Source organism: Hylobates moloch, unplaced genomic scaffold (assembly GCF_009828535.3).
Source record: "Hylobates moloch isolate HMO894 unplaced genomic scaffold, HMol_V3 SCAFFOLD_14, whole genome shotgun sequence".
NCBI lineage: Eukaryota > Metazoa > Chordata > Mammalia > Primates > Hylobatidae > Hylobates > Hylobates moloch.
This window is the reverse complement of record NW_026652289.1, coordinates 31413574-31485662: the sequence shown is the minus strand read 5'-3', so window position 1 is coordinate 31485662 and position 72089 is coordinate 31413574.

Genomic DNA, 72089 nt, shown 5'->3' with positions numbered 1-72089 from the left:
TGCTTTGTCCACCGGTTGATTCTAAAAATAAAAAAAAAAACACTGTGTACATAATTATGACTTTGCAAATATTGTTCCTTCAAAGTCAATCAGTATGTTAGGATTTTATTTATTTTTCTCTAGGTCCAGTATCATTAACCATAAGTGACATGAAAGCTTAATTATTAAATTCATGTCACATCTTTATTTCCTTTATATTTAGACACTGACATAAATCTCCTAAATAGCTTTTTGTTTTCCTTGGGATTTTAAGTTGCAGTACTTGTGCCTTTGTCAGATCCTGAGAATTACCAAACCTCTGAATCATACTGTTTCTTGAAGCTTTTTGCTGGACTGTATTTTGCAGTCACAGAAGGAACGGGCGCTCTGGAGGCAAATTCTCTGGGTGCTCACTTGTAAAACTAAAACTCTTGGTCACATGTTAACGATTTTCCAGGTATAGAATTCTGGGTTTTAAATCGTATTTCCCAGAATTTTTTTCTTCTTAGTATTCAATGTTCCTGACAAGATGTCTGAGGCCAGTATTATTTTTGTTCTTTTGAGAATGAATTTTCTTGTTTCCTGGAAGCTTTTAGGAATTTCTCTTTATGTTCAACGTTCTAAAATATCTTGAGTCTGTGTCAGGGCATAAGTCTTTTGTTCTTTATTCTACTTGGAACTTGGAGGGTCGTTTAGTCTAGAGATAATTATCTTTCTTCATTTCTGGAAAACTTTGTTCTATCATGTCTCTATTCTTTTTGGTTTTAATAAAGTGTACATTTATATAATTTAAAAAATTAAACAGTTCTATAAATCTGCAGGTGATATTAGCAGCTCTCCTCCCACTCCCTGGAAGCCATGACTTTCAGTGCTTTTAGTTTTCTTGTATTTGCCTCCAAATTTCTAAATAGCAGGTTTAAATTCCTGTTTATTAATATTTTTAGTTTTAAATATAATATGTTTACTTCAGGCAATGGACAATAAGGGTTTAGCTTTCTACTCTACTCCCATACCCTTAAATATATTTCTTTTCCATCCCATTCCTCTAATAGAATGGCACAATTTTAGGGCAAATCAATATTTAGCATTTATTTTATTATGCCCATGGAAATACTATTTGAGGCTGTATCTGTATGCATTCTAATTTCCTTTATTTTCTTATATAGTTTTTGTTTTCACTGGAGTCAACCTTTATCCCATTTGTTTGGTTTCACTACGTACCTATCACAAATCCGTCTCCAAATTCCTCAATAGAAAGAAGTCTCCTTCCTGAGAAAAAAAAAAAAAGCAGGAACAATTTTTAAAAGTTGAGACGTTGCATTCGGAAAACGCCCAGTAGTCTTTATTCTAGCCCAAGAGCACGTTACTACTTTGGCTGAGGATATAGAATTCTAATCTGGAATCATTTTCAGTAAGAATGTTGAAGGCCTTGCTCTATTATCATTTGGCGTTCACCATTGCTGTAGAGAAGCCTAACGCAGAACTAATTCTAGGCCTTTGTATGCGACTTGTTCTTTCTTTCAAAGAGCATTAGTACCTTCTCTTTGTTCCCAATGTTTTGAAACTTCGTGTGAATGTGTTTTGTGTGGCTTTGTTTTCATTCATTGTACTGAGCACTTGGTGAACCTCTCAGCCTAGAAATTGATGTCCTTGGGATCCAGGAAATTTTTCTTGAATTGTTTCTTTGGTGAATTGCTCCCTTCCATTTTTTTTCTCTGTTTTTGAAAGCCCTATTATTTAAGATGTATTTCCTGTTTAGTCTAATTTTCTGGCTTTTTAGCTTATATTTTCCATTTATTTGTTGTAATCATTTTTGTTACTCGGAAATTTCCTCAATTTTCTAGGTTTCTACTAAATTTTTCATTTCTGCTTTTGGATTTTAAAATTCCAAAATCATTTTTGTTTTCTAAATGTCCCTCTCTACAACAATACTCCCCTTTTCAGCCTCACTGAAGTATACTAATGTTACTCCCCACATTTAAAGTGTACACTTTGCTAAGTTTTGACATATTATATATGTGTATATTTATATATTCCCATAAAACCATCCCTATAATCACTGTAAGCATATTCATCATCCCCGTAAGTTTTCTTATGTGTTTTCATAATCTCTCTCACATCTTCTTCCCCACCCCATCCTCCATCATCCTATCCTCAAATAACCACTGATTTGCTTTCTTTCATTGTAGATTAGTTTGCATTTTCTAGACTTTATATAAATGGAATCATACATTATATACTCTTTATTATTTGACTTCTTTCACTCTGCCTAATAAGTTTGAAATTATCCATGCTCTATATATCAACATTTCATTCCTTTTTATTCCTACATGATATTTTATTGTATATTGTGTATACCACAATTTGTTTAATCCATTCACTTGTTGATTGACACTTGAATTGTTTCCAGTTTTAGACTACTACTCATAAAGCTGCCACGAACGTTTGTTCACAAGAGCTTGTGTGGACATATGTTTTCATTTCTCTTGGGTAAATACCAAGAGTACAATGGTTATAGCATATGATAGGTATGTGTTTAACTTTTTAAGAAATTGCCTATATTAATTATCTAATGCTACATAAGGAATTATCCCCAAAACTCCCCAGCTTAAAATAACACACATGCATTATCTCAGAATTTCTGTGGGTCAGGAATCCAGGCATAGTTTGGCTGAGTACCGTCAAGGCGTGAGGCAGCCCTGAGGTTTGATCTGGAGACTCAGCTGAGCAGAGATCTACTTTCAAAGTCACTCACGTGGCTGTTGGCAGGATTGAGTTCCTTGAGGACTGTTGGGCTGAGAGCCTCAGTTCTTTCTGTGTTGGCTGGAGACATCCCTCAGTTCCTTCCCACGTAGGCCTCTCCAATACAGTGACTTGCTACCTGAAAGCTAGGAAGAGAGAGTGTGTTAACAATATAGAAGTCACAATCTTTTGTAACCTAGACACGGAAGTGCCATCCCTTCAATGTTGTTGTGTTATATTGGTTAGGAGAAAGTTACTCAAGGAGAGTGGTTACACAAAGCCATGAATACTAGGCACTGGGGTCACTGGGAGTCAAGTCAGAAGACACCTCCCACACTGCCAACAGTTCCCCAAAGTGGTTGCATCATTTTACACTCCCACCAGAAGCTTTTGAGATTTCCAGTTGCTCTTACCCTCACTGACATTTTGAGTCATCAGACTATTTAATTTTAATCATTCTAAAAAGTGTGTAGTGGTATCTAATAGGGATTTTAACTTGCATTTCCCTAATGACCAATGATATTGAACATATTTTTATGTGCTTATTTTCTATCTGTATGTTTTCTTTCTTTCTTTTTCTTTTTTTTTTTCTATAACCTCTGCGTCCTGGATTCAAGCAATTCTCACGCCTCAGTCCCCCCAAGTAGCTGAGACTACAGGCATGCACCACCACACCTGGCTAATTTTTATATTTTTAGTAGTAGAGGTGGGGTTTTGCCATGTTGGCCAGGCTGGCTCAAACTCCTGGGCTCAAGTGATCTGCCTACCTCTGCTTCCCAAAGTGTTGGGATTGCAGGTGTGAGCCATAGCGCCTGGCCTGAATATTTTCTTTGGTGGTCTGTTTAAAGCCTTTGCCCATTAAAAAAAAAAAAAAAAAAAATATATATATATATGTATATATATGGGTGGGCCGGGCACAGTGGCTCAGGCCTGTAATCTCAGCACTTTGGAAGGTCAAGATGGGAGGATCGTTTGGGCCCAGGAGTTGGAGACACAGCCTGAGCAACAGAGTCAGACCCCATCTCTACTAAAAATAAAAAATTAGCCAGGTGTCATGGTACATGCCTGTGGTCCCAGCTACTCCAGAGGCTGAGGTGGGAGGATCCCTTGGGCCTGAGAGGTTGAGGCTGCAATGAGCTGAGATTGCACTACTGCACCCCAGCCTGAGTGACAGAGCAAGACCCAGTCTCAAATAAATAAATAAATAAATGAATAAATAAATAAATAAATAAAATGGGTGGGTTGATTATTGTCACATTTTGAAACTGCTTTATATATTCTGGATCCAAGCCTTTATCAGATATGAATTTGCAAACCAAGTCTGTGCCTTGTCTATTCTTTCAACAACATCTTTTGAAGAAAAGTTCTTTTCTTCAAAAAAAACAAAAACCAGAAAAGTTTAAAAGTTTTAACATTAACGCAGTGCAAACTATCAGTTTTTTTCTTGTCTGAATTGTGCTTTCAATGCCATAGCTGAGAAATCTTTGCCTGACTCAAGCTCACGAAAATTTTCTGTTTTCTTCATCTAGAAGATTTGTGGTTTTATATTTAGATCTATGATCCAATATGAACCAACAATCAAGGTTCATTATTTTTTCACATGTATATATCCACTGTTTTCTATGACGTTTGTTGAAAAAACTATCTTTTTCCCTTTGAATAGCCTTGGCACCTTTGTCAAAAATCAGTTGCCCTTATAGGCATGAATTTATGTCTGGACTCTACTCTCTGCCATTAATCTGCTTGTTTGTCTTCATGCCAGGAACCAAATTGCTTAATTACTGGAGCTATATAGTAGTTTTAAAATTGGGTAGGGAAAGTCCTCACATTTGTTCTTTTTTTCCAAAATATGTTTGGCTATACGAGGTCCTTTGCACTTCCATACAAATTTCAGAAATAGCTTATCAATTTCTACAAAACAGTCTGCTGAGATTTTGATTATTTTGATGCTAAATGTATATATCAGCTTGGGGAGAAGTATCATCTTAATAATATTGAGTCTTCTGATTCATGAACGTGGCATGTCTCTCCATCGATTTAGATCTTCTTTAATTTCTTTCTGCAATGTTTTATTGCTTCTAGTGGAAAGGTCTTATGCACCTTTGGTTAGATTTTCCCCTAAGTATTTTGTATTTCTCATGCTATTGTAAATGCTATTATTTTTAAAAATTTCAATATTTAATTATTAATTGCTAATGTATAGAAACGCATTTGAGTTTCTGCTGTGTGCTAATCTTATATCTTACAACCTTGCTGTACTTACTTCTTAGTTCTAGGAGTTTATTTTGTAGGTTCTATCAGGATTTTCTACATAGATGATCATGTCTGCAAATGAAGACAGTTTTTCTTCTTTATTTCCATTTGGATACAACGTTTCTTCCGTTTTCCCATCTATCTTTTTCTTGCTTTATTTAATGGTCTAGAACTTTCAGGACAAGGCTGAATAGAAGCACAGAAGCAGACATCCTAGTGTGCTTCTCATCTTAGAAGAAAAGCATTCAGGTTTTTTTTTTTTTCATTCAAAAGATCATTTTCATTAGAGGTACGAAGTCATAATCATAAAAGAAGTCTTGTGAGGGGGTGAATTTATTTGATACAACACAATGTACTGAAACATGGTGGCTGCTTTTCCTTTTTTAAAAAAATAGACTCATTTTTTAGGAAGTTTTTGGTTCACGGACAAAATTGAGCAGAAAATATAGAGACTACCCATATACCTGCCCCCACACCACACACAGTCTCCTCCATTATCAACAGCCCCCACCAGAGTGGTACATTTGTCACAATCCATGAACCTACATTGACACATCATTATCACCGGAAGTCCATAGTTTACATTAGGATTCACCCCTGTACATTCTGTGGGCTTAGAGATGTGTATGATGACATGTATCTATCATTATAAAATCATACAGAGTAGCTTCAGCATCCTAAAAATCCTCTTTTCTCATATTCGTCTCTCTCTCCCCAAACTGCTGGCAACCACTGATCTTTTTTACAGTCTCCGTAGTTTTGCTTTTTCCAGAATGTCATATATTTAGAATCATACAGTATGTAGCTTTTCCAGATTGTCTTCTTTCACTTGGTAATATGCATCTAAGTTTCCTTTGGTCAGGCGTGGTGGCTTGCATCTGTAATCCCAGCTACTCAGGAGGTTGAGGCAGGAGAGTCACATGAGACCAGGAGCTTGAGACCAGGCCAGGCAACATAGCAAGACCCCATTTCTAAATAAATAAATAAATAAAAATTAGCTGGGCATGGTGGCCCGTGTCTGTAGTTGCAACTACTCAGGAGGCCGAGGTGGGAGGATTGATTGAGCTTAGGAATTCAAGGCTGCAAAAAGCCATGATTGCACCACTGCACTCCAGTGGGGTGACAGAGTGAGACGCTGTCAAAAAAAAAAAAAAAAAAAAAAAAAAAAGAGGTTCTCATAGCTTGATAACTCATTTTTTTTAGTGCTGAATAATATTCCATTGTATAATGTACCACAGTTTATTTGTCCATTCACCTACTGAGGACATCTTGGTTGCTTCTAACTTGGGAATTATGAATAAAGCCGCTATGAATGTGTGCACAGGTTTTTGTATCAGCATAAGTATTTTCACCTCATTTGAGTACCTACCAAGAAGTGAAATTGCTGAACTGTATGGTAAGAATGTGGTTAGTTTGTAAGAAGCTGCCAAATTACCTTCCAAAATGGCTGTACCATTTTGCATTTCCACCAGCAGTGAGCGAGCCCCTCTTGCTCTGCATCCTCTGCAGTGCTTGGTGACATCATCACCCTGGATCAGTGCCACTCTTCTAGGTGTGCAGTGCTATCTTCTTCTTGTTTCGAATAGTCTGTTTTCACCATGAAGTATGACGTTCTAGTTTGCTGAGAGTTTTTATCTGGAATTAAAGTCGGATTGTGTTAAATACTTTTCCTACGTCTATGGAGGTGGTCAAGTGATTTTTCTTTTGTAGTTTGCTAATATGATTAATTCTTTTTCTTATTCTTTTTTTTTTTTTTCTTTGAGACAGGGTCTCACTCTGTCTCCCAGACTGGAGTGCAGTGTTGTGATCATGGCTCACTGCAGCCTTGACCTCCCAGGTTCAAGAAATCATTTCACCTCAGCCTCCTGAGTAGCTGGGACTACAGGCACATGCCTCCACACCCAGTCAATTTTTTTTTTTTTTAATTTTTGGTAGAGACGAGGTGTCGCTATGTTGTCAAGGCTGGCCTCAAACTCCTAGGCTCAAGTGATCCTACCACCTCAGCCTCCCAAAGTGCTGGAATTACAGGCTTGAGCCACTGTCCCTGGCCACATCAATTGATTTTCAAATGTTAAACCAACCTTGCATTTCTGTGTTAAACCCTACTTGGTAATGAAGTATTTTCACTCTATTTCTTGTTAGATTCAACTTGTTAAGTTTCATTAAGAAATTTTGCATCTATGCTCATGACAGATATTTGCTTGTGGTTTAATTTTCTTGTCTTTTTCTGATTTTGGTATCAGGGTAATGCTGGCTCCATAGAATGAGTTAGTATTCTGTCCTCTTTGATTTCCTGAAAGACTTTGTGTGAGCTGGTATTATTTATTCCCTAAAATGTATGGTAGGATTCACTAGGAAAGTCATGTGGAGCTGGAGTTTTCTTTCGGGAAAGGTTTTTACTTGCAAATTTTATTTTTTAATAGATATAGGCCTATTCAGATTATTTATTTTTTTATTGTGATAAGATATTCTTAACATAAAATTACCATTTTAAGTGTATAATTCAGTGACATTAAGTACATTCACAATGTTCTGTAACCGTTACCACTATTCCCAGAACTTAAAAAAATTATTCCAAACAGAAATTCTGTATTCATTAAACAATATCTTCCTCCTCCCCTAGTGACCTCTGTTCCTCTGTATAAATTTGGCTATTCTAGGTACCTCATATAATTGGAACCATACAATATTTGTCGTTTTGTGTCTGGCTTACTTAGCATAAAGTTTTCAAGGTTTATCCACATTGTGGCATGTATCCAAACTTTATTCCTTTTTATGGCTCTTGATTTCTTTTTGGGTGAGCTTTGATAGCTTGTGTCATTCAAGAAATCTGTCTAAGTTGTTGAATGTATTGGCATAATGTTATCTATAATATTTTCTTATTTTCCTTTTAATATCTGTAGAATTTGTAGTGATATCACATCTCTCATTCTTGTTGATAGTTTGTATCTTCTTTTTTCTGATTTTTCTGTCAAGAAGCTTATGAATTTTGTTGATTTTGTGAAATAGTAAACTTTTGGTTTCCTTGATTTTTATATTGTATTTCTGTTTTCTATTTTATTTATTTATACTCTTACCTTTATTGTTTCCTTTCTTCTGCTTTATTTAAGTTTAATAGTTTAATTTGCTCTTATGTTTTCCTATTTCTTATGTTAGAAACTGAAGTTATATATATAAAACCTTTCTTTTTTTCTAATATAAGCCTGTAGGACTATATATTTTCCTCTGCATACTGCTTTAGCTGCATCCCACACATTTTGGTAGGCTGAATTTTCATTTTGATTTAGTTCTCTTTTGATTTCTTCCTGATCCGTGAATTATTTTTAAATGTATTAGTTAAATTCCAAATATTTTGGGGGATATTCCAGATACTTTTGCAATACTAACCTTTAATTTACTTCCACTGTGGCCAGAGAACACTTTTTTAATTTCAATTTTTAATTGACAGATTATAGTTGTATATATTTATGGGAGAAAAAGTGGTGCTATTATCTTTTAATACAATGTGAAAAGATTAAATCAAGCTAGTTAACATATCCATCAAGTCAAATATTTGACGTTTTTGTGATAAAAACATTAGAAATTTACTTTCTTATTGATATTAAAATGTACAGGACTTAATTATGGGCTATGTTTCCTATGCTGTACAATTGTTTGTATACACACAAATCAAATGTATTTCTCCTGTCTAACTGAGGCTTTGTACCCTTTGACTATTATCTTCCTATTGCCCCCATATCCCAGGCTCTGATAACTACCATCCTACTACCGTCTATAGTTCAATTGTTTTTGGATTCTGCACATAAGTAAGCACACGTGACATTTGTCTTTCTGTGTTTGGCTTACTTCACTTAGCATAATATTTTCTGATTCTATCTCTGTTATTTCAAATGACAGAATTTCTTCCTTTTTAAAGGTTGAATAGCATTCCATTGTGTGTATCTACCACATTTTTAAAAATCCATTCACCTCTTGATGGACACTTAGGTTCATTCCATAACTTGGCTATTGTGAATAGTGCTGCAATGAGCCTAGGAGTGCAGACATGTCTTCAACATACTGATTTCAAATCTTTCAGGTAAATACCCAGAAGTAGGATTGCTAAATCATATGTTAACTCTATTTTTAGTTTTTTGAGGCACCTCTGAACTGTTTTACATAATTACTGTATAACTTACATTCCCACCAACATGTACAAGGGTTCCCTTTTCTCCATGTCCTTGCCAACACTTTTTTGTCTTTTTTTTTTTGAGATGGAGTCTTGCTCTGTCACCTAGGCTGGAGTGCAGTGGCATGATCTCGGCTCACTGTAACCTGCACCTCCTGGATTCAAGTGATTCTCCTGCCTCAGCCTCCCATGTAGCTGGGACTACAGGCATGTGCCACCACGCCCGGCTAATTTTTTGTATTTTTAGTAGAGGCGGGGTTTCACTGTGTTAGCCAGGATGGTCTCGATCTTCTGACCTTGTGATCCGCCTGCCTTGACTTCCCAAAGTGCTGGGATTGCAGGTATGAGCCATCATGCCCAGCCTTTTTTGTCTTTTTGATAATAGCCATTCTAACAGGTATGAGGTAATAGTTCATAAAGCTGTATACCTAATTTATTAAGAGTTTTTATCACGAAATTACACTGAGTTCTTTTAATGCTTTTTCTGCATCTAGTGAGATGATCATATGATTTTTGTCCTTTATTTTGTTAATATGGTGTATAACATTTATTGATTTGCATATGTTGAACCATCCTTGCATTCCAGAAATAAATTCTACTTGATTGTGGTAAATGAACCTTTTAATGTGTTATTTAATTCTGTCTGCTGCAACTTTGTTGAGGATTTTTGCAACTATGTTCACTGAGGATATTGGCCTGTAATTTTCCTTTCTTGTGATGTCCTTCTCTGGTTTGGTATCAAAGTAATGTTGGCCCCATAAAAAGAATTTGTAAGTATTCTTTCTTCTTAACTTTTTGGACTAGAAATCAATAACAAAATAGATTTTGGAAATTTCACAGGTACACGAAAATTGAACAACATACTCCTGAACAACTAATGGGTCAATGAAGAACTTAAAAGGGAAATTTAGAAATATCTTGAGCAAATGAAAATGGAAACACTATATGCCAAAACTTATGAGATGCAGCATATGCAGTTCTAAGAGGAAAGTTTTTAGCAATAAATGCCTACACCAAAAAAGAAAAAAAGCTTGCAAATTAAAAACTTAATGTTACACTTCAAGCAAATAGAAAAAGAGCAAACTAAGCCCAAGATTAGAAGAAATAATAGAGATTAGAGCAGAAGTACATAAAATAGAGACTAGAAAACCAAAACCAGACATCAACAAAAGAGTTGTGTTTTCTAAAAAAAAAAGATAAACAATTGACAAACCTTTAGCTAGACTAATCAAGAGAAAAAGAGAAAAACTTAAATGAATAAAATCAGAAATGAAAGAAGAGACATCATAACTGACACCACAGAAATACAAAAGATCATGAGACTATTATGAATAATTATATGCCAAAAAGTCACATAAGCTAGAAGAAATTTATAAATGAATAAATTCCTAGACATATACAACCTACCAAGACTGAATCACAAAGAAATAGAAAATTTGAACAGACTAATAGTGAGAGAGGAGATTAAAGCAGTAATAAAGTCTCTCAACAAAGAAAAGTCCAGGACCTAATAGCATCACTGCTGAATTCTACCAAACATTTAATAAAGTACTAACCATGCCTGTAATCCCAGCACTTTGGGAGGCCAAGGTAGGTGGATCACCTGAAGTCAGGAGTTCAAGACCAGCCTGGCCAGCATGGGAAACCCTGTCTCTACTAAAAATACAAAAATTAGCTGGGTGTGGTGGTACACACCTGTAGTCCCAGCTACTCAGGAGGCTGAGGCAGGAGAATCGCTTGAACCCAGAAGGCAGAGGTTGCAGTGAGGTGAGATTGGGCCATTGCACTCCAGCCTTGGTGACAGAGCAAAACTCTGTCTCAAAAAAAAAGAAGGACTAACACCAATTCTCCATAAACTATTCCAGATAACATACTTTATTTGATTTAAATCCTTATACATTTATAGAGGGGTTTTTTTCTGCTGAGAATATAGTCTATCTTAGTAAATGCTCCATATGCACTGCAAAAGAACGTATTCTTATGTCGTTAGGTAGGATGTTCTATAAATATCAATTAGATCATGTTGGTTGAAAGTATTTTGCAAGTCTTCTGTATCTTCACTGATTTTTCTATTTATTTGTTCTACAGATTATTGAGAATAAAATATTGAAATCTCTAACTACTATTTGGACTTGCTCATTTCCCCTTATAGTTCTATTCACTCTTGTTTCATGTATTTTGAAACTCTGCTATGATGTGCATAAGTGTTTAGGTTTGTTTTATATGTTCTTGGTAAATTGCCTTTTTTGTCTTTATGAAATTTCCTGATTTACCTCTGCTAATATCATTTGCTCTGAAATTTCATACCTGTTAGCACCTGCTGCTTTCTTTGAGTGAATGCTCAAATAGTATATATTTTTAAATCTATTTTATGCCTTTTCTCAACTCTTATTTTAAACCTGTTTGTATCTTTATATTTTAATGGGTTTATTGTAGCAGATCCCGGGAGGTCTACCTATTTCTTGTTCAGATTTTCAGTCAACCCCTTTGGTTTCAGTTAACTAACGCTGCCAACTTTTAGGGCTCTCCCATTTTTGGATTTTCCTCAGAGCCCGTGAGGGCTTCAGCTTTCTTGGCCCTGTTAACAGTCACCACTTATCCATCTGCCTCCCAGCTTCCAGGTGGATGGTTTTAGACTGTCCTCCCATTCTCATTGTCTTTACAGGTTTATCCTCTCATTGTCATTTTGCTGGTTTTTAGAGGGAGCCGTAAATTGGGTGTTGTCTTTGCCATGTTAAGCCAGAAGGTAGATTTCTTTATAAAAATCTCTGTTTTGTCTTTGATAATAGCTTTCTCTCCATTTTCTGTCTCTGAAACTGTTAGTTGGGTGTTGCCTCCTCTTGGAGTAATCCTTTGGGTCTCTTATGTTTTCTCTCCTATTTGTATCTCTTTGTATAAATGTTCCCTTGATTACCTTTCTTTCCTTTGGGGTCAGCTATTCTGTTTAATATTCTTGGTCTTTTTCTTTCGGATGGCTCACTTTTCCCGTGTGCCTGGTGGTCCTCTGTCCTTTGTTCATGCGTGAGGATGAAGGATCACACTCACGGTAGCTGGCATGCTGTGTGTCTTCCATGGGCTCACCGTTGAGCTGATGAAACACTTGAATGGCAGCTCATGTGTGGTGTTGGTGCTTGCACACCAGCAGACTTTGTAGGATTTTAATGGTCTTGGGAGCATCCCTTGATACTAGAATAGGAGTGTACCAACCCCTCCACTAGAACCTTGGATTTCCATGGTCTGTGTCTTTAGAAGAGAGCCTTCTAGCTTGTTGCTTTGTTTGCCTGGGGGTAAAGATCTGATTGTCAGTCTGTCTGTGAAGTAGGGAGGGGTTTAGGGAAGGGACTGCCTGGCACAAGTGTTTTGTTGACAACCTTTTATTAAAACCTTCTGTGTGATCCCTTCCCTTACTCCCAGCTCTAGCCTGCAGCCTCTCTGAGCTCTGTGGGGAGAACTGGCCACTGCCGTGCCCCCGCTGCTCGTGTCTCTGATCTGGCACCCTGTCCTTGGCTCTGTCACATCTGTAACCTGCACCCTCTGCGTTCCACCTCCCTGTGCCCATGCCTTGCTTCCATATAACCCCTTCTTCACCTCTCCTTCCTGTTTTGGGAGATTATTTCATTCTGTACTTCTTTAGTGGGATTTGGAAGGAAAAAGAAAAATCCATGTGTAAAATCCACCATCTTAAACCAGAGTTCTTTTTACCCCAGTTTTACAAGCCCTTAAGCTCCTGCAGAACCAACCCAGAGTTGTTTTTTTCTTAACCTAGAGAGACATCTAAGGAGGAGTCAACAGGCCTTCCAAGTTCTTGAGCCAGCTGGTGCCATGGATCTGTGATGCACAGACTCTATGTCCACTAGTTTATGGCAGTAATATAGTCCCCTGGGATGGAGCTAAGGCCAAATTTGCTGTAGCAAGATCTGTGACTCCAAAGGGTTACAAATACTGAATTATTGCAGTGTGGACCCAATAAGCAACCCAAAGCTGCATCATGGAATTAACCTGAGTTAGAGCCTGAGTATATTGCTCCTTGGGTGATTCTATCCTGCAGGTAATACATTATCCAAGGCCTGGCGCTGGAGACGGATTGCTGCAATACACGTCCAAGGGACCTGTTGCTGCCTGAGAATAGCTCCATCCCGTCATCCCAGTGCTGCTGTTTCACTGATGCCAGAGAGTCCCCACAGGTGACGCATTACACACCGAGGAGGCGGCCCCCGGAGGAAATGAGGGATCTGCAAGAAAACTCTGTAATAATTATTGCAGAGAGGACAGCTACCATGCTACACAGAGAAGGTCTTTTTCCCCCATGTCAACTAGGAGAGAATATAGATGCTGACCTTGCTTCTCTCGTTATTTCTTCTGCTTTTGTAAAATATGTTCAGATAGAACCAAAGTAATTCTTCAGATCCACCCTGCAATTAAACAAAACAACTTCCTTCTTTTCTTTTTCTTTCTTTTTTTTTTAGACGGAGTCTCGCTCTGTCGCCCAGGCTGGAGTGCAGTGGTGCAATCTTGGCTCACTGCAAGCTCTGCCTCCCGGGTTCACACCATTCTCCTGCCTCAGCCTCTCCGAGTAGCTGGGACTACAGGAGCCGCCACCACGCCCGGCTAATTCTTTTTTGTATTTTTAGTAGAGACGGGGTTTCACCGCGTTAGCCAGGATGGTCTCGATCTCCTGATCTCGTGATCCGCCCGCCTCGGCCTCCCAAAGTGCTGGAATTACAGGCGTGAGCCACCGCGCCCGGCCAATTTCCTTATTTTCTGAGTATTTCTAAACCTCCACAGATTCAAGGACAGAAAAGCATTAAAGTGTCACAACCTCCTGAACACAGTGCTTTCAAATTTCCTGTTTCACAACGACTGAGAGGTAATTTGAAGTGCAAAAATATCTGTGAGTGAGAACATTAAACAACTCCACACCTTCAGCCATTCTGTCTTTAGCTATTTACAGATATGTTTTAGAAGCATACCATTTAAATATGAACAGCAACTTCCTGTTAAACTTTGGATGTAGCAACCAACAAGAAATATGGCCCTCGGTGGCAAGAGAGGAAAAAATAGTTTCTGTATACAAAGCCCTAACATAATAAACAAGCAGAAGCACTTCCTGATAAATAGCGCCAAGCAAACATTCATATCCTTGCCTCTGCTATATTCAAAATGTTTTTACTAGACCAAGTGCAAAGTATTATTATCATTAATATTAAGTTTATCCTTCTTGGAACTGAGCCAGGCTCCAGTTCTACAGGAAGGTCTGGTAGGAACCAAGGGTATGGCCGTTTATCATGGCAGATACTTTGGTTTTAATTCCCTTCATATAAACGTAAAGGCATTGGTGGATATAAACATTACTGCATTTGGTGAAACCCACGCCCAACGGCCCCAGGCCTGCAGCAACCGCCACACAGAATGATCAACACGGAAACTCCAGAGCAGTAAACAGGCCAATTTCAGATCCAGCGACAGTCCCAGCAGGTGGCCAGGGGAAGAAAAGCAAGGATGACGGCAAAGACAGACGGGTGCCCACAGGTTCCCTCCAGCTCCCGCCACAGAGTGGGAACCCCAGCCAGGGCACAGACAGAGGCAGGGCCCCTGTGAAAAGGGCAAGGACTCAACTTGCAGGGAAGCACGGCCTTGTGTTACCTTTGTTCACTAATGTGAAATGCTACTCTGAGTGTTCCTTATTTTTAAATCAAAAATTAAAAAAGCCTACACACACAGAAAGCTTTCTATCTATTGACATATTACATATAGCAAAAAAAGTTCACACATCATATGAGTACAGTTCGATGAATTTTGACAAACCGAGCCCACCCCTGTGAATCGCACCCAGACCAAGACAGAAGACAGCAGCTCCCAGGAGGCGTCCCCGTGCCCCGCTGCCATGGATACCTGCCCCCACGCCCACCCTCCAGGGCAACCACCATCTGAACGTCCTTGTTTACACGTCTTCCCGGACTGGAATTGGAATCCCAGAAATCAAGTGGAGTAAATCAAGTGCAACTTTGTGCCAGTGTGTTTGAGTTGAGGCTGCTGGGCCTGCAGGTGACAAGGTGCCGCTTCCCCAGAGACCTCTTTCAGCATTCCCACGGTATTAGGAGAAGGCACTGCAGCAGAGGAGAGAGAGGAGCAAGGAAGGGCTGGGGAAACTGCTCATATGGAGAGATGTGGGAGGCAGTGTCTCCGCGAGACGTCAGGGCCCTGGAAGAAATGAGACCCTGTTGGAGGGGCCAGGCAGGAGGAGGGGACGCTAAATACCAGTGGCAGCCATAGAATTATGTGTGTGAAGTGCCGCCAGCCACAGGGCTCAGCCACGCAGCTGGGGTGGGGGTGTGTGCGTGTGAGAGGTTCCTGCTTAAATAGCACCATCACCACCCCTAGGAGCTGGGCTTGGATCTGACGAGAGTCTGTTTCCTCCCCTAGATGATGAGCAGTTCCCAGGGCTGGCCACTGAGGATCTGGGTCACACAGGCCACTGTCCTCCCCGCATGAAGTTTGCAGTCAGTTAGGAAGACGACAGGTAATGGGTCCACACCACACAGCACGGTGTGGCACGTGTCCACATATCCGCTGACAGAACCAGTGCATGAATGAAAGCTTGAGGGCACAGAGCGCCTCTCCTGTCTTGCCTGAGGTGTCCCCAGGAGCAAGCCTGACAGCCAGCTGGGCCACCCTGTGAGACCGGGGCCCGCTGGAACCCTTCCATGAGGAAAACTGAGCCGAGCGCCTGCGCTAGGAGGAGCCGTGGTACCGCCAGGCTCCTGGGCCCGTTGGGGGAGTGGGCTGCCAAGCACCCAGCGAGCTGCGGCTTAAACAATGATGACATTTTGTCATCTCTGTCAACACAATAAGAACTTGGGAGGCAGGCAGTCCCCCGCCATGCACAGTGCCCAGTACTGTCACCAGAACCTCTCCTTTATCCTTCTCCTCTGTCCCTTCAGCTGCTGGTGGCTCCTCCCTCCCTGGCAGTCACAACACAGCCACCTCGTTCTGTGCATCATGGCCTCAAACTGCTCCTCCCTGCTCATCAGGGAGGGAAAAGTCAATGTTCCCTGTGTCTCATTGGCCGTAAGGTCACCTGCCCTGCAGGGTGCTGAGACAGGGGGTCCGGTCACAGGTGGCTGTTGGAACCCTCCCTCCTCAGAGCGTCGCAGGTCAAAGGGATGCGATTAGACTCTGTCAACACATCTAAGAGCTCCACCGTGTGCAACAGAGAGCGAGATTCCGTCTCAAAAGAAAAAAAATCAATCTCTCCACCATCATAACTTTAGTCAATATGCTTATTCCATCACCTCTTCATTTGTCATCCTTCAACAGTACCTACTGCTTCTGCACTATTAAAAAATGAAAATTTCCCTCATTTACCCTCCCCCGCCTCCCCCAGTCATGATTGTTAGTTTTCACATTTGTTAGATTCGCACCTGTCAATACAGACTTGAGCACTGACTGCTTTTCCATCCAGCTGAGACTGCTGATCTTCAGCACACCGTGGAGGCCCCTGAAGCCCTGTCCCGTCCTCCGTCTCCCCTCCCCGTTCCCCTTCTCTTCCTCCATCCCATGGGCTTGCAGCACCAAGGATGGCATAATATTCTGTTTGATGAGCATAATTAAGTTTTCTGTTCTTTGTTAAGTTTTATCTGTGTTGAAAACAAGTCAACGGCATTCGCATTTTTACAACTTTGTAAGTACCATTCATAGCAGCCAAGCGGTTTCCTTCTCCGTGGATGATGGCGTTCCCGGGGCCACACGAGATAATGACTTCAGCCTTAAGTCTGAATGCATTCTGTCTCTCATAAACTTTCTTCTTAATCAAAACCATAACATGGCTGGGTGCAGTGGCTCACGCCTGTAATCCCAGCACTTTGGGAGGCCAAAGGTGGGCGGATCACAAGGTTAGGAGATTGAGACCATCCTGGCTAACACGGTGAAACCCCGTCTCTACTAAAAACACAAAAAATTAGCCGGGCGTGATGGCAGGTGCCTGTACTTCCAGCTACTCAGGAGGCTGAGGCAGGAGAATTGCTTGAACCTGGGAGGTGGAGGTTGCAGTGAGCCAAGATCATGCCACTGCACTCCAGCCTGGGCGACAGAGCGAGACTCTGTCTCAAAACAGAAAACCATAACATATTTTTAGTTTTTTCGTGATTAGACTGTGGCTTTCATAGACAACTTTTCGATATCGCCCCCACCACGTTTGATTTACCTTTCATTTTTCTCATGGACAAAGAATAACTGCCTCTTGATTGCGCTTCTCTGTCTTGCAATCTGTGCTGTTTAATTATCTGTCGACGTAGCTTCTAACTTGTCACTCTATACTCCCATTTGTAACTGCCAGAGCTGGAAGCCTATGAACTATATTCCCAGCTTCTCCTGATGCAAGTTTCTGGCCAATGAGAGGCACTGGAGGCTGGAAGTCTGGATCATGGGAGAAAGCATGTCCCCTTCTCCAGCTCCGGGAGCAGCTGGCAGCTGAGAGTGACTGCAATCTGCAGATTGGTGGTGGGTGTCGCAACAGTGGCAGAGCTGTTGATGTTTAGGCTCCATGGCAGCAGCCAGAGGGTGACTCCTGGTTTCTGGATGAGGGCAGCTGTGCTCATGAGCTCTCGTAGCCCCACTTTCCATTTCATTCTCCAGTCCTATGGGGGTCAGTGGCCTCCTGTAGCTGCTGCTCTCTGAGTGTTATGGAATGAATGTTTGAGTCCTTCCAGATGTTTATGTCAAAGCCCTGCCCCTCAATGCAACTGTATTTGGAGACAAGGCCCTTAGAGGTAATTAAAGTTAAATGAGGCTGGATGTGGTGGTTCACACCTGTAATCCTAGCACTTTATGAGGCCGAGGCAGAAGGATCACCTGAGGTCAGGGGTTTGAGACCAGCCTGGCCAACATGGTGAAACCCCGTTTCTACTAAAAATACGAAAATTAGCCAGGCATGGTGGTGCATGCCTGTAATCCCAGCTACTCGGGAGGCTGAGGCAGGAGAATTGCTTGAACCCAGGAGGCGGAGGTTGCAGTGAGCCGAGATCACACCACTGCACTCCAGCCTGGGTAACAGAGTGAGACTCCATCTCAAAAAAAGAAAAAAATTAAATGAGGTCTAAGGATGGGGCGCAATCTGGTAGTTTGTTCAATTTCTTTTCAAAAGAGCCTTGTTTTTTTTGTTTTTGTTTTTTGGCGTGAGGTTGTAATCGCTGTGTGCCTGGGGTGGGGAGGCTGGCTGACAAGGCAGCTTCCTCCACAGACTTCCAGCAACAGTCCTGCCCTGGCTGCGCTCCTCTCCCCCAGGCCTCCAGGCCACCAGCTTGCAGCCTGTGCTCCTCTGGGGTTCAGGAGGGATGCCCCGCTCCCCCACTCCCAGCCTCGCCCTGACAGTGATCTGAGTTGTGGATTTTGGCTGTATCCTCCATCCTCACCTGTCCATTTGCCCTCCAGATCGCAGAATCATTTTCTCAAAATTTTCTTTTTTTTATTTTAACTTTTTTATTTTTATTATTTTTATTTTTTTTGAGACGGAGTCTTGCTCTGTCGCCCAGGCTGGAGTGCAGTGGCGTGATCTCGGCTCACTGCAAGCTCCGCCTCCCGGGTTCACGCCATTCTCCTGCCTCAGCCTCTCCGAGTAGCTGGGACTACAGGCGCCTGCCACCACGCCCAGCTAATTTTTTTTTTCTTTTTTTGTATTTTTAGTAGAGACGGGGTTTCACTGTGGTCTCGATCTCCTGACCTCGTGATCTGCCCGCCTCGGCCTCCCAAAGTGCTGGGATTACAAGGGTGAGCCACCGCACCCGGCCTTTCTCAAAATTTTCAACTGCTAATGACCCTGTCACCAGGCCACCCGGCAGGGAAGCCCACTTGTCCCCTACCGACAGGCTCATGGTGTCTTGGAGGCTTTCCTGGTCTCCTGGGACAAGATAGCTGCCCGGCTTGTAGCCAGGACTGTGCCTTTAGCCACCTGCTGTAAGGTCACGCCTGCAGGCACTGAGTTTTACCTGCAAGATCTAAGTCAGCTCTCTACCAACACCCTAAGGCAGGTGCTACCACTTTCTCCGTTTAGAACTGCGGAGAGTGAGATGCAGAGAGCCCCTCCCCCTGCCCTAGGCGGCGCCCAAGACTCGCCGCAGGCTCAGGCACTGTGCCCCCTGCCCTCCTGAGGCCATGTTCTTCTCACAGGAGGTGGCCCTGTGGCCTCACCCGGGCTGGATGGGAATTGCAAACTTGAAACCACTCACTCTTTTTCTCTGTTTTTATTTTAAAAAGGATATTAAAAGAGCATATCTTTAAAAAATTAAAGTGAATGGAAGTTCATTTTCATTTTATCCTGAGAGCTTCACAGTAGCTCTTGAAATAAATGAAAGTGACTTTAAATGAGTTTTGTTTTGAGATGATCTCAGGAGCTCTGAGGATATGCACAGCAGTCTTGGAGTCTCACAAAACTCGGCCGGAAATCTCTGGCCCCAGGTGGAGGAAGATGATTCTCTATTTCTACCTGAGGCCGTGCTTAGGCTCCTGGTCAGGAAGGGAGAAGAGACCCCGGGCAAGGAGTGAGAAGTGGGGGTGGGGGAGCCTTGCCCCTTCCTCCGGCCGACAGAGCCCATTTCTAGAGGGAATTTCAATGATGTTTCCAACCCCAGGTCTCACCCAGGAAGGAGGAATATAAACAAACTCACCTGCCAGTGGCTCCCCCATAGTGACAATTTGAGGCCGGATTCACTGAAGTTTCCACAGATGAGTCTAGGTAAAGTTGTGGGGGTTTTGTTGTTGTTTTGTTTTGTTTCTTTGAGACCCGGTCTCAGTCTGTGGCCCAGGCTGGAGTGCAGTTGCGTGATCTCGGCTCACTGCAGACTCCAACTCCTGGGTTCAAGTGATTCTCCTGCCTCAGCCACCCAAGTGGTGTGAGCCACCATGCCCAGCTAATTTTTGTATTTTTAGTAGAGATGGGTTTTTGCCATGTTGCCCAGGCTGGCCTTGAACTGCTGAGCACAAGCGATCCGCCCACCTCAGCCTCCCAAAGTGCTGGGATTACAGGCGTGAGCCACCGTGCCCAGCCAAAGTTGTGGTTTTAAGCAGAATGTTCCAAAGTCCAGTGGTTATGACCAAATGCCACACAGAGACAGAAGCCTCCCGCACAGCCCCAACTCCCAGCAGCCATGGCGTTCCACGTCCTCCAAAGTCAGCTTCTCCTCCAGGAGGCCACTGAGCTCCCCAGCTGTGGGGCTGAGGCCGCACAGCCCTGTGTGGTTCATCTGCCATCGGGCCCTTCGTTCTCTTCTGAGCTTCACAGTTAGCCCAGGGAAGAAAACAGGCGTGTCTGCCACAAAGCCTGAAGGGAATGGGAAGTGCCAACAGTGAGAAGCACTTAGACGTAAACGATTTACACACCGTCACGGCATTTCCACAACCCTCTGGGCACATGAGTACACATGTGTGCAGACACACCCCCAGACGGGGGCGAGGGGTGGGGTGCCCCAGCTGTTCACACCTAACCATGCGTATGTGAGGCAGCAACACTTAAAGGCCACTTGCTTTCCGCAGCGTCTGGATGGAGCAGGAGCCTGCCCGGGGCGTCTCCACGCAGCCTAGCTGAGCACCCAGGACTGGATGCATCCCTCAGCTTTTACATTTTTTAGTGCTATTCACTGAGAGAGAGAGACAGAGAGACAGTGATAGAGACAGGGAAGGACAGAGACAAAGAGAGCAATGGGTGAAGAAAAAGCAAGCAAGCGGGGGTGTCGGACATTTCACACGACGCAGTCACCAGGGAGGCAAGAACACTTACAGAACAGTTTGAGCCAAAGAGTCACTCAGGGACAGGAACGGCAATTTCTTAAATATTTAAAGCAGACACCCTGTGAGCGGCTGTGGAGCGGCTCTTTGTTAATATTTAACACGAGCTGGGCAGTTGCCGGGAAAACAACTGTTTACAGGAGAGATTAACCAATATTCACCATTGCTCAAAGCTGTGGCGAGGCTTCAGGGGACACGCAGCTGCCGGTATTTCTAGATTACAGCAGCTCAAGGCCACAGGGCTGGGGAGGCTCATGGTGTCCCCAGGGTGCACGAAAACTGTAAACAGGCAGTTCGGGGTCACCTACCCTGCTCCAGAATCACGGTTTGCAGGAAACCCAGCCCTGCAGCTGGGCCTGGGTGGTGGCTGCTGGCCGGCCGGCACCTCGCTGGACAGCTGCATCCCACAGCCCCAGGCTGGGCTGTCCTTCAGGCCCATCCACAGTCCCAGGCAGACTCCTCGTGCACTCCCTGCATGAAGTCGGGGGCAGGTGCTCGAAAGTAGAGGGGTTCCCACCGATGGAAAGTGTCACCAGCCTGCTTGCAAATCCTCCAGCTCACACGTGGGCTTGCAGGGACACCAGCCAGGCCGTCTCGCAGAGAAGACAAGCTGCCTATTTTCAGGGGCTGTGAGCCTTGTTCATGACAGTTTTCTCCTCTGTGTGCCAAACCTTTAAGAGCCTGGCCATTTTCACCCGGCCCCATAGCCTGGGTGAATCAGGCCTCACTTCCCTGTACTTCCTTCCAAACATTCGATCACTCCCAACACCCTCCACCCAGGCCTCATGGAACTACACACAGATCACGCTTGGGCCCAGCTGGATGTGGAATCCCAGCTCAGGACCAAGGAATGCTGCTGTTTTGAATTCTGATGCTCTCTCCACAATGCCCTAGACCTGCAACCCTGGGCACTTCCTGGCATACCACAGCCCACTCTGCCCACACCACAGCTGACTTTGACTCTCTAATGGCTCTTCAAACAGTGGTTTGCACACCTGGCCGTTTATTAGAAAGGAAGAAGCGCTAAACGGCACTTGCTGCTCTGACGAATCTGTACAAGAATTGGGGCTCTACGTATTAATCTTTGCTAAAATGAATTTAGTTTGGTATTTAGGTTTTATAGCATAAATATATTTTTCTCTACTCTGAGACCAATTGGCACAAGGCTGTCTAAGGCATCAGAAGAACAGTCCTTAATCTTTCTGTGTTCACAGCATAGTTCTGAATACTAAAAATCTAGAGGAATGCTTGAAGAGATTTTTAAAAAATTAAACATTAAAGGAGTCAGCAATGATTTCCATCTCAGCAAAACAGGGGCCCCCAGGGTCCAGAAACATCCACAGCCATTGAGCAGCCACTTGGTCATTCTTGTGGATGCTTTTTTTGAGATGGAGTCTTGCTCTGACACCCAGGCTGGAGTGCAGTGGCGTGATATCGGCTCACTGCAACCCCTGCCTCCCAGGTTCAAGTGAGTCTCCCACTTCAGCCTCCCAAGTAGCTGGGATTACAGGCATTAGCCACCACGCCTGGCTAATTTTTGTATGTTTAGTGGAGATGGGGTTTCACTGTGTTGGCCAGGCTGGTCACGAGCTCCTGATCTCAAGTGATCCACCCGCCTCGGCCTCCCAAAGTGCTGGGATTACAGGCGTGAGCCACCATGCCTGGCCTTGTGGATGCTTTTTATTTTGTGGTTATCCAGCATCAGGACAGCCTTTTAACATCTGAGAAGTGAACTGTCTTGGTGGGAGACAAAACCCTGCTTCCCTCTACAGAAGCCTAAAAGGCCAAGAATGTGCACTCCCTGACACCTGGGTGGGGGAGCAGGGCTCTGCAGTCACATGCCCAGGAAGCACAGAGACTTCAGGGTCCATCTCCCATTCCCAAGTGGCCAGAGCAGTGCCTCAGTGTCCCGGGTGCAAAGGGCAGTGGCTAGTGCATGCCCAACACCACCAGGGTCCTAGCCACATGTCTTGGGGCTATAGCTGTGGCCACTTGGCACCTCCAGGTTCCTGACCCTTCCCCACAGTGATTCAGCAGGGAGTTGTCTGTGAGCCCCTTGATACCCTTTTACAACATTCCCTTTCTGATGATTAACCAGAAGTGCTTTGCAGGCGGGAAGCCTGGTGGGCACAGTCAGGGTCTGCCCTGTGCTGCTGCTCGAGGACTGTCTCCTGCCCTGACAGTGCTCTTCAAAGCTGCCACGCGCCTGCTTGACGTAATGCTCACTTCTGACCTCTTTGCCCATGCAAGGCACACCCTGCCCTGCTGTCCCTCCCACCCCTTCCTCCTTGGCATTCTGATGGACTCAGTGGTCCCTAAAATTGCACACATCAATTAAATCAGCAGCACACTCATGGAAGGCGGGTGGCGCCCGGAGTGCTGCTGTGTGCCAGCTGTCAATCACCGTGGGCTGGAATGTGGATTACAAGCCTGGAAGGGGGTATAGCAAACTCAGGGTTTAGCCACAGTATACAAACGGCTTTTCCACCTTTCCTGTCCTGAAGGCCGCAGCAGGGCCTGCTCTGCTCCCTGCGGCAGCGGTCCCCACACTTGGCCAAGTGACTAGGCATACTTGCAGTGACTGCAGGGCCACTGTGTCCCTGGCTGAGCCTCGTGCCACAGAGAATTGGTCAGAGGAGAAGGTGGCTTAGAGAGGGTCGGGTTGGCCTGCAAGCTTGAGCCCCTGCCCTGGTGGAGATTAAGTCCTCGTTACCTGGTGGTATTGACGCTTAAAATTAAAACTGAGTTCAGTTACTGAAAATAGAGAAACGGCCACGTTTATGCTCCTGAGATCGGAAGTGAGGTTTATCCCCTGGGGATCTGGAGGGTCATCCACTGGGCTTCCCGAAAGGGGCGTTGTGTCATTTCTCCTGGCTAAGAGAGGTCTCCTCCTTCTCAATTCCCATCACTTATTCTCACTCAGCAGAACCTCTCTGAGCACCTACTGTGTGCATGAGCCCAGTGTGGGTGGGCCACGGGCCAGCCAGGCTGGGACGAGTGTCCAGGGCAGCTGGGATTTGGACTCCACTCCATGAGGCCACACAGGGGAAGGGGAAGCCCAGACAGCTGCTAGGGCATTCTTCGGAGCCGGGGGTTTGGAAGGGCTGTTGGGTGTGCTGGGGCACCGGCTAGGCTGTGCGATGGTGACTCTCCTGCAGCCTTGGGAGGCTACCCTGAGATCACCCATCACCCCACTGCCTGCTGCTCACTCCTGATGCCGCATTCTGGCCGTGGGCAGAGGGCACTGTCTGCCACGTGCCGCGGTCCGTGGCCCCTTCGCCGGTTTAATTGTTTTTTGTGCTCGTTCCCCCCTCAGTGTTCTAGTATTTTAATGTGTGTCCTTTAATTTGCTTGTGTCCCAGTGTAAGACACACTATTCTATTTCGGTTTCTAAAATTATTTCTTTACTAGATTGAACCTTTTTAATTTTATTTTTATTGTGGTAAAATATATGTAACATAAAATTTACCATTTTAAATATTTTCATATGTACAGTTCAATGGCATTAAGTATATTCACACTGTGGTACAACCGTCACCACTATCCACCTCCAGAACTTTCTCATCTTCTCAGTCTGAAATTCTGTTGCCATTAAACACTAACTCTTCATCCCACCTCCGCTCAACCCCTGAAAGCCACCTTCCTTCCTTTCTTTCTTTCTCTTTTTCTTCCTTCCTTCCTTCCTTCCTTCCTTCCTTCCTTCCTTCCTTCCTTCCCTCCTTCCTTCCTTCTTTCCTTCCTTCCTTCCTTTTTCTTTCTTTCTTTTTTTTTGGAGATGGAGTTTCGCTCCTGTTGCCCAGGCTGGAGTGCAATGGTGCGGTCTCAGCTCACTGCAACCTCCACCTCCTAGCTTCAAGCAATTCTCCTGCCTCAGCCTCCCAAGTAGCTGGGATTACAGGCACCCGCCCCCATGCCCAGCTAGTTTTTGTATTCTTTTTAGTAGAGACGGGGTTTCACCATGTTGGTCAGGCTGGTCTCGAACTCCTGACCGCAGGTGATCCCCTGGCCTTGGCCTCCCGAAGTGCTGGGATTACAGGCGTGAGCCACCATGCCTGGCCCTGACCATTCTACTTTCTGTCCCAATAATTTTGACAATTCCAGGCACCTCACATACGTGGAATCATGCAGTATTTGTCCTTTTGTGCCTGGCTTATTTCACTCAGCATAAGGTCCTCAAGGTCTGTCCATCTCGTAGCACCTGTCAGAGTCTCCATCCTTTTCGAGGCTGAATCATCTTCCCTTGCCCGCATAGGCCACGTTTTGCTCATCCACTTACTCCTTGTCACTCAGTACTGTTTTGTACTCTTGACTTACATGAGGCCTATTTCACTCTTGGCCTGGATGGGTTTCTATGTTCACTCAGCACCAGAACCACACAGTAGGTTCCCGTCCCTGCACACATCTAGGCCATTGCTTCTAATGGGGGCCTGGCATCCCGGGTGCCCTCCGTACCTGACTTCCCCTCTTACGCACGACACAGGCCCCCAGCCTGGGACGTTCCTGCTGCAAGCCTGAGTGTGCACGTCTCGTTTGTCATTATCTGTTTCCGCGTTTTATGTTTCCCACCCTTCTTGTTTCCATTTGGCTCTTTTACGGTTCCCGTGTCTGCTTTCTATTCTTAATGCTGCCCCTCAGCTGAGATACTTATTACACTGAGTTTAGATTCCGATCTGCCTGGCGCTCCTGCTGCATGGGTGACTGTGGCAAACGCCCTGGGGCCTGCATTTGCTTTGGTCTTAGGTGCATGTCCTCCTGGGGGCATCTGCAGTCCTGTTTGGGGACAGGTAATGGGGAAGGTGCTGAAGCTCAGGCCCGGGTGTCTGTGGCCCCCATGAAGGGGGTTATGAGATGGGAGATGAGCCCTGAGACCATGAGGTTGCTTCTGTTGCCAGCACTTTCTCTAACTCATAGTTGTAGGTGGCCTTGAGAAGAGGTGGGTTTTTCAGGTTGCAGCCCACCAGCCCTGGGGAGCAGAGGGGGCAGCCAGGAGGGGTACCCGAGGAAGGCTGGTATGAATGTCCCCAGCCTCCACCCATGCAAGCCTGGGACTGGACCCTCACCAACACAAGGCGGCTGGGCTGGGAATGCTGCTATCCCAGAGGAACGGAATAAAGTGGGGTGGACACAGGAGCAGGATTCCAAGCTCTCCCCACCACTGCTCCCTGCCCTGGCCCTGGGGCTGCTCCCACCCACACCCCTCACGGGTCCCAGTGGCCTCAGGCTTCCCTGGGGCTCTGTGGTTTCATGCTTCCTCTCCCTAAGTTGTCTCCAGGGTCGAGCCAGGCAGGGGCGCAGCCTATGCCCTCACTGAGGCCTGTGGCTCTTCCGGTACCTCCACTGAGTCTGACCCGATTTTAAGCCCATGGTGGATGCTGACGGGATCCCTGTGGACCACCAGTATTTTCTGTTCATCCAAATGTTGGTGGAAGGAAGGAAAGAAGGAGGGAAGCCAGGACTCCCCATTGAGCCCACCTTTAGCACTCCTGGGAGGGCCTTCCCTACACTGGGCCCCTTCATCCCCTCATTCCTGGCTCTGTCCTCTTCTGAAAGCTAATTTCCTCCCTCAGTTCCCGCCTACCTGGCCAGGCAAAGGACAGCGGACCTGGGTAAAGTCACCTAACGTGAGTCTGCTTAAATGGAGAGCAAATTTCACAGTCAATAGTGAAAAAGAACACAAAACACAGGGTTCAACTGGAACCTATGTAAAAAATGAAGCACATTTGTGAAAATTTATATATTATATAATATATCAATATATTGTGAAAAATTGTATTTAAATAAATTACTTGATACGCAACCCTGAGCCAATTTTTAGAATGAAAGAGGAAAGGAAGCTATTATTAATTAGTTTTTTTGGCATAATTGTATATGCTCTTACAAAATTAATAGCAAATACTTAACACCACTTACCATGTGCCAGGCACCATAGATGTGTATCTGCACTCGTCTAACGCTCACAGCACTCACAGAGACAAATCCCATTTCTATCTTCCTTTCACAGGTGAGAAAGCTGAAGCACAGAGAGCTTCCGTACCTTACCAGGCCACGCAGCCAGTGTTAGGAGGGCCGGGGTCTGAGCACGTACCCCCGGGCCCTGCGGTGTCCTTTAAGTTTCTGACTTCGGCATCCGAACATGAATAGGGTCATCTCACAAGACCCTGAAGGCTTGTGGCTTTTCCCAGGGCCTCTCTGACGCTGTGTCTTGGAATCTGCTTCCTTTGGAAGGGCGCATTGGGCCAGGCACCATCTTTGTCACTTCTCCCCTCTTTGGCTGTAACTGACCTGCCTCCTGGACTTGCTTTTCGTGTGTGACCCCAGCAGCTCTGCGCACTCTGCGCTTTGCTTTTCAGTGGATTCACCCAGGTTACACTGTGTTCTTCCATGCATGAGATCCGGGAGTCGTGTACTGTAGATCGACTCTGACGCTGAGTGACGGGCAGGGCGAGAGGCTGGAGGCGCTGGAGCAGGACTGGCTGTGTAGGTCATTGACTTCCTCACCGAGCCGGCTTTGTGTCCGCTCTGATCAGGGCCCCGAGGAGGTAGCAGTAGACAGGACAGCCACGGCCCCCCGTTTCCATGGAGAGGGCATTCTTTTACATTTGAACAGAGGGACACACACACACAGATAAGAAGGGAAACGAAGCAGGTAAAGAGTATAGGAAGTGCCCAGGGTGGGCTGAGGGGTTGCAGGTTACATAGTTGGGCCAGAGAAGACATCTGCAAGATGGAGAAATCCGAGTAAACATTGAAGAAACCCAGGAAGGGGGACCCCGAGGGAACAGCCAGGCCCTGGAGTGAGGGTGAGGGGAGCAGAGGAGCCGAAGGCGAGGGCACTGGGGTGACAGGGCCGGATCTCGCACCCTCGCCACAGCATCAACACGTTGGCTTTGTCTCGCACGGGACAGGGAGTTGGCGGAGGGTAGGGCCTTCAAACAGCAAAGGGACGTGTGGCTTGTACGTGAAAGAGCCACCCTTTCCGTGTGTTGAGGCAAGACTGCAGGGGCACGCGTGCATGCAGGGAGGTGAGGCCAGGTGCTTGCAATGTTCCAGGCAGGAGGTGGTGACCGCAGGGCCCAGGGTGGTGGCAATCATGGGGGCAGCAGTGGTCCCATGGAGGGCGCACTTCCGTGCCCTAGAGTAATGGTGTGGAAGGAAGGGAGCCAAGAGGGCTCAAATGCATGGCGCATGTGATGGAACTGCCATTCTCTGGGGCGGGCGAGGCAAGGTGGAGCAGGGGCCGGAGACTCGAGAGGCGCAGGTGTGCAGGACAGGCCAGTGGGAGACGCGTGTGGGGTTGTTTGCACAGACGGTATTTCAGGCCAGGAGAATTCTGGGCTCATGGGGAGAGGGAGTGTTGATTATATGGGAAGTGGCTCCCGTGGAGCCCCCGGTGCTCAGTGGGGAGAGGAGGAGGGAGAGACCAGCAGCCAGTGGAGCCCAAGGCAGGCAGAGACAAGGATGAGGACCAGACCAGTGCTGGGTGGAGCAGCCTGGGGGCGAGTGCTGGCCTTGCCAGAGCCGCTGGGAGGTGTGGGGGTGAAAGCCAGGCTGCTTTCTACAGAGAAAGGAAGAAGAGGACTTGGAGACAGCAGGATAGACGGCCTATCATGGAATTTTCCGGAAAGGGAAAGAGAGAGAGAGGGCAGTAACTGGGGGGGTTGGTAGGGAGTGACTCAAGGGAGGATTTCTTGTTTGATGTTTGTCTTTTAAGACATGAAAAAAGAGAAATAACCATGTGTTTCTAGCTGATGGCCATGGCCCAGGGGAAGGTTAGGAGTTGCTGGGCCTGTGGAGGGCTGTCCTCCGGAAGCAGGACCTGGGGCCAGGAGGAGGCACTGGTTTTGTGGGGCTGCGGGCGGGGGTGGACAGCGCAACCCAGACACGGAGGGAAGGGCAGAGCCTCGGGGCCCACAGGCAGCACTGGGGGTGTGGGGACTTCTCCCATGGCCTCTGCTTTCCCAGGGCAGAGAGGGGAAGGCTCATCAGCAGAGGGAGAGGAGGAGGCAGGAGGGGACACACCCCGAACCCCAAACAACTTGCTCACTCTGTGGGATGTGTTGCGACCGCCATGCTCTCTTTTCACAAGAAGGTGTCCCAAGTGGACGCTAGACCAGGCGTGGTGGGTGGAAGTCACCGGCGGGGCCGCATGGTGACCCTGGAGAAGGGGTGGCCTGGAGTCCACAGCCTACCCCAGCACTGGAAGGTGCCATGGAGCAGCCTCCTGCTAGGTGGGCCCAAGGCCGGCCCAGAGCTGTGGGAGCAGCGTGGGGACAGAACCGGGGAAGGTGGCGGAGAAAGAACCCCAGTCGGGTGGTGGGTGGTCCCCAGCTCACCGCTGTCCTGGGGCCAGTGATTCGGCCTCCAGGCCCCAGCTTCATTGTCTGGGTCTTCCTCGCAGAGCAGTGGCAAGGAGTTCCATGAGCTAACGGGAGTGGCATGCCTGTCATTTCTCACCTCCCTGACGTGAATCAGTTTCTCCAAGTTCCTCATTTAACAGAGCAGAAATGGTGACTCGAGGCCACACCCGGAGCTCTTAATCTTGGAGGTCTGTCCCTGCCCCATCTGCTGCTGCCTACATGGAACCCTCCTAGAGCCGTGCCGAAATGGGGCATAAGGCCCAGGGGGGCTCGCGAGCAGATCTTTCCTGTACGGAGCCAAGGATGCAGCAGCAGATGTGCTCATGGCAACGTGTCCCTCCCGGGAGGCAGCTCTTCAGGGTTTGGCAGAGGAGAGGAGTGCAGTGACCACCCAGCACTGCCCTAAGGTATGCAGGCACCCAGGAGGGACAATGGCTCCATGGGCAGGCAGAGGCCCAGAAGCACGGCAAGCTAGCCGGTCCCATCTCTGAATCCCAAGACATTCCCTTCTGCTGTTATTCCCAGCTGAGGAAGGCCACCGGGATCAGTCGATCGCCTGTGTTCCTAAAATGCGCTGCCTGCAGATGCCGTTCTGACAAAGCAGGGGCCACAGTGAAACTCTGCAGGCTTGCCTTCTGCCTCTGGGGACGGCACTCTCATCGCATCCTGGAGTTACTGCCCGGGCTCCCCTCTTGTGCTGGCCCCACCTGTGCCCCGAACGCAGCACTCGTGCTGGCCACCACAGCACCCAAACACAGCGCTCCTTACACGGCCCTCTCGCTTGCCCTCCGATGGCTGGATGATCAGGAGGGAGCTTCTGAGGGTGCCTTTCCATGCCATTTAATGGGGAAGGAAGGGGCTTTCTCTCCACTTTTTCTTGCTTCCCATTTAACGTGTTCTTTCCATTTACGCAATGTGTTCTCCAATCTTGGATAGCTTCTGTTCTTATTTAAACTTTGTAAAAAGTGATTCGAACTCAACATACAAATGAGGAATGTGGCTGAAACTGGGAGACGTGAGGAGAAGCTTTTTTTTTTTAAGTCAGTGCAAATATTTTTGGAATTTAATTTTCCTTAGGAAAAAAATGCCTCGCAGACAGAGCGTCTGCATCCTGTGTTTGTGCACCAGTGGCCTCTGGTGTCTTTATTTGTAAACTCAACATGATGATATATGACCCCACAAACCCTGACATCCCCCCAGCAAAATTAGAAGAGTGGCTCCTCTCTTCCTCCCGCCAGTCCGTCCCCTCTCCTTCCCCCTCTCTTCCTCATGCCTCTACCCTTTCCTCCCTTTCATCTTCTTGTTTGGTTGTGGGCAAATATGATGACACCCTTATAGGAAACACTTAGAACTAACAGACAAGGGAAGTCTGTAAAGCAAGCCCGTGCCACTTAATTGCAAAGTACATTTCAGCCCAGGCATTCTGAAGGGACACAGACAGACGAGAAATGCTATCCACTCAGAGAAAGCAGAGATACCAGAGAGCAGTATGAAAGGCAGGCCACCAGGCCACCACGTGTGTTCAGCCTCTGGGACAAGGTCTTCCTACTGGACAGATGGTTAAAATTGTGGCAGATAAATAAATCTCCTTTCCAAGTCATTCAGGCCAACCCCAGGAGGATCAAGCCATATATATGCCTTGTGGAGGGCCCATCTTCCCTTGCGACCAGTGCTGCCTGGCCAGCAGCTGGCCCCGTTACTGTCCCCAGGAGACCCCAGGTTGGGGGTGCAGGCAGCCAACTGTTTTCATGAGGTGGGTTGTGGTGATAGGGCCCTTGGGCAGAGCCATGGTTTACGATCATTTGATTTTCCCTCATGGATGTTGTAAAACCCTTAGAGTCCCAACCACAAGTTATCGGTTAAAGAAACGATGATATTTCCATACGTGTGTGAACCGTACAGCTATTCAAAGTGAGTACTGGCATGGTTAACCATTAATAATGCGTTTGGGAAAAACACAGGCTAGAAAACTCATCTTCGGTGATAAAAGTCAGAGAGTGTGCAAGGGTGGGGAAGAGGGTGGGTATTGACTAGCAAGGGGCATAGGGAACCCTCCAGATGCCAGAAATGTTCTGTCTTGATGGGTGGGGGGATACAAAGGATTATAGACTTATCAAATCATTGAGCTGTATGCTTAAGATTTGAGCCCTGCATTGTGTGAATGTTATACCTCAATAAAAGAGAAGCTGTAAGTGTAGCATGAAATTTTAACATGGCAGATTGTATTTTCCAAAAATGGCCATAGCAATATTTCTGGTCCTGAATGCATTCCCAGAACTCTGCCACTGTCTGTCCGAAGGTGGAGTGTCTCTTCCCTCCCCCTGAGCCTGGCAGGTCTTTGCAACTTTCAGCTAACGAGGTGGTAAAAGAGATGTCCATTACTCCTGAAATTAGGTCAGAAAAGCTGTTTTTGCCTGGCTCTATCTCTTGGGACACTTGCCCTCAGAACCCAGCCACTATGTTGTGAGGAAGCCCTGGCTGCTTGAAGAGGCCAACAGCACCAACTGGCCACCAACACCCACCACTGGCCTGAACGAGGCTTCAGATGATCCTGAGCCTTCAAGTGTCTCTGCTGAGACCCCAGACATTACTGGGCAGAGAAGAACCATCCCCATTGCACACATCCAAATTCCTCTCATAGGATAATAAATGGTTGTTTTATGCCACTCTGTTTTGGGGATAGTTTGTTACACAGCTATTGCAACTGGAAGTGTGTGTGCACATGTACGTGCACGCTTATGCCCACACACAGGAAAATTTCTGAATATCTGGACAGAGGAATCGGAGTTGCTGTTCATTTGTTTTCTCCTATTCTCTGATATTTCTCCAATAATCTGGTCCTATTCATGTAATAAAAATAAAACTTAAACAACGTGAATAAACTTCTCAGATGGAAACAGGACCGCAGCGGGGATTCAAGCATACTGTGCCAGGTCAGCCTGTGCCCTGCTGCCCTCCGGGTGCTGGGACAAGTCCATGGAAGTGTTGAGAAGGACGGAGTGAGCTCTGGCCGAGAGGACGCTGCTGCAACCCTGCTTCCAGCTGGAGCAGCTTCTGCACCTGTGTTTGCTGAACAGCAAGCAGCCTTTGTGGAGGGGGTTCGGGTGCATGTGTCTGTGCCTGCAGAGGTGGAAGGGGCCCCTGCTAGGCCAATAATGCATGCCTGGCAAAACTTTTTCTCTCCAGATTCCAAAAATCAAATCAATTAAGGAGTAGCCTCGAACGCTACCCCTAAGAACAGTATTAAAATATTCATATAAACGCCCACATCTTGAGTTTTAGGAATGCCAATCACCAGGTGATGATTCAAAGAGACTTCCACACAAAATACAGTGTGTTCAACATGCCCCTGGCCATGAAATAATAACAGTCAGGTCCAGGGCCTGCCTTGCAGTATCTGGAGAAGCAACGGGCCCTGGACACTGATTCCTGAAGCCAGGGTGGTGTCTCGTACGGACCCTTTACTATCCCTGTCCCTGCCTCCCGCTTCCTAAAGCTCCGTCTAGCATCCCACCCTCTGCAGTGTTCAAAGGTCGAATAGCTGCTGAAAGCTTATGAGCTGAGGAAGCCTCTGCTTAGGATCCACACTTTAGTAGGAACAGAGGAACCTGGAGCCTCCTTGTCTTTCCATCCTCCTTTGCCCTCCATCATTTACCCAGGTTGGAATTTCCAAACAACCTGAACCAATCAAGGTGGGTTTGCTTCTTGACCTAAGCACTCGGCGTGAGGCATGGAGCCTGGGAGAATCGCCATACTTTTGTTTCCAAGTACTTGGGTTCTTTTGTTTTTGTTTTGTAGAGACGAGGGTCTCACTATGTTGCCCAGGCTGGTCTTGAACTGTCCTCAAGTGATCCTCCTGCCTTGGCCTCCCCAAATGCTGGGATTAGACGTGAGCCACCATGCCCAGTTAAAAAGTGGGTGTCCACCCGGGATTCCAAGGTGGATTATAGGCAATGATGTGTGGGTGCTGGGGACAGCCCATCAGCAAGTCCACCTCCAGCCAGATGCTAGGAGTGCTGTTCACCAGAGGCCCCCAGAGGATAACAGTGCAGAGTGCGCAGGGTCATGGCTCTCCAACTAGGAGGGTGAGCGCCGCCCCAGAGGAGGTCTGGAGCCAGCCCCGGGGATCTGGCCTGGAGACAGGTGGCATCACATTCCATTTGTTGGGGCTGGTCTGGGAGTGGAGCACAGGTCTCTGAGGTGCGTCAGGGATCAGGGATCCCACGGAGAAGCAGGGGAGCTGGAGCTCTCTGTAGGCGCAGGGCCAGTGCAGGGGCTGAGAATGCAGGTATGAGCAGCCAAAGTCTGAGGAGGTGCCACTCCCTGGGCAGGAACTAGAATGAACCCAAACTGGCCTGGGCTCCTGGGGGTGTGGGGCGCACGTGGAGGGGAGGAGGGGTCCAGGAACAGCTGCAGGAGTCAGCTGAGGACACTTTTCCCCACATCCACCATGCACCCTGCACACCACAGAAGTCTGGTGCCTACAACAAGCAGAGTTCCCAGGGCAGCCCAGGGTCTCTGTGGACAGACAGGAAGAGATCCAGGCTACTCTTTGGGGGTGAGGAGGGCATGGCCCTTGGCACAGAGAGACCACCAGGACCCCGGGAGCCTGGAGGCTGGGAGCAGGGTTGGGGGTCTCTGAGATAAGACCATCCAGATGCTCCTGGGCCCTTCCGGAGGGGAGACCAGATGAGGTGTTCTATGCCAGTGCAGTCACCTGTGGGATTTGGTGTCCTCTCCGGTGGGCACAGCCCAAGACCCCAAGGCTCCTGGTGGGGTTGGCATCTCATTCCTGGAACCTCTCCTCCCTGTGAGGCACAGATCAGGGTCTCGAGGAAGTCAGGCTGGGCCTCCTGTCCCCTCTCCCACCTGACTCAGCGCTGGGACTCTGACGAGGGGTTGAGGCCTGAGGAACTTCCCACGGTCGGGGACTCCCTGGGCTCAGTGAGCTCTGAGATGGTTTCTCCAGGACGCGAGCATCCTAGCCTCATGCAATCCCCTCCTGAAAGCATCTCGGTCTCCCCTTTGACTGGGATCTATCTGGGTGGCAGAGGAGGGAGCCTGGCAGGGCACCGGGAGGCAGGGCCTGGCACGGAGACAGTGGTGGTCCCTGCAAGTGCACCGAGGCCCCGAGATCCGCAATCCTCTCCCAGCACTGCCTGTTGTCGTCAGCTTCACCTGATTGGTTTATTGAAAGCTGTCTCTGCCATCTCTCCATGCCAGCCTAAGCTCAGGCACCACCTCCCCAGGGAGGCCCTATCTGGCCTCCCAGGCTCAGTCTCTTCCCCAGCACCCCAGTGTTCTGAAATCCCCTGGTCCACCTATTTGCTTGTCCATCATCCGTCTTCCCTCTTGGATGTCAGCTTGATGAAGATGAAGACTTGTGGGCCGGGGCCACTGCCTGCCTGTCCCAGCTCAGTGCCCACACAGCCTGGTAGGGCTCACACATCTTTGTTGGGGGCAGTGAGCCAGTGGGTGGCCCAGGCTCTGAGGTGGGTGCAGGTGATGCAGCAATGAATAAAACACAGCAGTAACGTCCTAAAGGGCTCAGGAGGGTGTGCACATTACCCAGTTACCTTCAACAGGTGGCAGATCTGTGGGCGAGGAGTTTCTGGCTGGAGTTCTCAGGTACTAGGCAGGGGTGTGACGGGGTCACACATGGACTCTGGGTAAGGTTTTGATGGACAGAATAAAGGAAAGAGCACTTACGTTGGGCTGCAGGGTGGAAACGGCACGGAGGCAGGAGAGCACGGGCCTTACCTGGGCCAGCGCAGGGTAGGCTGAGGCCCGCCCACCCAGGTTCCTCTAAGCCTCCAGGCCTCCAGCGCTGTTTTCTCTGCACCCTCAAGCTCCCTTCCATCGCACTCCTCCTCCCAGGCCCCCTCGCTGTCCTGTCTGCCCCTCCTCCTGCCGGACACCAGGTCTTCACGGGAATCCCCAGGACTGCACTTTCCCCAGAACTGGGGGAACCCCAGCGGCTCTCGAAGAGCCCTCACAGCCCACACTCCCAGGTTTGCAGGGGGGAGCCCCACTCTGCAGCTGTCAGCCCCTGCATCCTGGCTATGGCGTCTGTCCTCACACACAGCTGAGGGACTTCATTTTGCCGTTTCCCCTGCCTGAGGCTGAAGGACTTCCCCTGACCCCCCCCCCCCCCCCCAGCACTGCTCTCCCCCCTGACCCCCCACCCGACCCCAGCACTGCTCTCCCCCCGACCCCCCACCCGACCCCAGCACTGCTCTCCCAGTCGTCCCCTGCAGTCTCCAGCACCGAAAACCACCGTCCTGGGGTGGGGAGACCCACTTGGGCGGACTCTTGTTTAGTGGTTGCTGTCTGCAGCCATGAGGGAGGAGGGGGCGCAGGAGCCTGGGTCGGGGGGATTCTAGGGGCTGTAGTCCCCACTGGCCTTGGGCATGCGCTGCCTGTGGTCCCTCAGGGTGCAATTTTCCCTGTAATGAGGCTGCCCCCGGGAATACCTGCATCTGGAGGGTGTCTGGGAGGGGGTGGTATTCAGAGGGAGTCAGTGTGGGCTCCTCGGGCACCGCCTTCCTCCCAAAGCCTCACACACAGCGGCGGGACCGGGGTCCTTGCCCGGCACAGGAGGCCTCACCTAAGCCGGCAGCCAGAGCCAAGGGGCAGGTGTCTGCCAGGCCCGCTGAGCTGGGTTCTGGAGTGAAGGGCATGGGGGGCAACCCGCATCCTTTCTCCTTCCGCTTCCCCTGCTCTCCTGCGTTCGGTGCCTTCACCAAACCAAGCGGTACGTTCCTTATCTCACCCTAGGAGGTCAGACACAAGCAACGGCTACCACCTACCAGACACATATGCTGTGCCAGGCCCTTCTCCTAACACCGACGCACTCCCCACCGGGAGAACCTCCTGCAGCTGGGGCGGTGGCGGCGCAGGTGGGGCCGGTGAGCGGCTCGGCCGGCAGGTGGGACAGGCGGGATCTGAGCCAGGCCGGCTGCGGAGCCCACGCACCAAACCGAGACCCCGGACTGCCTAGGGTTTAGCGCGCGGTATTTCCTGTTTTAGTCTGAAGGAAACATCTAGAGGTCCTGGCAAACCACCTTGGATTGTGTGGGGTCCTGAGCGGGATCCTGTCCCCGAGGCCCTCAGCTGAGCCGGTGTGGTCCCTGCTGCACAGCAGTGGATGATCACAGCAGCGACCTGGGGCCGCAAAGACCCGGTTCATGCCGCTGGGCCGATGAGAACCGGGAAGGCTTCGCTTTAGAAAGCGCTGTTCACAGCACCTCTTGCAGCCGGCAGGACTTGCCAAGGACGTTCTCAGTCAGCACAGAACTGGCACTGCCCAGGAGCCCCCGGCCCCGCCCTGCAGGGTCTCCCCAGTTCTGTCCCCACAACCCCTCCTCCAGCTCCGCTCCTGCTCCCAATAGGAACAGGTGGCCCAGAGCCCTCGGTCGCCTGGGAAGACGGTGGAGGAGCTTTGTTTCCCACCCCAGTCTCCCGGGTCTGACCCCTCCAGCCCATCCCGCCTGCCACCATCCGTGTGACCTCAGCCTGTGGCTCCTCGCCTCTCTGCTGCTCACCACGCCGTGGCCACTGTGGCCAGAGGTCAGTCCCCCAGTGTCATGGACCTCCCTGCCCACGGAGACCGTCTGGACGGCCAGTTCTGAGCGGCCGTATATGTGGGTGGAACGAGTCTGAAGGCAAAGCCAGTCTCCAAATAACAATATGGAAAAAATGTTAAAGAGGCCAGCACTAACCTGGGATCGCTGCAAGCCTCATTCATTAAAACGAGGAGGAAGGAAAATTGGCATGGGAATAAGGAAAATTACAGGGTACTTCCTGCAAGGAATATGGGACATCCTTGGAAATTTCTTGAGGCATAATAAGTTTACTGTTCCTTTTCTTAAAAAAAATATTGCTGTGGCTCACCTGTCCCTCCTTCCCCACCAAAAACAGTTATTTATGGGTGTAAAATATTCCCTGTTTCAAGCAACTTAAGAGAACAAATACTGCTGTGAGAGACTCCCCCAGCAGTGAAGGACTTGGCACACAGTCAGGATCTGAGGTTTGGCTATTTGCTTTTAGCCATTAATTGCTGTAGAAAGCCTTTGAAAAAAGCCCTGTATCTGGGAGTCTCCTGCTATAAAGGACCATTTAGAACCGGTGGGAAGCTTGTCTTTAAGTTCTTGTCGACAGAGACTCCAGTCTCCAAGCAGGAACTCCCAATTACACATTTACTTGATAAAGATATAGGCACTACCTGGGGGGATAATTAAATGTGAAAATCCCTCTTTGAACCTATCATTGTGGGAAGCCCAAATTTGGCCCTAGAGCTGCTGCCTTTGTGACCACAAGGGAGCCCAAAGAGAATCACTGTGGGATTGAGGAGAACAGAAAGGTCTCTTTCTCCCCCTCCTTCACTAAGAATGCTTTGACCGACTCTCTTATTGTAAAAATTATTAATTAAATGCCCAAATGCAGCGCTTTGGCACAGGGAACTATTGAGAAGGCAAACACCGAAATTAAGCCCAGACACAATCTCATTCTGCTGCAGAAGATGCTACTGATGCACCTTGTGCGTGAGACGGTGAGGAAGGAGGGTTTCTGAGACTGTATGTGCCAGGCATGTTGCTTGGCATAGGATGTAGCCAGGGTTAAGACAATCCTCTCGCAAAAGCAGCACTCCTTTTGCCCGCGGTGGTGATGGTCCTTGAGATGGAAAGAAGAGTGGAAATGGGGATGCCTGTCTGCTCTGAGCCTGGTTTGTTTCTCTTCTCCACAGGATTTGGGGTGTTGATTCTGTTTCTTCTCTTATCACTGCATTTATTAGAGTCGTTGACCCTCTAGAACCTGGCACCCACCTCATGTCAGGACCCAGCCTTCGTGGTCAGGACTGCAGCACCCTGAACCCACCTTGAGACCCACAGGCTTAACTGTGAAGTGGCTCCCTTCGGTAGGGACCTGATGTTGGGGCCCTTAACAAGGAGTGAGCGCTGAAGTCTGGAGACATTTCAATTGCCCAGGTCACTGGCTGAATCTGTAAACAAGAGGCTGCCGGCCAAAAACTCATCAACAGCTCGCGTTTTCCAGTTTCCATCTATCACATCCGTAGGGCAATGTTCAATGCAGAAGGTCCAAGTGAAGGTTTGCACTAAAAACATTCTGTTGAGTAAACACAAATGGCCATTAAACACATGAAATAAAGCCCCACCTCACTAGGGACCAGGGAAAGGTAACAATTAAAGCTTCACCCGTTCTGAAGCTAGCAAGTGGAAAAGATACAAAGATAAATTGTCTTTGGTATAGACGGTGACACCCAGTGTTGGTGAGACGTGGAGAAATGGGTTCTCTTGCCCACAACTAAGAGCAAACATGGATGCCATCGTTCCAGAGGGCATTTTGGCACTGTTTTCAAAAGCGTTAAAAATATGAGAACCGATATGTGCTTCCAACAATGTTGGACTAGCTTATTTCAGATCAACCCTCCTATCAAGAACAACTTGAAAAGCTGTAGACAAATATATAAATCACCTGCTTGAAGTCATGGGAGTAGCCCCAGGGCAGTGAGCACTTGAAAGGTCCAGGTCCTGAGAGAAGAGAAATGTAGGAGGATAAGCCTGAAGTTTGGTGCCTATTTCTCTCTCAAGGCAGCTGCCAGTTCTCTCTCAGCTGCAGCTGAGAGGTTGAGAAGCTGAGCAACAAGCAGTGATGGAGGGGCTGAAAAAGTGGGTGGAACTGCTGACAATCTCATAAGACAAGGGAACAAAAACTGGCATAGAGGGTATGCAAAGGAGGAGTCAAAGGTAGATACCCCAGGCCTTCATTTCAGAGGCCCAAAGAGCTACCTAGAGTGACCAGCCACCCTGGTTTGTCTGTGACTGTCCTGGTTTTAGCACTGAAGGTCCCCTGTCCCAGGAATCCCCTCAGTCCAAGGCAATCCAGGGTTCTTGGTAACTGCTGTGGTTTGAGTGTCCCCTCCAAAACTCATGCTGGAGTTGAATTGCCATTGTGAGGGTATTAAGAGGCGGGGTCAGGTGGGACTTTTAAGAGGTGATTAGGTCATGGGTCTCTGCCCTTATGAATGGATTAATGGACTATGGCTTGTCATAGGGGTGGGTTAGTTATTTTGAGAGTGAGTCTGTTATAAAAGCCAATTTGGCTCTCTCTTGTGCACCCCACTTGCCCTGTGTACCCCACTTGCCCTGTGATGCCTTCTGTCATGGTACAAGACAGAAAAAAGGTCCTCAGCAGATGCAGCTCCTTGACCTTAGAATTTCCAGCCTCCAGAACTGTAAGAAATAAATTTATTTTTATTATAAATTACTCACTCTGTGTATTCTATTATAGCAACAGAGAACAGATGAAGATGGTCCCCTGATAAACCCCGGAACTCATGCTGACCCAGGTTCAAATCCTCTCAGGCCCTAATTAAGTCAGGTGATCTGCCCTTCCTTGATGATGACCAGAAGCAAAAGTAAATATTCTCTGGGGAAAGTTGCCACCCAGGATCTTGAGTCTTTCTGCAATTTTCATACACAACAGCTAACGTTCCATCAAAACTAACCAGGTATGAAAATGACAAGGTTGGAGCAAGAGGGAAAAAATAAACAATAGAAAAAATCCTCTGGAGATTCTGATATTGGTGTCATGAGGCTTTTAAAAACTAAAATAACTGAGATTAGTATATTCCAGAAATTCGATAGGTATTTTCAGTAGCATCCTGGAAGCAATAAATGGAAACTTTAGAACTTAAAAATATGATACTAAAGTTAAGGAATAGGTAAGTTTAACTACAAATTAGACATAGCTGAAGAAAATAAGTAATTGTGAAGATAGAAAAATATATCTAGACTGAAGCCCAAGGAGAAAAAAATGAAAAATACAGAAAAGAATTTAAGAGAAAATATGTAATTGCAGTCCCAGAAGGAGAGAGGAGAATAGAAGTGATATTTGAAGAAACAATGGCTGAGAGATGACAAAAATGATGAAAAACAGAAAACTACAGATTTCAGAAGAGCTATAAAGCACAAACAGCACAAATTAAAAAAAAAAACACACCTAGATGCATAACAGTAAAACTCCTGGAAACCAAAAAGAAAACTCCAAAAGCAGTCATAGAAAAAAAGCCATATTTCCTTCAAAGAAAACAATGAAAGCTAATGGACAATGGAACCATATGTTCAAAGCACTGAAAGTAAATTGCTGCCAACATATAATTATATACGCAGCAAGAATATCCTTCAAAAGTGAGGGTGATGTGAAGACATTTTCAGACAAGTGAAAACTAGAAGAATTATTCACCAGAGCACTTGCACTAAAGAAACTAGCAAAAGAGTTCCTTAGGCAGAAGGAAAATTATCCTAGATGAAAGCACAGAGATGCAGGGAAGAATGAAGAGAAATACGCAGATTTAATATGCAGGTAAATCTAAATCAAGACCGATTATACAAAACAACAATAGTAATATTTTGGGAATACTATATGGCATTTTGTAATGATGAAAGATGGATTCACTAGGAAGAGAGTAATTCTAAATTAGCCTCAAAATTGTGAAGAAAAAAATTGACAAAACTAAAATGAAAAATAGACAAATCCACCATTATCCTGGAAGATTTTTAACACAACTCTCTTAGTAACTGAAAAAACAAGTAGACAAAAAAAGTTAGCAATGATACAGAAAATTCAAACAACACATTTCACAAACTTGACTTAATAGATATATGCAGAACTCTGCACCCACAAATTGCAGAATGTGCCTTCTTTTTAATTGCACATGGAACGTTGGCTAAATTTGACCATATTCAGGGAAATGATACAAACCTTGATACATTTCTAATGACTGAAATCATGCAGACTGTGTTCTTTCACCACATTAAAATTAAGCCAGCAATCAAAACTAGGAATGCCCAAATGTTTTTAACTTAACTTGCTACATAACCCCGGGTCAAAAAGAAACTCAAATAAAAATTCAAAAATATTTTGAACTGAATGATAAATATGTGATTAAAACCTTGAGATGAAACTAAGCTATACTGAAATGGATATGTGAGGGAAGTAAAGAGGCTAAAATTTAATGAGCCAGGATAAATACAAAGTGATTCCACTTATATGAGGTACGTAGAGTGGTCAAATTAATAGAGACGGAAAGTAGAATGGTGACTGTCGGGGGCTGGTGGGGGCAAAGGAGTTAGTATTTCATGGGTACAGAGGTGCAGTTTTGCAAGATAAAAAGAGTTCTGGAGATGGATGGTAGTGATGGCTATATAACACTATGAATGTACTTACTGTTGCTGAACCTTACACTTCAAAATGGTTAAGATGATACATTTTATGTGTATCTGACAATTAACATTTTTTTAAATTAATGAGCTGAGCATCCATCTCAAGGAATTGGGAAAATAACAAATTAAACCTAAAGAAAATAAAAGGAAAGGGGTAAAAAATATAATATCAGAAATTAATGAAATAGAAAACAAATTTGCAAACAGAGGTGTTCAATAAAGTTAAAGTTTCTTCTTGAAATGAGTAATACAGTTGGTAGTAAGTTGGGTTTCCTGGGCAGCAGATTCTGAGATGAAGAGCACAATGCTGAAAGGTTATGAGGGAGTATTCTTGGAATCCAAGGAAAGGGAAGGGAAGAGAAAAGAAAGGGAAGAAACCAGGATTGGGTAGAGGAAGATGTCTCATGTCTCCCTAAAATGTGTAAAACTACTCAGGGAGGACGGAAGCTGAGAGTCATCCCAAGTTGGGGCCAGAGGCAGATCTTTATGTCCCATAGTGAGCAGTCATCCTGTAGGCTGCCCTGGAAAGGGCGCATGACACTGGGAGTCACCAGCACTCTTGGCAGCTGGGGCAATGAGCACTTCATTTCTGAAGGGGGATTCTGGTAGCTCTTCACCTTACGAGCAGGGGGTGAAGAAAGAAGTCGGAGATTGCCAATATCAGGAAAGCAATGGGGGACAGCGGAAGGTCTTACAGACCCACTGAAAAGAAAGCAAGAGGATTTTGTCGACATATTCAGGCCTATCTGCAGGCCTATCTGCTTGAAAATTTAGATGAAATGAACAAATCCTCTCGCCCAAGCAACTTTTTAAAATGAACATGAGAATAGAAAATCTGAATAATTTTATATCTATTAAATATATAATTAGAAAACCCTCCTATAAAGAAAACCCCAGGCCCAGATGACTTTAGTGCATTCTTCCAAATATTTAAGGTAGAAATAATACTAATCTTATACAAACTCTTCCAGAGAATAGAAAACAAGGAAACACCACCCCGCTTATCATGAGGCAAGCATAACTTTGATACCAAAATCTGATAAGGTCATTACGAAAAAGTAAAATGGCAGGTCAATCATTCTCACAAACATAGGTGTAAATATCTGAAACAAAACATTAGTTAAGAAAACCCAAGAGAGATAAAAAGGCATTCCAGGAATATGAAGTTGGTTTAGTGTTCAGAAAGCAATGGAATTCACCACATTAACAGAATAAAGAAGGAAGTCCTATAGTAATTATATCACTGGATGAAAAAAGGGTTTGGTAAAATCCAACACCTGTTCGTAGTGGAAACTACAGAAGCTGTGAATGGAAGGGGATTCCTTAATCATAGAGGCATGAAAGGAAAATAAATCTCCCCAAAATCACTACACGCCAAAGGCAAAAGTCAAGGTGGGAACTGCCTCTGATTCTAGTCTAAATAGGACAGCTACAAAGATTAATAAAAAGCTACCTACCTCCCTCACCATTTGCCCACCAGGAAATTCCTTGTGGACAAAGGACTGGCAGAACTCAAGTCACCTCTCTGCTCACGTGAGACAAACGCATATCCTACTGCTTCCTCTTCCCTGTGGTTTCACTGAGCCAGACTAAGGCATAAGCGACTATTCCTGTACAGCATATGTTGAGTGAAAGGCTAATCAGAAACTCAAAAGTATGCAACCATTTGTCTCTTATCTACCTGTGACCTGGAAGCCCCCTCCCTGCTTCGAGTTGTCCTGCCTTTCCAGAGTGAACCAATGTACATCTTACATATAATGATTGACGTCTCATGTCTCCCTAAAATGTGTAAAACCAAGCTGTGCCCTGATCACCTTGAGCACGTGTTATCAGGACCTCCTGAGCTGGGTCACGGGTGTGTCCTTAACCGTGGCAAAATAAACTTTCTAAATTGATTGAGACCTTTCTCAGACACCGTTTGGGCTACAGAGGGTATCTACACAAAAACCCCTACAACAAGCATCATACTTAACCATGGAATAGTGAATGTTTCTCCCTTGAGATCAGAAAACACAATTCAGACTAGAAAGAGAAGAATCCACGGATGCCTCCTGGCTTCAAAGGAGAGAGATTCTTCTGGACTTTGGAAGGGCGTCTGGGCACATGAGTGGTGGAGGGAAGTCCTCTAGTCTCAGAAGAGGGTGCAGAGGATTTTTGGAAGGTGGTCAGGTGGTGTCATCACAGCTGAGACGAAGGGAATGAGCTCTGGGCAGATTCTGACCCCTCTCTCCTTACCCAGCATGGCTGGCCTTCTGGAGTAGGGAGCGCCTGAATCCCAGGATGTTGTTGCAGCTCGGGGCCTGGGACAGAAGAGGTTCTCAGGAGTGTGCCTTGTGCAAATGGTGACTCTGAAATAGCACAGCTGTCCAGGCTGACTGGGGACCATCAGCTCCAGGCAAGGCTCTTGTGGTTGAGCTCAGTGCCAGGCAGTATTGCCACTGAAGTGTGTCTGCAGGGCCAGGCAGGTGTTGGCAGACCAATACCCTAGAGCAGCGCTGTGTGGCCTCACAGAGCAGCCCCACACGGGGCCTGAGCAGCTCCTAGGGCGCTCCCACAAGCCCCTGTGGCTCTTGTTGGACCCTGAGGTAGGGAGCAGTCATCCCGAGTAATCTGCATCCCATGCCCATGTGGGTAGTACCAGTGGGGGCAAGGCAACTCAGAGGCAAGTCAAGCATTATGCATCTTTAATTAGAATCAAGAGAGATCGGATTTTGTGCTGCTAAATTCTGCCATTGGGAGTAACTGTGAAACCCCATGGCTGCCCATGAACCCTCTGAACCCAGGAGAGGAGGGAGGCTAGCGCTAGAGCGATCTCTGCCATGGGACTTGAGGTCCCCTTATCCCCTCAAAGGAACAGCCTGAGTGCAGCCGCTCCATCCTCAGGGTGCCGGGGACATTGGGGCCCTCCAGCTCCCAAACATGTGCACCATGGTGAGGTGACGGTTTGCAGACAGGGCTGCTTCTGCAGGAGTTTAAACTCCAGAACAAGGCGTGGTCTGAACGCCTGAGCACCCCGGCACCCGGCAGTGACTGAGCCGTGGCTCGAAGGAGGGGGTGGATGCCGAGAATAAAGGACGGCTGCAGTTTTTAGTTCTCTCCTTTAAGTTCTTCAGACTGCAGGCCCGTGAACTTGTGAGCCAAGGAGAGTCCTCGAGGGGACGCCCTCCTTCTGCCTGGCACCCCATGGTGGCATTTTGGCCTCTAGAGGAGTAAGAGAGAACTGTCTTTCTCCCAGGGGTTCTCCTGCCCAGGGTTTAGAAAAATCAATACAATTGATCAAAGAAAGATGGTGGCACAGGGATGCTTCATCTTTCCTCCTTCCTGACCCCGGGACCCATAGCGGAAGCGCAGAAGAGGGAGCCTCCCGGCCCCTCCCTCAACACCAGCCTCCCCAGGGGGACCCTTGTTCTCCAGCACACACCCAGGGGCTCTGGTTCCATCGCAGCCTCTCCTTACTATCCCATTTTGTAGCCCTCGGGGATATGCCTTTTCATAAACTTTCGCTTAAATCTAAAGCATTACAAGATCATGGTAGAAACATTTTAAATGTGGAGAAGCCACAAGCAAGCTGAACAATAAATTCCTTATAATGCTTTGTTTTGCTATTTCTCCTTCCAGAGATTTTTCCTGTGTGTGTGTGTACATATAAAATCCTTATGCTTTACTTTTTTTTTTTAGAAAAATGAACTTATTCCCTACATACAGTTGTATATTTTGCATCTTTCATTCAATAGCATGAAAATTCCACATTATTCAGTATTCTCAACACTTTTGGCTGCACAGTATTTTATATTTGGAATTATTACAATCAGGCTAGTACCCTGTTGTTGGACATTTAAATTGAAAACTATTCTGAAAATTCATTTGCCCTTGACCGTCAATTATTCTGTTCTTTCTTATGATAGTTCTAAAAATTATCTTGTTGTGAACACTCTGATTAGTTTACTGTTTTGATTGTACTGTGCACCCACCTCCACTTCCCAGGTTCAAGTGATTCTCGTGCCTCAGCCTCCCAAGTAGCTGGAATCACAGGTGTGTGCCACCACATCCAGCTAATTTTTGTATTTTTTGTAGAGATGGGGTTTTGCCATGTTGGCCAGGCTGGTCTTGAACTCCTGACTTCATGTGATCCTCCTGCCTCGGCCTCCCGAAGTGCTGAGATTACAGGTACGAGCCATTTGCTCAGCCAACAGCACAGATTTATTGTTTTACAGGGCAACAGGCCAAAAGACATGGGTCTCAGTGGAATAAAGTCAAGACCTTGGCAGGCTGTGCCGTCTCTGGTGGTCCCGGAGGAGAATCCACGCCCTCATCTTTTCCAGTTTCTAGAGGCGGCCCTCATTCCTTGGCTCCTGGCGCCTTCATCCACCTTTCAAGTCTCTCTGTGCCTCTCGTCCACCGTCCCACCCTCTTCCGACCACAACTGGGAATGGATCTCCAGTTTTAAGGATTGTGTGATTGGATTGTTTTTGCCTGAAAAATCCAGGATCACCACCCCATCTCAAGCTCCTGAACTTCAACTGTGTCTGCAAAGCCCACTTTGCCCCATGGCATGACTTAGTTACTGTCTCTGGGAATAAGGTTGGGGGCAGCGTCTTTAGGGGGCCATGATTCCGCTTCCCACAATGCTAATAACTCCCGTTTATCGAACAGCTGCTATTATTGTCAGTGTTGAACTGGGCACTTTACAGGGATTATCTCATTTTACCCCAGCCCCAAATCCACAAGGCAGATACGATGGTTATCCTCACTTGGCAGATGAAGAAAGTGAGGCAGAGAGCAGTAGTTTAGAAGCCAAGGCTCGTCCGCATGAGTAACACAGCTCAGCAAAAACTGTGAGCCTTCTTGGTTTGTTTATTTAAAGACAACATTGAAACCTTAATATAGACCTGGAATTTTCTGAGGAATTGCTGTTTATAAATGCTGAGCCGGCCAAGTCTGTTTTTACTCCTCAGTGTTTGCTAAGTCTCATGGAATCCTCAGGTGGAAGCTGTGGGGCTGGGCCCACGGAGCTGCCTCCCATCGCTGAGGCAGGGGCTCGAGTCGCTATTTGCCAAGGATGACACATTTCTCATGGAACCGGACGTGGCTCTGTGTGACTTGCGGATGCCAGTGGCACTTGTGGAAGCTGTTAGGTTATGTACTTGGGCCTTCGTAAAAAACTTTTTCATAAAAAAATTTTCAAAAAAATATTTTAAAAAGTCCTGAGCGACTCCACTCCCACCTTGCTGGCGTGAGGCCATCATATTCAGCTGGAGAGGAGGCTTCTTCTGTGGAGTGGCGGTGAAGCACATTGCCGTGGAACCCAGCCCCGGGAAAGGACTGCTTTCTGTCCTCAGATGTCAAGTCGCCATCCGGCAGGGCAGTGCAGGAAACACAGTAGGGTCACATCCTTCAGGGCCCTCCGAGGTAGGTAGCCACAGCGAGGTCCCATTGGCATCTCTGAGAGGAGGGTTGTCAGATTCAAGCGGAATAAAAAACAGGACTCCCAGTTAAATCTTTTTTTTTTTTGAGACAGAGTTTCGCTCCTGCTGCCCAGGCTGGAGTGCAGTGGCATGATCTTGGCTCACTGTAGCCTCCGCCTCCTGGGTTCAAGTGATTCTCCTGCCTCGGCCTCCCGAGTAGCTGGGACTACAGGCGCCTGCCACCATGCCCGGCTAATTCTTTTTTGTATTTTTAGTACAGACAGGGTTTCACCATGTTGGCCAGGCTGGTTTTGAACTCCTGACCTCATGTGATTCACCCGCCTTGGCCTCCCAAAGTGCTGGGATTACAGGCATGAGCCACTGCACCCAGCTAAATTTGATGTGGATTGTATTTCAGAGAAACAATGAATAATTTTTAGTGTATGTTTCCAAAAATGCATGGCTTCATATTTACACAAAAAATTATTTGTTGTTTGTCTGAAATTTAAATTTAACCAGGCATCCTGTATTTTATCTGGCAGCCCTACACAGGAGGGAAGACACACGTTTCTAATTCAGGCCCCCAATTCAGTGAATCCAAGCCTTGTGGTTTAGCCTCCCTGACTTAGGGAAAATAGTTCCATGCCCTCTGTGTCTCACAACGTTCTTTTGCCTCTTCCCTCTTTGCTGCCAATCTAAATTCGTTAAGGCCTAACTCACACCTCGCCTTGCCTCCTCTTCCAGGAAGTCTCTACTGATTGCACTTCACCCTTTTAGTTCAAGGCTGAGGGAGGCCTCTGGTGTTTCCAGGACTGTGCCCTATCCCAGGCTTACTTACAGTCTGGTGAAAGAGGCAGATGTAAACAGAAGTATTCAGAGAATGTGAAAATGCATTAAAAGATGTAGCAGGATATTTGGGTGGGAAAGGAAATGATTATTTTATTTATTTATTTATTTATTTATTTATTTATTTATTTATTTATTTATTTATTATTTATTTATTTATTTATTTATTTATTTATTTATTTATTTATTTACTGAGACACAGTTTCACTCTGTGGCCCAGGCTGGAGTGCTATGGCGAGATCTTTGCTCACTGCAGCCTCTGCCTCCTGGGTTCAAGTGATTCTCCTGCCTCAGCCTCCACAGTAGCTGAGATTACAGGCTCCTGCCACCACGCCCAGCTAATTTTTTGTATTTTTAGTAGAGATGGGGTTTCGCCATGTTGGCCAGGCTGGTCTCGAACTCCTGGCCTCAGGTGATTTGCCTGCCTCGGCCTCCCAAAATGCTAGGATTACAAGCGTGAGCCACCACGCCCAGCTGGAAATGATTATTTAAAAACACCTGTCCACTTCCACCTTTGATGTGGAGTGTCATCCTTCCTTTCTGTGAGTCAGATCTCTACCTGTTTTTCAAGGATAGTAGGAGGAAGAGAGAAGGAACAGGGATTCCTCGGAGTTTCCGCTGTACCCCCAACTCCTCTAGATGCTGTCCCTACTTCAGCTGAGCATCCATTGGTGAGTATTTAGATACACGAGGGCAGGTGCAGTGAGTAGTGGGGGTGAAATTTCTCTGCTTAAACAAGCCAGGGACCTTGCAGGTGTGGGGAGGCTGGAGAGCGGTGAGAAAACTTGAGGAGTGCAAAGATGATTAGCAGAGTCACAGGCTTGGTGGCCAAGCAAGGTTCCAAGCGGCAGAGCCACCAGGGGAGGGCCTTGGGGCATAGAGGAGTCTGGGTTCCAGGTTCCAGCTATGTCGGTCCACAGCATCACCCCTCCTCTGCTCACAGCTTCAGGAAAGCCTGCTCTAGAGTGCCAGTCTCCTGTGCGTGAGGTACCTCCAATAAAGAAGGCTGGATTGTACTGCCAGGGCCACATAGAGCAGGTCCTGCCACTGACAGGAGGAATCACTGAATCCAGACTAAGAATTGGAGCCCGTGTAAGAAATCAGGCACTGACAGACGTCTTGAGGAAAGAGTGGAGAAACCCTTGTCAGCAGCCCTGGGGGAAATGTGTTAGTTTTTATCCCTGGTCCTAACTTCCCCAGGTTTGGAAACTGAACAAGACTAAAATTCCTTGGGGTTTAAATATTTGACTTGACATGGCTTTTTTTTTTTTTTTTTTTTCCTGGCTAGGAAGTATTCACATTTGAAAGAGAGAATTCAGTCTGATAGCCCAACTACTAGTCATCTAAGAGGTTGCCAGAAGCCAGTGTACTAGCAAATGTGTCGAGTGGACAAGCCCAGGACTTAATTGCGAGGACAGAGCTGGAATTCTGAGGACAACCAATGATGACATGGTTCTTTATGTGCCCACAGGAAGGGCCCAAGTGCTAGCCTGGTGATGGGCCTGGCTGAGGAAGACGTGTGATTTGGGGTCATTAAGAGCTCCTCATTGATCCTGGAAATGCAGTGTGTTTTTAAGTGGATTGGTTTACCAGTGAGCATTAGAAGTGTTTGAAGATGCTGCACAAACCTGATGAAAGGTCGTGCCCGTGCCGTGAAGAAGCAAGGCAGAACCTTCCACTCAACTGGGTCTGGTGCTCAGACGCAGGCAGGATGGCCGTGCGTACCTGAAGCAGCCCTTGGTGGGAATCCCACTGGCACCTTAGTGTGTGTGTCATTCACTTGGTGTGTGTGTCACTCACTTTGAGGCCTCTAGGATCCTCCAGAAAGGTCAGTGCCCCTGCCTGTGTGTCCAGTTTCTGCTTCTTGATCAGTTCATGCCCCCTAACTCTATCATCTGGGTTTGGAGTGGATGCCTTTTGGAGAGGCCACTCCTGTTCTTAGCCTTCTCCTGGATTCTGCCAGTCTTTGGGCTCGTGAATAGAAGCCAAGCCTCACAACTACATGAGAGAAAGCATTAGTCCTGGCCAGATAGGAGCGGGGCTTCTATCAGGTTTTAAGTGACAAAGTCCTAGCTATTGGCAAATTCTCTTCGCTGGTTATGCATTAATAAGCTGTAGCCACTTTCATGGAGGAACTGGTGGCCAGATGTCTTCACAGCTTTAAAAATATTCCTCCTCCCACCTGTAATCCCAGCACTTTGGGAGGCCGAGGCAGGTGGATCACCTGAGGCCAGGAGTTCGAGACAAGCCTGGCCAACATGGTGAAACCCCGTCTCTACTAAAAATACAAAAATTAGCCGGGCGTGGTGGTGCACGCCTGTAGTCCCAGCTACTCGGGAGGCTGAGGCAGGATAATTGCTTGAACCCGGGAAGCAGAGGTTTCAGTGAACAGAGATCACACCACTGCACTCCAGCCTGGGCGACGAGCAAAACTCCATCTCAAAATATATATATATATATACTCCTCCTTCTGAATGTTGCAATGTCACAAAAAGCCAACTTCAGCGAATATCCTCTTGTGACCACCAAAGACAAATATTCTTAGGAGAGTATTTTCTGCCTGAATCTTGGTCCCTCTTTCGTGGGTGTATTAGGGACATTGGAAACACAAATTCTTGAATCTGTGCAGAGCCCCGCAAGCTGGTCAGGAAATGGTTGGGATTTACTTCAGGTTCACTGTGGTTGTTATTTAAACACTGCAAACCTCCAAAAAAAGTTGTCTGGCCTCATTCAACCAACCAACCAGCTATTTTTGAAAACCGCAGAGCAATGGATGATTGTGTTGCACAAGCTTCTGTGGACGCACCAACAGGTGGGAGCAAACCAGGGCACGCTACCATCAGCCGTTGTTGAAACATTCCCCAGGGCATTTGGATTTTGGCTACAGCCCCAAAGCCAAGGACAACAGGAATGAAGTACCTCCCACACTTACAAAAGAGCACGGAGCCACTAGCCACCAGAAACCTACTCTCAGGCTTACTAAGAAGTCTAAACTGGTTTTGCAGCTCTTACCCAGTGGCCCAGCCAATCAACTGTAAGGAGTGTGTGAGGAATTAAGAGAAATGGGGCAAGAAGGGGTCTGGAGGGGAGCAGTAGGTCGTCATGCAGTGGGAGTGCCAAGAGGTGTCCCTTGAACCAGGTGACGTGATGCGAAGAGATACCCTTAGAAATCAGGGTGCTGCCAGAGGGGACAGGACTGTGTGCCCACCCCGTGCAATTAGCTGGATGGTTCCTGGTGACAATGTTCCTGAGAGATAGTTGGTGAATGTCTGGAAGTAGGAATGAGCAGGAAGAATGATGCCTGCTTCTCTCCTAGAAACCTCTGACGATGGGAGACTGGCTGCAGCAGCCAAGTGCCAAGGAGAGCTGCCAGGTGCAGAGGGAAAAGGAAGTTGTCAGTCAAGGTCCCAGCAGAAATTCATCCTAAATGGTTAAAATAAAGAGATTTATAAAAATTGATTTTATTGAGACAAAATCTATACAAAATGAAATTCATTCTGTTAAGGTGTCCCATTCAATGAGTTTTGCCAAGTATTTCCAGTCGTGTGGCCACTACCACAAACAAGATCCAGAACATTTACATCACCCCCAAAAAAGCTCTAGTAGACACACCAAAGATTTCTCCAAAATATCCACACCATGCTACACTGCTGCTAGCAGTGCAGGGGAGTATTGGTTGCTCTGCGTCCTCACCAACACTTGGAATGGCCACCATGTTTATTTTAGTCATTCCAGTGAGTGTACGACCATCTTTCATAGGTCTTCACTTGGATTTTCCCAATGGCCAGCAAAGTTTAACTCTTCTGCATATATTTATGAGACACATGCAGGAAGATATTCTGACGTGTTCTTTCAGGAGGTATCTATTCAAGTCTTCAGCTCCTTGTATGTTGGGTTGTCTTTTCCTTATTGATGTGTAGGAGTGACATAAATATTCTGAATACAAGTCCTTTGTCAGATGTATATATTGCCAATAGATAGTGCTGATATCCCACTCTATGTGTTGCCTTTTGAAGAATATTCCTGAAGGCACTGCTTCAGGTAGGGTGTTGAGGGACCCAGGGACTAGCATTAGCAGGCAGCCACTCCCACTCATGGATGGAGGGGAAACAGGATGAATTATTGTCATGTGAGCCCAGTGAGGACTGGCGGTGGGGAGGTCGGGCAGCCCAGCCAGGGCTGTGGAAGTGGGGGCCACACTATGGCCAGATGCAGCCCTGCAGCAGAGACAGGGGGTGAAGAAGGCCTCAGACTCCTCTTTCCCTCCATCCTCCACTCCCCTGCTGGAACCTCCATTGGCCAAGCCCAGAAGTCATCCAGGAAGAAAGTTCAAAGATGCAGTCCCTGGGAATCAGCCTCCTGGGACAGAGAAAGACAAAGATGGGAAGGCATGGATCAGGAGAAGGGTGCAATGGAGAATCCCCAGCAAAGAGGGGCTGCAAGAGATTATCCAAAGAATATATCTCCCAGGTTAAGAAACTACACAGGGTGCATATCCCCGTGGGGCCTCTGAAGCAGCCACAAAACGTGGTCCTCACGAGAGCCAGCGTTTGGGTGGCTGCCACGTGAGAACTACAGCTGCAGAGCTAGTTAAGTTAAAAGGGAAAAGATTTCTTGCTTACTTCCTCCAATCCCCCACCCCCCTGTCCTGCCCATAAGGGTGAGAAGAGAGAGGGAAAGAGAGAACTAGGAAAAGAATATGTGTTGCCCCTTCCTTACCCCTGGCCGAGACCCCAGCCCAGCCTGTGCTGGGGGCTATAGGAGGGGGAGTTTGACATGAATGTCAGGCTCAAATTGACTCTTTAATACATAAAAGTGAGTCATTCTCACAAGAAGCAGCCTTTTTCTTCACTAAAAATGCCTGCAAACAGGTGAGCTGGCTATCTGACATGTCGTCAAGGGGCAGGGAAAGCTGATAGGAGTGATCTTACTTGAAGCCGGGATGTAAGGAAGATCAAGCCATTTCCTGTCTGCTTCTCACTGAGTTCAGACTTTCCCAAAGCCAGTTTTAAATCATAACTCAAATCCCTCTTTCTTCTACAAGCACAAGGCTACATATTTATCATGCATTGTCTTAGTAACCCTCATGACTACTCTACAGTTCAGTACTATTACTATCCCTGCTTTACAGATGAGGAAGTTAAGGCAGAGAGAGGTTAAGTGACTTGTCTAAGTCCACACCAACCTGCTGTCAAGTCCAGCAAACCTCATTCTAGAGCCTAAGCTAAAGGCTCTGTGCACACTCTCCATGCCTCACACAGCAGCTGAGAGGTGTAGAGTTACGACGTTGTCTATCTGGTTAGGAACCTCAGAGGCTGGGCTGGTCCCCAGAGTCCATTCAGGCTAGTGGGCAGCTAAGAAGTGGGGGCTTGCAGTGCATCAACCACAGCTGATTGAGGGTTGGAGGAGACCCCACATCCCCAGGGGGATTGGAGGAAGACCAGGGCCTCCTCATGCAACCCACATTACAGCAGCGAAACCCCTCCTGCAGTTCATGTCGCCACCTCTGGCTTCCTGCTGGAGCAGGGACTGGTCCAGGGAGCCCTCCCAGATCCTCCCTGTGGGTGGCACAGTCATGTCCACAGAACCCCAGTCTGGGGAGCTCTGCATGTGGCTTACCAGGTATCACGGGCTTCTGGGGCCAAGACTGGGAAGAGCTGGGGTGCAGCTCCCAGTGGCCAGTGCTCAGGGAAGACACGCAGGGAAGTCCTGGGAGGCCTAGGCTGCCTCATGGAGAAGCTGCATGGATGCGCAGGGGACAGGTGCACAAAGTTCTGGGGCCTGGGAGAAAAGCGGGAGGAATCGTTACCACGTGGTCAGGCTGCAGAGGCTCCGTAGCAGAGGAATAGGCAGAAGCAACCAGTAACGGAGGTGGAAGCCGGGAAGGCACCAGGTGTGAGCTGGGGGACAAAGGAGCAGGTGGACAACAAGGGCAATGTCATGGGGAGGCAAGAGGCAGAGGAGGTTTGAATTGCCCCCTGCCTGTGATGGGCTGCCTGCTGGACTCCGCTGCCCTGGCGCTCCATGCAGGGGTCAGCGCTCACGTCCTGAGAGTGTGGGCGGCTCACAGCGCAGGGGATTTCCACCGTGTGATCGCACCTCCGCGGTGGCTGTGCAAGAAAGGCCTCATCTCTTAGATTAGCTCCTGAGAGTGCCTCACTTCCTCCACCCACAGAAGCCAGAGCTCAGCTAAATCAGCGAGTTTTCTCACCCCCGCGTTGCCGTTCACCCAGAGGGCCCCGTATCTGTGTTTGAATGCAGCCCAGAACCCAGTCCCAACTCAGCCTCACCTTCGCAGGCAGTCAGGTTGTCTTCAGGAAGCCCAGGCCTCCCAGAACTTCCCTGAGCACTGGCTGCTGGGTGCTGCACCCTAACCTCTTCCCAGTCTTGGCCCTGGAAGTCCCTGACACCAGCAAGCCACACACAGAGCCCTCCAGACCACGGCTTGTCTTGGGGTGTGATTGTGCACCCCACGGGGAACCCGCCAATTAATAACACATAACAGGCCCCTGTCCTATTCACAGAGATGTGTAACTTGGTAAAACACCACACGGAAGTAAAAACGCACTATTGCGGTGGCGTGGCCACGAGTCTGGCAGGGAAACCGTTTTCCACGCTCCTCCTCTGTGGACACCATCTGGTGACTCATCCTCCTCGGACGTGACTGGGGATTGGAGGCTGCAGCTTCTGGAGTCCACATGTCTTTCTTTTTTGCTGGTGATTTCGGACAACGTCTACTCTGCTACAGGCTTCAGCCCATCTCCTATCTGCCAGAATTCACCTCGAGACATCAAGAACAAAGTGCCATCTCTCACTTCAAAACGTTCTCAGAGGCACGTGATTTCTGGGCCAATGGCCCACGGAGCAACAAGCCTGAGTCTGACTGTGACTGCATCACTGCGGTGCAGACCTCACCCATGACTCTCCACAACAAGCCCGAGTCTGACTGTGACTGCATCACTGTGGTGCAGACCTCACCCATGACTCTCCACAACAAGCCCGAGTCTGACTGTGACTGCATCGCTGTGGTGTAGACCTCACCCATGACTCTCCACAACAAGCTGAGTCTGACTGTGACTGCATCACTGTGGTGCAGACCTCACCCATGACTGTCCCTGTATCACTGTGGTGCAGACCTCACCCATGACTCTCCACAAGCCCGAGTCTGACTGTGACTGCATCACTGCCGTGCAGACCTCACCTATGACTCTCCACAAGCCCGAGTCTGACTGTGCCTGTGTCACTGCCGTGCAGACCTCACCCATGACTCTCCATCTGCAAGAAAGACAAGGCGGCGGTGGGAAACACAAAGAGGATGCGAGAGGCCTCCACCAGAAAGGGGTGGAGGAGCAGGCTCTGAGGCTGATGGGCAGGACAATGGCTGCATTTCAACAAGGAAAGACACCTCCTGCTCCGTTCTCCACTCCTCCTCCTGCAGGGGCAGGGATCCCACTACCCCCAGTGTCCAGGTCCTCCTCACCACCCTGGTGCGATGCCAGCACCCTCTATGGGGGATCCTCTTATGATGCCAATGACAGGCCCACCTCTTCCTGAAGGTGATGCCAGGGGAGTGGCTCCCGGAATGAGGCCACCCATGGGATGTCACATGCCAGTGTGACCCGGGCCCCCGGGATAAGCCCTCCCACCCATTGCATAGTGGAGCCACAAAGCCCAGAATAACTAAGCCAGACAGATTAGAACAGTGGCGAGACCTCGTCATATCAGTTTTTTATTATTTGTTCTTCTCCAGGAGACCATGGTGCTGTGACGCTGGGTGTTTCCTTAGCAGCATAAGGAAGACCTGCCCCCCTTCCTATCAGAGAATAGTTTTGGGGGGAGAAGTGAGACCAAAAAAGTACAGTTTTCATTTGTATTGTGAAATGTGAACATAAAATTGCCAACTCTTTTAGTTTTTTTTTTAAAAAAAGTTCTTGGAAAAGCAAATAAAAACCACAATGAGATACCACTTCACATCCACTAGAATGGCCATAATTTTAAAAACGAAAAGTAAGTGTTGACAAGGTTGTGGAGAAATTGGAACCCTCGTACATTGCTGGCAGAAATGTGAAATGGCTCAGCCACTGTGGAAAATAGTATGGCGGTTCCTCAAAAAGTTAAATATAGAGTTCCCATATGTCCCAGCAATTCCACTCCTAGGAATATACTCCAAAGAATTGAAAACAGATACTCAAACATGTACCCCATGCTCATAGCAGCACTAATTCCAACAGCCAACATGTGGAGTCAACCCAAATGTCTGTCATGAATGGTTAAGCAAATGTGATTTATCCGTACAGTGGAATATTACTCAGCCCTAAAAAGGAGTGAAGCACTTAGACATGCTGCAGCATGCAGGGACTGTGGAAACATGATGCTAAGTGAGAGAAGCCAGACATAAATGGCTGCATACTGCATGATTCCACTTACAGGACATGCTCAAAATAGGTAAATCCATAGAGACAACAACTTACTCTTGGCTCAGGATGGAGGGAAAGGGGAATGGGAAGCAACAGCTTACCAGGTACCGAGTTTCCTTTTGGGTGATAAAAATCTGGGCTTAGATGGAGGCGACAGTTGCACAACATTGTGCATGTACCAAATGCTACTAAATTGTTCACATTAAAATGGTTAATTTTATGTTCTGTGAATTTCAAGCTTTCAAGTAGTGGGGTTGAATCTGGAGACCCAAGGTCACTTGCAATCTCCAAGTGTTATTTTCTTAGCCTTTCCTCTTTTTTTTTTTTTTTCTTGAGATGGAATTTCGCTCTTGTTGCCAAGGCTGGAGTGCAATGGCACAATCTTGGCTCACTGCAACCTCCGCCTCCAGGGCTCAAGCGATTCGCCTGCCTCAGCCTCCTGAGTAGCTGGGATTACAGGTGCACACCACCACGCCCAGCTAATTTTTGTATTTTTAGCAGATATAGGGTTTCACCATGTTGACCAGGCTGATCTCAAACTCCTGACCTCAGGTGATCCACCCACCTCGGCCTCCCAAAGTGCTGGGATTACAGACGTGAGCCACCACACCCAGCAAGCCTTTCCTTTTGAGATAAACTGGTTGCCGGATTAGAGTCAATCATTGCTGTTTTTCCAATGGGTTGTTGTATATAAATAATCTGGGATATTTTATTAAAAATTCAGGGTCATAAAACTTGCATAGAAAGATTCTATAATTATTAGGCCTGGAACAAAAAAAGAGGCTTGGGTCCCAGTGGAATGCTGAGTGGCCAAGGGGGCACTACCAGTGGCTACAAAAAGGCCCACTGGAGGCCAGCGTCAGTTCTGTCTGACCGCAGGTGCTGAGGGTATGGGACCGCTGGAAAGGAGGTTTCTCTAGAGGACACCAGTGTCCAGAGGGGGTTCTGGAGGATCTGAAGGGGCACGCTGGTGCCTCTGCTCCTGTAGGATGCTGTGGAGAAGGATCCCTGTGTCTTAGGTATAGGTTCCACGATCTCTAGAAGCACCATTGCAAGCCCATTTTACAAATAAGGAAGACAGGAGTGAGGGGGCTTGCCCAGGGCCACTTGGCTGGATACTCACCCAGGCCAAGCTTGCCCAGCCCTGCCCACTCCCTGTCACCACCCTTTCCTCCTGGTGACCACAGCCCAGACGGACAGAGATTGCACAACACTCTGAGAAAACCATGCTGCCATGTGGGAAGGAGACAGGCCTAGACTCAGCCAATACGAGCTGAGGGGTAAAGCTGCTTCAGAAGAATTCTTGGCTTCTTGGTATTATTTGGTTTGGTTTGCCCAGAGACTCCGCACCCCACTTCTTTTTTTTTTTTTTTTTTTTTTTTTTTTTTTGAGACAGAGTCTCACTCTGTCGTCAGGCTGGAGTGCTGTGGTGTGATCTCAGCTCACTGCAACCTCCAACTCCCTGGTTCAAGCGATTCTCCTGCCTCAACCTCCCAAAGTGCTGGGATTACAGGTGTGCACCACCACACCCAGCTAATTTTTGTATTTTTAGTAGAGACGGGGTTTCACCATGTTGGCCAGGCTGGTCTTGATCTCCTGACCTCATGATCTGTCCGCCTCGGCCTCCCAAAGTGCTGGGATTACAGGCGTGAGCCACCGCGCCTGGTCTCCACACCTCTCTTCTACCCTCTGCTACTCTCCTGTTTGGAACATTGGTGTCCTCTGTTTTCAATGGTTATCATACGGATGGTTATTTGATAAGTCCCAGTTCCAACCCATCACTCTCCCAAGGAGGTTAGAACTGGGACTTAGACCCCTGTGGGACCTGGATTCTAACATGTAAAACTCTAGTGCTCCTGGAAGCTGTATTAGTCCAAGGTAGCAGCCAGGAAGAGAGAGGCAGAGGAAACAAGGAGGTAGAGATGACGTCCTCACCTCCTGCAGTGCCCAGTGCCCAGCTCTGTCCCTAAGGCCCAGACTGGCACCCTCACGACCTACCCAATGTCTTCCTGGGGCCCCACAGACTGGCACCCTCCCGGTGTGATCCGGGAGGAGGAGCATACAATCACAGATTTGTTGAGGGAAGAACAGAAGAGAAAATGGATCAGGGATCCATGGGCCAATGTCTTTATTGGGTTCAGCCTTTATAGGCTTCCCAAGGGAGCTTTAGTTGGTGGGTTAGCAGGCAGGCACAGTTCCAGGAGGTCACACTGTGACCCAGAAGTGATCACTTTAAGTCCAAGGGCAAGTGTCTGGATCCTTTAAAGTAAGAGGGGATCTCAGCCTGTCAAGAGGGAGAAATGCCTATAAGTTTTAACTCTGGCCACACACTGGAGCCATTCCAATGAGGTATAGTATTGAAAACTGTGTCAAGAGTGACTGAGCCCTGCTTCTGGTATAAAAAAGTTAAATTTGTATTTTTTAAAATTTTTATTTATTTTTTTATTTTAGAGGTGTGATCTTACTCTGTCGCCCAGGCTGGAGCTCGGTGGTGCAACCCTAGCTCACTGCTGCCTTGAACTCCTGGGCTCAGGTGAGTCTCCTGCCTCAGGCTCCTGAGTAACTGGGACTACAGGGTGCCCCATCACACCCAGCTAAGTTCTTTTTGTAGAGACAGGAGGGCGGTGGGTGTCTCACTTCCAGCTGGTCTTGAAGTCCTGGTCTCAAGGGATCCCCCTGCCTTGGCCTCCCAAAGCGCTGGGATTGCAGGTGTGAGCCACCATGCCTGGCTTAAACTTGTACTTTAAAAATACATGCCAAGGCAAATATTATAAGCACTCACTACACGGCCTTACAGGACCCTGAGTATAAACAAAGTCAGCAACCAGTTTAGAAAGTGGGTCCATTCCTTCCACAAATGCTCCTGAAGCTCCTCTCGGAAGAGAGGCAAAGGCTTCGCTGGAGTAGAAGAGAGGGGAACAATCGCTTTTGTCCTGGGCAAATCACTGAACAACAAGAAGAGCTGCTCCTTATCGGATGTGTCTTCTGCAGACAGATGGCATTGCATAGAGTCAACCAAACGGGAAATGAATCAGTGCTTGAAACAGTCACTGCAAAAGATTTTTCTTAACTCCCTTCAGACTCAAGACCAGTAACAATGTCAGTGTCCGGGAGATGCAAGTCCTCTGTTCCGTACTGAGGAATCACATCGCGTCCAACAGCCTGTTAGAGGGGTCTGGGAATTGGATGTGGGAACTCACGCCTTATTGTGATCCTTAACCACCTGTTTATCTTTGCAAGAAAGACCTAGGGTTGCAGAAATGAAGAGCTTTGCTTTGAATGTCCTTTCTCAAATGGATGCCGGTAGCACTGTAGGACCATTTTTCAATAATGAAACTCTGGGAAGTCCTACTGCCTCATTTGAGCTTCTTCCCTTCATGGGAGGGGGGCCTTTCCCTATAGGATTGGACCATCTCCAGCCAGCAGGCTGGGAAAGTGCTTATGTGTCCAGACCAGGGGAGGAGGGCTGGGGCATGGAGGGGAGCCACCAAAGGGAAAAGTCACCACACAGGCCACCAGGAAAGTGTCCCGATGATCTCTGGTAATGATTAATGTAGTCTGTAAGGGCAGGTCGGGCCTGAGGTACGATCTGGGAGGAGGAGCATACAATCACAGATTTTTTGTGGGAAGAACAAAAGAAGAAATGGCAGAACAAGAAGGGCAGAAAAGCAATTATGAGAGGCAGAGAAGATCTGCTGTGGGGGAAAGGTGCCTTGATGTCCATGAGCTCGCTACCGGGAGGCCAGCACGGAGGCCGCAGGACACAAAGGCTGGCAAAGTAAGTTCCTTGAATCGAGTAGTTACTGAGCAAACTTAGAACCTACAGAGAGAAGCCTAGGCAAGATAGGGGAAGGCTGACACCGGGGCTGGGGGCAGGCAGGGTGGAAGGGCCACTCCTGGCTCCCAGGTTGCTCAGCGTTCACATCTACCCGGCCGCATCAGCCTCCCTGCTGGCTGCATGGTTAGGAGGACCACAGCTGAAGTGAGGTGGAACAATTTCCACCTCATAAGTCTGTGCTCAAACTATCAACCAAACGTAAGGGTATAATAAAGATATTTGCAAATATTCATGTCCCCAACATTCTCTGTCATGCATCCTTTCTCACAAAGCAACTGGAGGATATGCCTTATCAAAATTAATGAGTGATATAAGCCCAAGAGCATTGAAAACACGTGTCGACGTAAAAAGTTCCACAAATTTTGTAACAGCATCATGCTAATAGCCCCAAAGAAGAAACAACCCAAACGTCTATCAACTGATAAATGGGTAAATAAAATGTAGTATATCGATACAATGGAACAAAGTACTGACACATGCTCCAACATAAATGAACCCTGAAAACATTACGCTGAGTGAAAGAAGCCAGCCACAAACGGAAAGTGACTGTCAATGGGTGCAGGATTTCCTTCTGGGAAAAGTAAAATGTTAGGGTACTACGTGGTGGCACAACTCTGTGAATATAAAGAAACTACTGAATTATACACTTTGAAAAGGCAAATTTTATAACTTATGCTTCAATTAAATGAATTTTCTATTTCAATTTTAGTTAAAAATAAATATGTAAATTGAGAAAGTAAAATTTTGGAGGGTCTTCAACATAAGAGACAGGCAAAGGGAATGCCCAGGATAGTATGAACATCCCAGGGCAGCTGTGCAGCAGTCTTGGAAAGTAACACTTCAAGATTAGAATAGAAGATTGAGGACTCTGAGAAAGATGTCTCCAGTTCAAATGAGTTGGTGTTGATGAGTTTGAAAATATTCAAAATAATTTTATAATACAATCAGTTTGGTGATAAATTAGTGATTAGTACATAGAAAACTAAACAGAAGGAAAATGAGAAAAACTATTAAATCTAGAAAAGACAAAAAGCTAAATAAGAAAGAAATTATAACTAGAGTACACTATATGACTCAGCTGTGATTCATAGCTGCACAGTCATAATGTAAACACAAATACATACAGAACTAAAAACTGATATACAATATTGGCAAGAGCGGAAGTCTATGGGTGTTTGTGCACAGGAAGTAAAATGGATTATCGGTAGATAATATCTAAAATCAAAAACTCAAAAATATCAATGTAGTCAAATATATTATATAGAAATATGGATATAAAAGCCAGAAAATAAAAAGCAGCTAAAGCGGTTAAAAGCATTCATCTGAGAGGGGTAAATATTAGAAGTTTCATGGATGAGGCAGGAAAAGACTGTTTTTATTATTCACCTAAGTAAACTCCTTGATTTTTAAAAATACGTAGATGATATTATTAGAAATTTGAATTTTATTTCGTGTCATATAAGAGAATGTGTGCTATCTATTGAAAGAATCGAAGGTTCTCTCATTTTCATATTTTCTCTCTACCTCTCTTTAACCAAGTTCATGCACAGTAAGTTCTCGATGTCATGGATAGGTTCTTAGAAGCTGTGACTTCAAGTGAAAGGAAAACAGGTTTCCCATGGGCTGGCTGATATACACAAGAGTTAGGTCTCTGTGTATATTTCTGGCCAAAAAACATTACAGACTTCTAAATAAAGACCAAAACACTTCCACTATTAAACATTGCAATAACTGTGAGCTATACATCCATTTAAGATAGATTACTAACAACAAGCAAGGTAATTATTTACCCCATTATTCCAGATCAGGGTGGTGGGTGACGGGCCTGTTCTGACAGCTCAGGGCCAAGGCGGAAACCAGCCCCGGACAGGACACCACCCCATCGCAGGGTGCACTCACACGCGCCCAGCTCACTCACACTGGGACCATTTAGACATGATGATCACCTCACATGCACGACTTTGGGGTGTGGGAGGGAGGAAACCAGAGCACCTGGGAAACCCACGCAGACCTGGGGAGAATGTGCAAACTCCACACAGACGGGGTCCCCACTCCGGCCGGGAAGCCACGTTTTTGCCCATCGATATTATAAGGAAACAACATTGAACAAAACATTATTCGAGGACCTGCTGTCTGATACTTTTCAAAAAATGATACGAGAAAATTTCCTAAAGAAGATAATTATTTAGGTTGAAATGGAATACTATATCCCTCAATTTTACATAGCTGGTTATTATCACACATATCTTTAAAGCCCAGCTCAGGAAAACTAAATTAAAAGGCCTAATGGCCTGTTTTTTTTTTTTTCCTCTTGAAGGGTCTGCCAAAATTTTCACACTAAAGCAGTTTAACTGTAAGTAACACAGAGAAAACGCACACCTCCGACCCTTAAGGTTGTGCGCACAACTGAGGTTTCTCCTTTTAGGGCACCAGATGGCACAGATGCATTGTGCGGGTTGATTTCAATGTGTGGTTCAATCTTCGGCACCATTCCTCCAAATTACCCAGTGGCCAAGCTTTTAGCGTATGAACAGAAAAACGCTAGCAGGCCAGGTGCGGTGGCTCAGACCTGTAATCCCAGCACTTTGAGAGGCTGAGGCGGGCGGATCACCTGAGGTCAGGAGTTCAAGACCAGCCTGGCCAACATGGGGAACCCCCTGTCAACAAAATTCAAAAATTAGCCAGGCATGATGATGGGTGCCAGTAATCCCAGCTACTCAGGAGGCTGAGGCAGGAGGATCGCTTGAACCTGGGAGGTGGAGGTTGCAGTGAACTGAGATCATGTCATTGCACTTCAGGCTGGGCGACAGGGTGAGACTCCATCTCAAAATGAAAAAAAAAAAAAAAAAGAAAAATACTAGCAATGAGACTTGCTGTGCTAATCGTGGATCGTTAAGACTCTTGTGGATGTGAAAGCTCTGATCTGTATAGTTTTTTTTGTAATGTTCTGCATAGTTTGAAAATTTATATTCTGCATAGCTTGAAAACAGTAAAGTTTATCCACTGGGCGAATGCCATACTCATTTCCTGTTAAGAGTACAGAGGGTAGATTGGAAGAATAGTGGTACACTTCCTAATGCACTGGTTCTGGCTCTCTGTTATCTATCTATCTATCTATCTATCTATCTATCTATCTATCTATCTATCTACCTACCTACCTATCATCTATCTAGCTGCCTACCTGTCTGTCTGTCTTTCTCTATATATATCCTCACTCCCAAGGTAACCAAAGATATATCTGTTGATCACATCATTGTTTAAAGAAGCAAAACTAAAGGAAAATGCTTGTAAACATTTTGAATTGCTTTGCATAGTTTTGAGGTAATTGGTGTCAGAATTTTGACTTTCTATATTTGAAGGAATGAAATAAAAATTAAAAAAAATTAAAAAGCAGAAATGGCCTACTACTGAACAGCCATTCCTCACTCCTCCTTTGTAACAGAACCTGATTATTTTAGGTCTTCATGTTCCTCGGTGCAGCCCCAGCCCCAGAGCCTGGACCTGTGTTGGTCTACATCCACCATGATGATTCTAATCACAAGCATAGGAAGAGGCACGTGACCCAGTTCTGGCTGACTAGATATTAGAAAAGTCTCCCAGGAGGGCGTCTGTGATGGATTTCTTGGTTCTCGAAATATGACACAAGGAAAAGATAGTTCCCTCTTCTGCTCTGGACATTGCACGGCAAGAATGTGTTGCCTGAACTCACCGCAGCTCTCCGCAGCTGGCTGACATGTTGAAGTTGGAAGAGAGAGACAATAGGGAAAAGATGAGACTTGATAGCCAGGCCCTGGGACTGCACTACTTTAGGAATTCTTATTATATGAACCAATAAACCTCCATAGGGTTTAAGTTGCCATGAATTGGCTGTTCAATCACTTGCAGCTGAAAGCATCCTGATGACACAGAGATCCACATCTAAACTCATATGACGAATTTTCAGAATAGCCAGGATAAATCTTAAAAAGAAAAGAAGAAAATCCTAAAAAGTGTCCAGAGGGGAAAAAGACAGATGGTCCTCAAAGGAACGAGAATGAGATAAGCCGGAGGCTGAGAACATCACTGGATACTTGGATGCCACGGGGCAGAGCTTTCAGAGACTGAAGGAAAATGGCTTCAACCTAATGGTCCAGCCAAAGAGCCCTTCCAGTGTGAGGACACACTAGAAGTTTTCAGATAGGAGGGAATTTAAAAAGTTAACTGCTCATGCATTTTTTGGGAGGAAGTAACTAAAAAGGATACTCCAGCAAAGTAAGGAAATGAACCAAGAAAAGGGACAAGAAAGACTCTAGGAAACAATAGTTTTGAACCCCAAAGAGCCAGCAGAAGACCCAGGACTGCATCTGAATAACCTGGATATTAACCATTTCACTGGAGTGGGAGGTCAGAAGGCTCTGGAAGGAAGGACCTGTGAGAAACTGGGCTCCTTAGGGAATAGCATGCTTGAGACTCTGCAGGAACCTGAAGTTATGACAAAGGCAAGCCACGTAAGAGGGAGCCATGAAAAGCTAAGGGATGCAGAGTCATGTGTGATGCACCTGGTCTGAATTAGTCCAGGATCTGGATAGGATTCAAGAATAAGAATGAAATGGACCCTGAGCAATGAGAATTTTAGGAAGCAGGAAACTAGGAGGCATTTTTTGGGTAAGGTGAAAGTCTCTTCTCTCCAAAAGAAAAACAAGCTGAACATACAAGATATCATCCAGATTTGCAGAAACCAAAACGTATCTTGATTTGAGCAATTGACAGAGTGTGAAACACAACCAATTGGAAACATTTTCCTTTCGTGACTCAAGGACACTGACAGTCGAACCACCAGAAGGGTATGTCATTCCAGAGCGTGGCTTGACTCAGCAGTGAATGGAATTTACAGTGAAGGCCGGGCGCGGTGGCTCATGCCTGTAATCCCAGCACTTTGGGAGGCTGAGGCGGGCGGATCACGAGGTCAGGAGATCGAGACCATCCTGGCTAACACAGTGAAACTCCGTCTCTACTAAAAATACAAAAAATTAGCCGGGCGTGGTGGCGGACGCCTGTAGTCCCAGCTACTCGGGAGGCTGAGGCGGGAGAATGGCGTGAACCTGGGAGGCAGAGCTTGCAGTGAGCCGAGATCGCGCCGCTGCACTCCAGCCTGGGGGACAGAGAAAGACTCTGTCTCAAAAAAAAAAAAAAAAAAAAAAAAAAAAAGAATTTACAGTGAAAATCATGTCAACGTGATATTGCTTGTCTCTTGGCTTTTACCTTTGAGAATCAACCTACAAATAAATTCAACATCAATATTCAACACACTGATAAATGTTATCAATCTTAACAACATAGAAACGTGTTGACAGAAACTGGGAAGCAGAACTGGGACAAGCAGAGGCAATAACGTCCTGGTCCACCGAGCAAGGAAGCAAGAGACAGAGACCGCGGTCGCTAGAGCAAGAATGACAGAGAGAAGATGTTTATATCATCGGAACGTCTCCTTCTGATTTCAGTGGTAATGCTGACAGGGTTTCACCAGTGGATATCATGTTTCCTGTGGCTTGTCTGTTTTTTTCAGGCAGAGTCTCACTCTGTCACCCAGGCTGGAGCACAGTGGCACTGTCTGGGCTCACTGCAACCTCTGCCTCCTGGTTCAAGCAATTCTCCTGCCTCAGCCTCCCGAGTAGCTGGGACTGCAGGTGCCCGCCACCACGGCCGGCTAATTTTTGTATTTTTTGTAGAGATGGGGTTTCTCCATGTTGGCCAGGTTGGTCTCGAATTCCTAGCCTCAAGTGATCTGCCTGCCTCGGCCTCCCAAAGTGTTGGGATTACAGGCATGAGCCACTGCACCCAGCCCCTCTGGCTTGATTTTTTAAAAATTTTATTTCTGGGGAGTTTTAGTTCTACAGAAAAAATTAAGCGAAAAGAGAGAGTTCCCACCCCTCGCTAATTTCCCCAATTTTTAACATCTTGCATTAATGAAGGTTTTTTTTTTTTTTTTTTTTTTTTTTTTTTTTTTTTTTTTTTTTTTTTTTTTTTTTTTTTTTTTTTTTTTTTTTTTTTTTTTACCAAGGGTGAGCCAGTATTGACACTGTGGATTGTTTCTTTAGGTTGAGAAAGTTTCCATATATTATTAGCTTTTTGAGTATTTTGATCAGGCTGGGTGTCAGGTTTTTAAACTTAAGAGACGTATCAAGATAAATATATTTCCCCTTAATATGCTAGCAAAGTATGTTAATAGTTTTCAATGTTGAATAATTAACAGTAAAAAACTGGATTCATCAGTAAATAGTGTTCAGATGTTTTGGAGGAAGAAATAACTTAGGTCTATACCTCACACACCACACCCAAAAGCAAATTCCAGGTAGACTGAAGATCTACATATAAAAATCCAAACCATGAACAAGTCAGAGGAAAATACAGAAGATGTTTTTACAATCTTGGGATGGGAAGGCCTTACTAACCAAGATAAAAGGAAAAGATGAGGAGATTTTATTACATAAAAATGTAAAATATGTTTCCTGTACCCCATCCCACCCCCCAAGCTGCCACTAACAAAAAGGAAAAAGATAAAAAGATCAGTGGGGCTGGCGCGGTGGCTCACGCCTGGAATCCCAGCACTTTGGGAGGCCGAGGCAGGCGGATCACGAGGTCAGGAGATTGAGACCATCCTGGCCAACACGGTGAAACCCCGTGTCTACTAAAAATATAAAAAATCAGCTGGGCGTGGTTGGGGCGCCTGTAGTTACAGCTACTCGGGAGGCTGAGGCAGGTGAATGGCGTGAACCTGGAGGTGGAGCTTGTAGTGAGCCGAAATCGCACCACTGTACTCCAGCCTGGGCGACACAGCGAGACTCCAACTCAAAAAAAAAAAAAAAAAAATCCGTGGTAGCCTGGGGTTGGGGGAGGGAGGGATGAACAGGTAGAGCACAGAGGATTTTGAGGGCAGTGAGACTATTCTGTATACTGTAATGATGGATATATGTTGACATTATGTGTTTGTCCAAACCCACAGAATATACAATACTGGCTGGGCATAGTGGCTCATGCCTGTAATCCCAGCACTTTGGGAGGCTGAGGTGGCTGGATCACTTGAGGTCAGGAGTTCGAGATCAGCCTGGTCAACATGGGAAAACCCTATCTCTACTAAAAATTCAAAAATTAGCGGGGCATCGTGGTGCACACCTGTAATCCCACTACTTGGGAGGCTGAGGCAGGAGAATCACTTGAACCCAGGAGGTGGAGGTTGCAATGAGCTGAGATTGCAATGAGCTGAGATTGCGCCACTGCACTCCAGCCTAAGGGACAGAGCGAGCGACACTCTGTCTCAAAAACAGAGAACGTACAACACCAAGGGTGAACTCCGGGGTGAACGATGGACTCGGGGTGATAATGCTGCCTCAGTGCAGGTTCATCTGTTGTTACAAACGGACCACTCTGCTGGTGGTGGTTGGTAATAGGGGAAGCTATGCCTGTAGTGGGAGAGGGTGTATGAGAAATCTCTGCACCTTCTGCTCAGTTTTGCTGTGAACCTAAAACTGCTCTAAAAAATAGTTTATTTTTAAAAAGCTAAAGGACAGGCTGAGATAAAATATTCACCATATATAGTAGACAGGATTAGCATGCATAATATATAAAGAGGCTCTGCATATTGGCAAAACAAGAAACAACTTATTAGAAAATGGATGAAGGATAGAAACAGGCAATTCACCAAAGAATTCTAATTGCTCGTAAATACGTGAAAAGATGCTCAATATCAAAATGTAAGCAAAACACGGAGAGACCCATCGGAATGCTAAAAACGAATGGGTGGTATGTCTAGAAGGCAACAGAAAAGGGTGAATAGTCAGGGAGAGTCCCTCTCGGAAAACGCGGGATGCTGAGGGCTTACCTTGCTGCTCCTTGAGGTCAGTGCTGGCTGTGGAGGGTGAGGAGCAGGTCTCTGTGGTTCTGAGTCTCCCCAGCAAGGGAGACAGGCGTTAAGCTCCAGGTGGTGGGATCACAGCTGAGCCCACTACGGCAGCTGAGGGTGACCTAGCGTTGGGCAGGGATGGATGAGGTCCATCCATCAGCGTGGATGACAAAGGTTGGTTAGGACAATGGGACCCAGCTCTTCCGAGCAGCCTCCTCTCACAGCCTGGTCTTTCTCCCTCTCATCCTTCACCCCATAGCCCTTGCCGTCCCTTCTGGAGGCAGGGAACCCCACACTCTAGCTGTGTCCCAGCTCTCTGCATCCCTGGCCCACCCCATCCCCAACCTCCACCAGAGCAGCATCAGATGGAGGAAAAGAAAAGGGGCGAGAGGAAAGAGGGATGGGAAAGGAACTCCAAAATCATTTATTTCCTCCACATTTTGTCCTGCTAAAGATGGTTTTTTTAAAAAATAATTAAATCTGCCAGTGTAAGTTCATTGGGAAAAAAATTTAGGACAAGTGGAAAATGACGGACCAATTTAATAATCTGTGGTTAATCACACTAGCCCAGCAAGTGACACAACCTTGATTTCATCTTATTTGGAGGCTTTTGGGATTGGAAATATGGGTGGCTAGGCTTATCCCTAGCCCCAAAGCTAACTTTTTTTCTTTTTTTTTATTGAGAGGGAGTCTAGCTCTGTCGCTCAGGCTGGAGTGCAACGGCAGATCTTGACTCACTGCAAAACGCTCTGCCTCCTGAGTTCAAGAGATTCTCCTGCCTCACCCTCTTGAGTAGCCGGCATTACAGGCGCCCACCACCATGCTTGGCTAGTTTTTGTATTTTCAGTAGTGACGAGGTTTCACCATATTAGCCAGGCTGGTCTCGAACTCCTGACCTCAGATGACCCACCTGCTTCGTCCTCCCAAAGTGCTGGGATTACAGGCATGAGCCACCGTGCCTGGCTCAGAGCTAATTTTTAATCCAGCAATGAGGAGGGACAGGTAAGGATCCCCCCAGGGACAGAGGGTGCCATTTGCCAGGGACACCACTTGCCTCCATTCTCTGGCTCCTGCCTCTAGCTGCATCTTCGGGGGCCCGGACCCACCCTCCTCACTCCCTGCCTCTCTTCAGGTCCTTCCATGAGCCCTTTCTCTTGGCCTGAACGTGTCCTGTTGGATGATAAATAATCTCCCTTCCATCCTTAATCTTTTCTCCTGTCTTTTTCTACTTGTTGGTCTAAACCAGCCTGATGTCTCCCCAGGGTCTCCGTGCTGGGCAGCCTTCTTAAATGGATATGTTGCTTCCCCGAGTCCCAGAGGCAGGAGGGAGGGTCCACACATCCTGGAGCTGCATGCAGCACATTGTTTCACAGTCACCTCTCCAGGCTGTCCTCCATGGACGTCTACACCATCCATGGGTCCGCCCTCTCCCCGTCAGCATCACTGAGGCACCTCTAGACCCAGTCCCGTTCTTCCTCACACAGCACCCTTCAGAGTCCCAAGTCCCCTGGGATACGTCTCTCCCTCAAGTCCTGTGACTTCTCCTGCATCATTCTCACCTGTCCCCGTGATGCTCAGAGCTCACTGCAGTCCCAGAAACCACCCTCAGAGGTGTATGTAGAAACAGGGTAACTGAAGGCTTGGGTGTGCACGAAGTCACCTGGGCTGGAGGTGCAGGCCCTCAGTGTGGCTTTGGAACTGGTCCTCACACCGCAGAACTGGAGCTGCATCTCTGACATGACCAAGAAGTGGGCAGGGGGGCGGAGGATCAGCGGCTGGCTCCCCATGCACAGCTTCTTTGCGGAGGAGGCTCAACTGCCTCTCCTGCCCAGGACGCTGGTCCCTCAGTCGTGATCCACACCAGCCACACAGACGCCCTCTGCCTGCCTCCCACAAGCATGAGACCGTCGCCTCCACTGCTGCAGAAAACCAAGTGCCTTCTCCACCATCTCTGTTGTCAGAGAAGAATGAAAGCAATAGGAGCAAGATGTCAGCCTCACCTCCCTGTCCAGGTGACACGCATCAGGTTGTCAGGCCCTTGCTGACCCTCCCCTCCCTGTCCAGGTGACATGCATCAGGTTGTCAGGCCCTTGCTGACAGCCCAGAGGCAAGTGGGTCTGAGAAATGAGGGCTTGAACTTTCCAGCCCCCAGAGGATAACCCCAAGGATGCTGGAGTGGAGGGGCGGTGGTCCAACATCTGCCACACTCACCTCTGCCAGGACTCACTCCTTTGAATCCATAAATAATTTTGATCATGTCTCCCAGGAATGTGTACATATGTATATGTGTGTGGGGTGTATATGCGTGTGCACGTGTGTCCCCTTGTGTAGAGGGTCTGTGTGACTGTGTCAGGGGGGTGAGGGGGAGCGAGAGACATACATACACAGTGATAGAGAGAGACAGAGAGAAAGAGAGAGAGAGCCCACAAAGGGGCTGTGCGTGGGGAGCCAGCAGCTGACCCCCTGCCCCCCTCCCCACTTCTTGATCATGCTTTTAACCTCCTTGAAGACAGGAGACAGGGACGGACTCACTTCTCTGCACAGAGCAGGAGGCTGAGTTACTTTTGCTGAATGGCACGGCTGGAAGTGCTCTGGGGGAAGGAAATCAAAGAATATAAGGAAATACAAAGTGGGGAAGGGAGTTGACTTTCACAGACAGCCGTATGGCAGTTCATTTAGATGGGGTCAGGTTTTGGCCATCAAAAAAAGCTCAGAAAAACCTTCCTTTCAGAGTTCTTTGACCTTGGGAATCAGAGATAAGGGACTGTCAGACGTTGTTGTTTTGAGTGATTTCTGGTTTCCCACTTAATTCTCACACGTCTCACGGGTGAGCAACTCATTTTACAGGAGAGAAAACGGAGGCTGGGCCAGAAGGATTGTCCTGGGACAGCCGTGGCAGGTGTGGGCTGAATGGAGTGGCTAAGCTTCTTGCAACACCGTTCAAACACCTCTCTGTGGAGGAAGAACTGGGAGTAAGGGCCAGTGCTGCTGTCCCGAGGAACTCCTAACATACACCCCAGATTTAGTATTCAAAAACTCATCTATTACTCATGACTCAATTTCAAGTGACAGAATTCCAACTCACAGTAGCTTATAAGTTTAGGGGCAGGTGGGGGACTTACTGGTTTGTGTCATGGGGACTTCCAGGGAAGCACAGGGCTTCAGGCATAGCTGGACCCAGGGGTTGGGCAGCCTGTTGCCCAGCAGCTCCAGTGGAGGCAATGACTGGCCCAGCTTCGAAGGTCTCTCCCCATCCCAAGGAGGGTCAAATTCTCTGACTGGCTGGATCTGAGTCACGTCTCAAACTCTGTCACCAGAGGTGGGTCAGTGCCAACTAGAAGGAAGGAGGGTTAGCCTCCTAAAGACAGCTGGCCAGACGAAAGACATACCGGCAAGGCCACACCATGCACTCACTAACTTGAGCCCCAACTTGGCCTGACACCCACAAAGGAGAGAGGGATTCTTTCTGAGGCCAAACATCCTTTCACAGGTGGAGCACTCTTCTCTAGTACCCATTTCTCTCCTTAACCTGAACATCACACTCGGCATGTCTGCAAGGGCATATTAAAGTATAAAAGCCACAGAAACAAAATTGAAAATAAAATTTATGTCCCATTTTCAAGCCAATATCCTAAAGCTGACCAAGATAGCCAACCAGATGTGGTCCCGTAAATTGCGGGAGAAGTGTAACGGGCACTTCTACGAAAGCACACACATACGGGAGGACTCTGCTTATTTTCTAGGTCCCCAGGGAATGGATGAAGAATGTCTCAAAGATCTTGCTTCAGATAGAGAGATGAGGTGCACTTGCCAACAATCAGCTCATCTCTTCCTTATTTCTGCTAAACTTGTCAAAGCTCATTTGTTTCAGCTCCTTGGGCCACCTCAGCAGGACTGTTATTGCTGCAGAAAACTTCTGATATGGCCTGAGAACTTCTGTTTCTCTGGCTTAGAGATGCAGGTGGAGGGGCAAATATCTGAGTCAGATTCCGGTCAAGGATGTGCCATTCTTTTTCTTCCTTTTTAAGTCTTTTATTTGCATCTATTTTATGCTGAACTTCTTCCCCCGCCCTAAATGTTTGTTTCTTCAGATTCTCCTGGGATATCATTTTCTTCTGTGCAACCTCCTTTTCCGGCTTGGGAACAAATTTTCTTTTTTTCTTCAGTAAGGATCACCTCATG